This window comes from Akebia trifoliata, chromosome 6 (genome assembly GCF_017979445.1).
Source record: "Akebia trifoliata isolate Shusen 1 chromosome 6, ASM1797944v1, whole genome shotgun sequence".
NCBI lineage: Eukaryota > Viridiplantae > Streptophyta > Magnoliopsida > Ranunculales > Lardizabalaceae > Akebia > Akebia trifoliata.
This window is the reverse complement of record NC_141380.1, coordinates 28,298,500-28,359,447: the sequence shown is the minus strand read 5'-3', so window position 1 is coordinate 28,359,447 and position 60,948 is coordinate 28,298,500. Positions and strand designations below refer to the sequence as shown.

Genomic DNA, 60,948 nt, shown 5'->3' with positions numbered 1-60,948 from the left:
TTTGGTAACTTGATGTTAAAATGTGTTGTCTGGATTTTGAATTGTTTAGTAACCTAATGAATGAACTTAAAAATAATATTTTTATTAAAATTAATTAGATTATTTGTCATATTAATTACCAGAGTTTGTCAGATAGTAAAAATATGATTGCATCAACACATGGGAAGAACATGTTTTTCTTCCACACTAGACTGCAAATTATGTATATAAGAAACATAATCTTAGGTTTAGATAAAATATAATATGTAGAACCATATCTTGAAAAAGACTTTGGCACTAAAGAATAAGAACTCCATGTTTCTAGACAAGTTTTCTTAGTATTCTCGATACTCTAAATATATTTTTAATATAAGAAAACTGTAGTTTAATTTAAAGGAAAGATGATTAGAAATTGAGGAAAATAAATTTGAAACAAAATTAGAGATCAAGGAAAAGCAAATTCAAAACTCCATTTTTTTTATTATAAAAAAAAACTTGCTCAGCAAGAGAAAAAAGGAAAAAGAAAATAATAGACCTACAACCTAATATTGAATAAATACATAATTCCAACTTAAAATTGAAACCCAAAATTAACAAATATTTGACCTTAAATAAAAAATTTAAGGGGGAAAATTCTATCTCAAACTCAAAATGTAATTAAGGGATTTTTTTAACTTAGTCAGACTAACTTTACTAAGTTAGTAAAGATTTCACCCTTACCAAGGGCCCTTGGGCTCACCTTGTGTCATCCAAAACTATGATTAAAAAAAAATCATTAAAAATTACTCTTAATCATTATATTTTAATTTTAAGTTTGCAAGTTATGTAAAAGTTCGGTAGCTGCCCATTTTCAAAATCTTGGATAAGCTCAAATGAAATTATTTTTTGATTTTTTTTTTCTTCTTGTGATATGAATTTTTAGATGAAATTTAGAGCTCTTTGATGTTGGAATTCTGATATTGTGATTTATTTGAGCAAAACGACCCTTAGTAAGAATTAAAATCTAACTATGCTAAATAAGGAAAGTATTTCCCAAAGTCCATATCATATTCAAGAAAGTGATGTGAATAATTTTGACAATGTTGGGAGAAAGACTTTTCTTACTGGCTTAGTAAGATTTCAAATCTTATTAAGGGTTGTTGAGCTCTGCATTATCAAATTGGCAATCCAACGCCATAACCTAAGTTTAATAGAAAAACTCAAATAATAATAATAATAATATTTTTAATTGATCCAAGGTTTTGTAAATAGACAACTATTGAAGTCCCACTCAACTCCCAAATTTAAAATTAAGAATAAAAAGTGAAAAATACATTTTTGATATAAAAAGATATAATTTATCCTCTACATAACCTATGGCATCAAATCATGTTTTTGGATGCACAAGTTGAACTCAATGACCCTTATATTTTGGATTGAGAGACGAAAAGAGAAGAGAAAAGAAAATATGCAATTTTCTCTTCATTTCTCTTATTTGGATTGTTAAGTGAGAAAAGAAGAGAAAAGAAATGAAGGAAAGAGGAGGGAAAAAATGTCAACTTTATTATCTCAAAAAATGGATAGATGAGGGATAGGGAAGATAAAGAAGTTCTACTTTCCAAAATTGTCCCTCATTGTTTTCAAAGTTTTCAAAAATAGGTTGGCAGGCCAGCTATTGCTACTTACACCCCAAGTTAACAAACAAATTGAATCTGAGTTCAGAAACCCTAATGATGTGGAGTGAAGGAGGTGAACTCGAGTAGGAGACGACCTGAGGTATCATCTATCTCTTTTTTCTGGTTTATTTTTCAAAAAACCAATAGTATAAATTATCAAATAACATGGGTTCAATATTGTTGTTTTGGAGAAGAAGAAATTTAATGAGAATTGGATCGGAATTTTTCAAACATCATTCATAGCTGTTAAAGCTTTGACCAAAAGAGATGTAGGTAAGGTTGCAGGATTTTGAACCTTTGGATTTTTCTCTCTCCCCATTTTGATGGTCTGCGTTTATTCCGTTTGCTCCTGAAAGTTTTGGAATTTAGTCATTTTCTTTAGATTTGTGTGTTTCTGTACCAGTTGAGGTGATCTAGGTTTTTCCCAAAATTGTGTTTAGTAATCTGGTTTGTGCTTAAAAACGTGTTTGTTGATTTGGGTTTGAATTTCTTTTCTGTAGATTTTGGAGATTTATGAGTGTTTGGTGGTTGGGAATTTGTAGTTGAGAGTTTAGAGATTTGGATTTTGCTTAATAAAATAGATTGCTGATTTGGTATCAGTGAAGGCTCTCTACAACTGATGAGATCTAAAAAAAAAAAGATCATTCATTTTTTGGGGGATTTTTATAGCTAATTTTGTAAGTTATATCAAATGAGATTTGGAGATTGTGTGGTTTTATGCACCTTTTTCTAACACATTGTGACAAATGCGTGCACCTTACGTGCATATGTTGGTGGGAAATTTATGTTCTGCATAAGCTTTTGTTATTTTTTTTTCATCTATAGGTTGAATAATTTGAGCACCACGAATGCCAACCTTGTCTTCATAGGAAGTGCATTTCCTGGAAGTACCATCTCCATGGCTATGGCATACCCACAGTTTGAGATAATCTAAAGTATTCTTTGGGATGTGATAGAGGAATTCTATGATATAGGAGCTCGTCATACTGATGTTATTATGGTTTAGCTGTCATTGAACTGGGTAGTATGTTGCCAATGGTTCTTCTTGAGGCTATAGAGCATGTCATAAACTCAAGTAGTCTAGTGCATCGTCATATTTTTGAAATCTTACTAAATTTGTAAGGCTAGTTTTACTTTAAGGATTAGGTTTAACTCTTTAAAATATTAAGACGGGGAAAAACTTTGAAGCTAATAGTCCTCTTTAAAATTTTGAAGCAACCGTCTCCACTGGATTACATGTGGCATTTCAAATTTTGGTGGAAATATAGGGTGTGAAATAAAGTTAAAACGCCATGTGTCTTGGAATGAGGAGGGTTGCTTCAAATTTTGAAGTGGGCAGAGAGATTGGGGTTAATTTTTTCAGTATTGTGTTTCCTAGCCGTGAGACGTGAGTCGATCACTTGTGTTAGATCTCTCCCTCGACTTTTCCAAATAGAGCAGAGGGGAGAGACCCACAAACCCTAGCTCAATTTTCTTCAATCAGGTAAGCTAACCCTGTCTTTATTTTTCAAATCATTAGACAGATGCTTTTATAGTTCAATAATCTAATCCATTAAAACCCTAGACTTATACTCTGATTTTGCATTCATGGATATTTAGTAGGCGTTTGGATAGGACTCCTTGGTTACTTCTGACTCTTGTAGGGAGTTAGAAGTCGTTTGGATAAAAATTATAAACAACTCCTTCGAAGAATTATTCTGCGCAAGAACAAAAAATTGCTCTTCATAAAAAAGTCACTAAAACCTACTTCTCAATTTCGCATCTTGTGGGGGAGTAAATTCTAACGGCTTATTTTCCACGAAATACCCAAATCTTATTCGCCCTAGATCAGACGAAAGTCAGACGAAGAAGGAAGTCGCCCCTTTCTTCTTCGTCGTTCTGCTGCTTGCAGCCGTTCGGCCAACAGAAGAGGTCGCCCTCCCTTTCTCTCTCCCTCTCTCCCTCATCGCCATTATCTCTCTTTCTTGTCTCTATCATTCTGCGGTGTGTGAATCTGAGAAGAGAAACGAAGTTAGGGCACGTTCGTGCTCTTCACCCTCCCTCCCTCTTCGCCATTAAGGTAATTGGGGAGAAGTAAGGTTGTTTTGATTTTTTTTGTGAGACAGATCTCTGTTCATCTACAAAATGATTTAAACTTATATTTCTGCTCTGCAGATTTAGTTCTTAGCTCATTCGGCCAACCAGAACATCGGAGTGTTCTTCATATTTTCTTCAATCTCTCTCCCTCTCTCCTTAGACGAAAAGCCAAGGTATGTTCGATCTCTCCCTCTTTGAGTTGAAATGGTTTTTTTCCATCCAAATTGAAATGAAATTATATGTATTTGTTTCAAGGATCTAGTTTGATAGAGAGTACATGTAATGGAAACTAAAACCCATTCTTCATTAATGTGTTTTTGTCTCAATGTTTCGTTTTCTTCACAGAAACTACAACACCACATCAGAATTAGAGAACAAACAACAATACATGTTATTGGTTTTGGGTATTGGATATTGGGAGGGCATCAATGATTTCTTTGGGAGTTCAGATCCAATTGGGGTTCAAAGTCTTTTGAGGGGTTCGATGAAAGGGTTTAGTTGGGAGTAGGAAAAAAACAATTCTCTCTTGTATTTGCTCAGTCCTCATAGTGAAGTTCAATATTATGAGTTTTTGAGGTTGGGATAAATCGATAATTCTAAGCTGTCGAATTTAGGGAACATCACAAGTTACAACAGCCCTAGACTATAGAATTTGATTTCTAAAATTCATGGGTCTTGGTCCGTCGAATTTTATTATAGAATTTTGCAGTTTTCACAGTGTTATCCTTATTTTTTTTTTCCTTATGCACATTTTCACTCATCAATCCCAACATCCTTATTCTTCGATATGTACAATCTAAAGTCTACAACAGAGATGTTAGTTAATTTCACGAAATAGAGTCCAACCTCAAATGAGAATTTTATTGGTTTAAGATCTAGTTATTCATAAAAAACAAAAATTAAAAATTAAAAATAGAATCCTTAATATAAAGTATGTATCTCGAGAATATGTCACATATCCATGACATATATGTTTTTATGTATCAATCGATCCTTAACTCTAAATTATTATGTGCAATTAAAAAAGAGAGGAATAGAACCCAATTCAACATGTTAAATCTTCTTTCAAAAGCTGCTTCTCCTCACATATTTTTTAAATTATTTTATGAAATTGGGTTAATCTTTCCTTCACTCAATCTTTTCTTGGGATAGTCAAATTCTTGGTGTCATGGCAGAGGGTACGTGATGATTGGGTCTGTCTCCTCTCATGATTTTTCTTCTTCTTTTATGTTCCCAAAATATACTTTTATATAATATATAAAAGATAAAGATGAGTGAAAATTATGTGAAAAAGCATCAAAGACAAAGGAGGTATTCAAGTTTCCTTTTTTTTGTGCCAATAAAGGAGGTATTGTTGCCTCAAAAAACTCTGGTCCAAACAAGTTCTCAGCTTCAAATCGAAAGTAAACAATTTTTTCCCTCAATTGAGAGTACCATTTTTTTTTCTATTAAATATGTTTAAGATAAAATTATATAGTTAAATTTATATATTATTTGGTATTTAAAGCTGGTGAAGATGGGGTTTTTTGCTCCCCTCTTCCCCCCCCCCCCCCCCCCAAAAAAAAAAAAAAAAAAAAAATTGTTTTTTAGTAAAACTAAAGATTATGAATTTATTTTTGTTCACCCAATTTTTTTCTTCCTTAATATTAATTTGTTTATGGAAATTGGTTCTTGTCACATTAAACATAATTTAATTTTTCCGATGATTTAAAACTCTTATTTCTCCACTGAGTTTTGTTTTCTGTGGGAATTGCAATAATGCCTCAATGTATGTATTTAAGTTCATTTGTAGCTTGCTCATGCAAACAGTTTAGGGGTGTCAATGGGCACCCATTTATCCGGAACCGAATTGGAACTGTAACCGAAAACCTCGGTTCCGGTTCCCTTTTTATTGGAACCGATTAGAGTTGGGTCTAAAATATATCCAAACTGATAGGAACCAAAACCGTTAGGTTCTATCCGATGGGTACCCGGAATGGATTTATTTTGTCATTTTTTATATACAATACATGATTAAGGTTTTCTTATATTTTAAAATTAATATGTATTATATAGATTCCTTCAATTTTTCATAAAACTATGCATTGGAGCTTATGATGTACCATATCTTCTAAAAGTTTATTACACATAGAGAATAGAGAAGATGAATTTTAATTTTTGTAAAAAAACATTAACTCTTACCTTTGGTGGAACAAATTATAATTAAATTGATATTTTGTATATAATATATTGATTTTTTTAAAAGAAAAAAAGCTTTATAATGATTTAAAATATTTTTCCCATTCGATTCTTGAGAATTGGAACCGATGGGTACATGTGTTTTTTGGCGGTTCCGGTTCCATTTATTTTAGAGCCGGAACTGACAAGAACCGGAACCAAAAAAATGGTTATGGTTCTAAGTTCCTTAAGAACCGACCCATTGACACCCCTAGCAAGGACTACTTTTTTTTTTTTTGATTTGAACGTTGAATTTTGCAATTCTATACAAAGATTAAGAAACTACGAGATCTTAGTATGACATCTTTGAACTTTGCAGTGAACCTGAAATTGAAGAGTGATATAATTTGAGTTCACTTGCTTTACTCGTAAAAATGTCATCACTAAGGAATGCTATTAGTAGACGGGCTCACAAGGAGCGTGCTCAGCCGTAAGTGACCTCTTATTTCTTCTACATCACCTTCTATTTCAATTGCTTTGTACATGAACTTCATGTTTTGGTTTTGGTTTATTTCAGGAGTTCGAGAAAAAAGTTTGGGCTTCTCGAAAAGCACAAAGACTATGTTGTGCGAGCACAGGCATTTCACAAGAAAGAAGAGTCTTTACGGGTAAAGCTTCAAATAACTTTTTTTAAAGCTAATTTTCATTTTCTATGTATTTGTATCCGTTGTGGCAATGCCTTGTACGTGCTGGCTACGTTTGCAGAAACTCAAAGAGAAGGCTGCGTTCAGGAATCCCGATGAATTTTACTTTAAGATGGTCAGAACAAGAACTGAAAATGGAGTCCATAAACCAGAGTAAGATATCAATTTTACTTTTTCTTGCTTTGATTCTTTAACCCCACCGCAACTTCCTTCTTCACATACCCCCTAACACCAAATTATTGTTCTTTCAGAAGTCAAGCAAACAAATACACTCAAGAGGAACTCATGCTGATGAAGACCCAAGATATAGGATATGTCCTTCAGAAAGTTCAAAGTGAAAAGAATGTAAATGGATGTTGTAGCTAACTGGGGGATATCCTTTTATTTGGTTTATTTGATCTTGTTGGTTTTTTATGTGGAAATTCCTTTGTTTATTGCAGAAAATTGAAAAGCTAAGTTCAATGCTACATTCTCTTGATAATCAGCCACTAAACAAACATGTTTACTATGCCGAGGACAGGTTTGAGCTCCATTAAGCACCTTTGGTCATTTTTTAATTTTTAACTTTTTTATTTTTTATTTTGAATGCTTGCTTGATAGAATACAAACAACAAAATGACACCTACAATCACAAATCAAATGAAGAAATTAGGTAAGACATACCTGAATTATTTATACTCAGTAAGAGAGACAATCTTTCTTTCCTATATGCATACACAAGGGAAGGTTTATTGTTTCTTTCAGTGCACAAAGTAAAATACCCCCCTTGTTTTGCTTTGTTTTTTGGAATTCTCTTTATCCATTAAGAAAAAAATCAATTGTTCTTTTCCCTTAAAGATTTGGGCTCTTGAGTGAAAACTACCCTTCTAATGAAAACCTATTAGTAGTTATCCTGTTTTACCTTTAAAAAAAACAATCAATTCTCAGCTATTCTAGTAAGAAATTTTAATCAAACATCCATAGTGGCTGGGATACTCTGTAACCACATGGTGGGCGTAGGTCTTTGTCATCTAGGCTAGTTAGGCATGCCCTATATCATAAACTGTAATTCATGCAATAGATGCTGAATTCTGAATTTTTTAAACCCATATGCATCTTGCGTGCTATATTTGTAGTTATTCCATGTAGTACTTATACCTCATTCTGAAAGTGCCACCCTTGGTGAGGTGATAACAATAGACCTTGGCTAAAAGTCCTGCTTTCACACTTAAACTCATCAAGAAAAGCTTTATCTCATTCAATAATTAAGATTCTAAGGTTTCAAGGGCACTGTGATATTCGAATTTGATATCTTAGGAACAATGGCCCTGTTTTCCATGTTCAATAAGGAATAACTGCCTTAAACTTAGATAGCTTAACCAACTTATCCTATAACTAATACCATTAAGTTTCAAGTGCTTTGAACATTTAATAATGTTGCGTGTATTTGTTATGCATCATCCAATTTGTTGTCCCATGTGTTTCACACTTCACTCTCAATTACACCATAAGAATCACAGAATGATAAGACAAAAATAACAAATTTCATACCGATAGGTTTCTAATGTAATTGTTCTATCGGTATTCTTCTAACAAATGTCATACTAATAAACTTCTACCAATACTTGACTTTGGACAGAGTGAAATGGAGGAATAAGATTTGTTTAGGCAACCCCAAATCTTTGGGATGCTTCTAGAGAATATGGACTTATTTGCGAACTATGTCTTTTGGGCTTTGGTATTATTTCAAAATTTTTGAAGAAGAGGACTACCTTTTATCATTGTTGAAAGTGATGTATTTTAAACAAGTAACTGGACCTCCAGTTTGGGGCCATAGACAAGAAGATTTTGGAATTCAAATAGGTTGGAGAGTTTTATCTGGTTTAGGCATGTTAGAAAATTGTTGTTTCCCCATTGTTGGCAAGAGATTTTCTGTTTGTTGGAGGATTCTTTATCATCTTTTGATTGAACTCACCCCCCAATTTATAATTCCCGACTCCGATACCTTTTGAGTTAGGTGGGAAAAAGAACTCTACCCAAACAACGCTTGAAGTTGTGGATTTTGATCTACCATCCCAAAATATTTGCTCCTTTTTGGAAACTAAGTTCAATGTGGCAAACCAGTTCCACCTGGAAAGCATGCAAGGACTAGGGCTTAAAACGGGTCGGATATGGGCTGGATATGAGTGTGTCCATATCCATATCCGATTTTTTTTATCGGGATTCATATCCGGATCTGGATTCGAATCCAACTCCGATCATACTAGTTAAGACCATATTTGAATCATTTTACTTTTATTAAAATCATATCCGGATTTAATCCGACCAAATTTATTGATTTGGGTCGGATAATGTTAAATCGTTTAAGATTATTTCAAATAAAATTGCTAAAATGTGACTAAATGGTGACTTGACTTAAGACCTCTCCATTTTGAAGAGAGGCTTTGACCACTACACCCTACCGTTGTTGGTTGTTAAAAAATGACTAAAAAAATATAAGAATACAATTTGTAAAGTAATATATCATTCGGATCTTGGTGGATATAGGGACGGAACCGTATCCGACCTGAATCCGACTCGGGTCAAAGGACATCAACCCATATCCGAACCATATTTTAATTCTGATATACTTGATGAAACCAAACCCGCTAAATTTGGATTCGGATCACTCGGATTTCGGATAAAATTCGTACCATTTTAAGCCTTAGTAAGGACCCTGCTTTCAATTATGCCTGTAGTTGCAGGAGTCTCTGCCTTGCGTACTGCCCCCACTTTCAAATGAGAAATATGCTTCCTAATTGCTCATGATGGTCTTTGCTTCCTGCTTTAACTTATTTTATGTACTTCCTCATGTGTGATTCTCCATATTAATATCCGACATTTTCCTTGTTCACAATAACTAAAGGAACTACTCGGTGACACAAGGATGACAATTTTCTTACCATTTACTTATCTCTCTAAATGGCCATTGGTGTGCGTGCGTGTGTTTTGCTGCCTTGTAAATGCTTTTTGTTCATTAATCTAAACTTACGATGATTTGTTCTATATCGTATTTTTTTATTAATAGGGAAGAGGTTAAAGAAATAAGATCACGATCTTTGCAAGAGGGGAAGTTGCCTGCCTCGGAAAATGTCCCTGATCATATTAAAAGGTAAGAGCTAAGAATAACTCATTAATTTATTGTAGGATGCTGACCTACTGCATGCTGCTTGTTGCTTCTCTTTTATTTTTTTTCCTTGTGTGGAAAGTCTCAAGGTTTTATATGGAATATTGGAAAATTTTCCCAACAAATACTTCCATAAAAAATTTCTACTGCTTTAAGAGTACTTTGGAAATTCCATTACCTAGAAATTTTCTAAGCTTCGATACAGGGCCTAAATCTTTGATTTGTATGTATGCATGTTGAAACATCCATTTGGCTTTGTATGAAGAACCTGCTTTTTGAAATCAAATAAATCATAATATTGTTAGACTGCTGTTTTGATCAAATGTTACAAGTGGATCTTAAGTTTTTAAAGATTTTTGCACCCGCACCTCCTTTTCAGAGAAAGGACAAATAAAATTTCAATATAATATTTAAATCTGGTAACATAACAGTAAGACAGGATCAAATCAATGGTTAAAATACATTCTACGGTCGAGTTCGATAAGTATATGTTAGCCAGATGCGCCTAGGTTATGGCCCCGGCATGGTACCGATAGGTCATTTATACTTAAAATTGTATTTTCCGACATGGATGCAGCACCTACTTTGAAGTTTTTGGATAAAGGCTAAAGTTACTCATTTCATGGAATTTATGTGTAGTGATAACTTATTTGTGGCACTGAGACTAATTGGGGGATTGAAAGAAGCTACAGTTCTTGGAAGTCGATTTTGGGGTATTTTTTTTTTCTTTTTTCTTTTTCTTCATGTCAATTATGAATAACATTTAACCATTTAACAATCTAACAGTATGGGTTTTGATTAAATTAGGGTTTAGTATGTGGTAGGGATTTTGTTGGGCTTATTCTAGGTTAGCGTATATAGTTTTGAGGGTTTGTTGGTTGAAAATGGGGAATCGATGTAGGGTTTAGATGGCTAATAACTAGGCTGAAAATACATATTTAACAAGCCTGAATTAGTGATGCAATTGGAGAAAAAAGACCCCGAAGAATAAGAAGAAGATGATAAGGAGCCTTGTTCTCTCTTTGGGTGTTAATTACCATGATGAAAAATTTTCTCCTTAACATCTTCTTCATCTAGGTATTTGGGTTATATTTTTCGATTGCATCAATTAGAGCCCAACATCACTGTAAATTAGATGCTAAAACAGACTATAATAATGTAAATCCTTTTTTAAAAGCAAAAAGGATAGTTGGATCGAGTCACATAGCGCTACAAAATTAGATATATGGAATTGCACCAAGATCTTGCATTCTAGGTTGATTGAAGTCGCACCATTGATCGAAGGAGTCATATGTTCAAAGAACACTTCAGATTTCTATCAACCAAAGGAAACAATCTCATTCTCTATTCGTAAAATACTGAATTTAAATTAATAGATGGAGGTATGGGGGTCCCCTACTCGATCCTTGAAGGCTTGAACTGTAGAAACTAATCTAGGGTTTTAGAGAAGATAGAGAGAAAGAGAAGAGAAGAAATTTAGGAAAAAAATCAGATTAATTATTTCTCCTTGTGTATTGTTTATACTTACACAAATAAATAGGAAAAGACAGAAAATGACATAAACTTGGAAAAACTAAAATAGACATAGACTAAAATAACTAAACTAAATAAACTACTGTTAACACTCCCCCTCAAGCTGGGGCAAAGATATCACACATACCCAGCTTGCCCATAAAACTATCAAAATGTTCGTGACCCAAGGTTTTAGTGAGTACGTTGACTAACTGTTGTGTGGTAGGAATGAAGATGGTGCAGATGTCACCAGAAGTGACTTTCTCCCGGTAGAAATGACGGTCAACCTCAATGTGCTTGTTGGGATCATGTTGAACTGGATTATGAGCGATGCTAACGGCCGTTTTGTTATCACAGTACAACTGAAAGGGCATAAGAGGTGAACAACCAAGCTCACGTGGTAATAGTCGCAACCAAAGTAACTCACATATGCCAAGAGCCATGGACTCTGAACTCTGCTTCAGCATTGGAGCGGGCGACTACCGACTGTTTCTTACTGCACCAAGTTACCAAATTTCCGCCCACCATAGTACAATACCCAGAAGTCGATCGACAATCAGTAATAGAGCCTGCCCAATCAACATTAGTCCATGCTTCAATGGACATGTGACCATGGGAATGAAATAGTAAGTCTTTCCCCGGACACCCTTTCAGGTATCGAATGATGCGTAGGGTAGCATCAAGATGTGTCGTGCAAGGGGCATGCATGAATTGGTTAACAACATTGACGACATAGGCAATGTTGGGTTGCGTAAGAGATAGGTAGACGAGTTTACCCACCAATCGTTGATAACGACTGATATCTTCAATGGTTTCACCATCACTGTCACTCAATCGGTGATTAGGCTTGATTGAAGTATCTATTGGTTTAGTCCCAAATTTACCTGCTTCTTAGAGTAAATCTAGCACATATTTCCGCTGTGAGATAAAGATGCCTGTCTTGGACTGAGCCACCTCAATATCCAAAAAATATCTCAAAATTCCAAGGTCTTTTATTTCAAAGCGATTTCCAAGAAGATACTTCAAAGTTTGGATCTCAGTAGGACAGTTGCCTGTAATGACAATGTCATTGACATATGCAATAAGAACTGTAGTCTGAGGTTCACTGTGCTTGACAAACAATGTGTGATCAGTTTGATATTACTTGTAACCCACATCCTGCATAACAGAGCGGAACCGTTCAAACCACGCACGTGGATATTGTTTGAGATCATATAATGACTTGTTGAGACGACAAACTTTCCCATTAGCACTAGGAAAAAGAACTTTTGGAGGAGTATCCATGTAAATGACATACCTCAAAACCTTTGCAAATCCTTGATTTCTTGGTTCTATTTGGTCACAATCTTCGTAAGAAAGTTGTAAGAACCGACGAATTTGAATTCGGATAAGTATTGAAGTCTCTAGGAAGAAATCTTCATGTAGGGAGATTTTAGGGTTTCAAAGAGAGATTTTGAGAGATCTCTTAATAATCTAAGTTTAGAAGACAAAAAACAGTCCTATTTAGTAAGGTTATGTAAATAAGAGACATTGGGGGTGGTATTTGTGTAAAATAAAGCAAAAAAAATGAAAAAAAATGAGTTTTTTGGACCCACGATTTGGGTTCTGCCGAACCAAATTGAGGCATGAGCCTCATGCCTCATAAGGTGTAAGCCTTACTAGTAGTGGATTGAGGTGTAAGGTTTTTAAAACACTGCCATTGACACCCCTAAAAGTAATAGTTTCCTGGTGTCGGCATTTCAAAGTCCAAATATTGTGTAAGCTGAATAAGGATTTCGACAAGAGAAGTGATTTTGGGTCTTCTATTCTATTGGTGCAAGCTGAATAAGGATTTCGAGGGGGTGTTCTTCGAGGATTTTGTATTTAGATGGGTTGAGCTTTGCTCTTTGTAGTGGCCTTTCTTGTGGTTTGTTTTCTTCTTTGTTTTTTTTTTTTTTTTTTTCTCCAGAGAATGTCTTATTCTCCACCCCTTTTTCTTTAATAAAATTTATACTTATATATAAAAAAAAAGTCCTCATATTGTGTATCATCTATACCACCCCCCTTGGTAGCTTGTATTAAAGCAATGCCCTATATTATGGTGCCACCCTTGCTCCTCCATTCAGTTGGAATTCTCTACTGAGTTTAGTGCCTTATTTCTATTAGCCTCAGAAGCTGAATTATCTACGTACAGGAAAATAGCTTCTTCTTACAGAGAGCTGGAGGGTAGGCAGAAGAGGGCAAATGATATGGAGAAACTGTACACAGACATGGCCTTGCAGAAAGAATTACAGGTATTCACATCTTATTCTTTTTTCCATTGGTATAAGAATTATAGAGGGCAAATTTTATTTTATTTTGATAAGTGTAAAAATTTCATTAAACAAAAACAAGAAAGAGTCGTGATTTTCTGATTCGAAAATTTTCACTCGGTCTATACTCGGCTGATGTGGCAAGAGCACATAGCCATAGATCTTTTTCTTTGGGATGCACAAGTAAAAGATCAACGGATCTGTGCCCTTGCCATGTCAACCAAGTGAAAATTTTTGAGTCAGAAAATCATTAGCGAAAGAGAAAAAGACACATGAGGTTGAGATAGCCACCATACAAAGATGAAACAAGAAAAAAGAAAGCAAGAACAAAAACCCTCAGAAGAATCATGAAGCACATAAAGAATCCCATCTGGAGATAAAAATCTGAAAATGAGACCCCATAAAAGGCATTTTACCAAACAGAGCAATAGAGAAGCTAAAATTATGGTGACATTGATTTTTCAGATATTTGGCGTATGGGGAAAATGTTGCAAATTGGTTATGAATTTTTTTACCTGTTGTACTTGCGTTTACTTCATTTTTCTTTTATATCGTTAACAGGGGCATTTATTTGAAGTTAAAAACGGGTACAAAAGTAATTTAAATAAATGCAAGTAGCACAGACACTCTTTTTGATAAATAAATTCTATAACTATTTGGGGATATTTCGTATCTATGTCCCATCTTCCAAATATTTTGAAAATGCATTTGGCATGATGTAATTTTGGTTTTATTGTGTGCCTGCTTTTGTACTTTTTTGCAATTATAAATCTGTACTTAAAATCATCCATTTACTGAAACAGAAAAAGGGTCGAAAACGAAAACTCCGGGAAGATGAGATTGTTTGTCCAACCACGAAACCCGTGTTTAAATGGCGAGCAGAGCGGAAACGGTGATAAGGTATGTCTTAATCTTATTATTATTAACACATTTCTAATCTTTCACTCATTCAACTCAAGATTTTCAAGTTTATGATCTGATTGTAAAATGAACGTTTTAGGGAAAATTTTGGATTTCCTGGAGGATGTCAAAACCACCTAGAGGAAGACCCACCGTCTTGAGAAGCCCATACTCTCCCCTAGACAAGGATCATTCATGCAGTAGAGATTTAAATGTGTTTATTTTGTGGTTTGGGTTGTTTCTCCATTTCTGTGTGACCAAAAGCTTTATATGGCAATATGTATCAGTAAATTATTTAAATAGTTATTTTATGAACTTGTAGACAAAATCCAGTTAATGACTGAGAAACCCATTGTTTTTAAAATATAGATATAAATTTATTATAAGGCAATCACATTATGATAGATTTTGTTGTAAAATCACAGCAGAGGTAAAGAATATGGCAAAATTCCGGTTTTGATACACTGTTCATTTTAATTCCCAAAACATGTTTTTTCACTGAATTCGTCACTTTTGTAATCATCGAATTTGCTTGCTGATAAAATACTAGCGTACTAGTCTGGAATCATCGGAATTTTGTCATAAGTCACGCACTTTTTAGGAAATTTCCCTATGATAAAGTCACTTATGGTGTTTATTCATAGACTAATGGTGTTTATCTTATTATTGAGATTAGAATTTTGAAAGAAAGTAGAATTATGAAGGTGAAAGAATAAAAATATTACCATGTTCAGTGGCCAATTGATAAATCATTGATTAAAAATTTATGTATTGGAAAATTTTAAATGAAAAATTTGTTCGAAGGAAAATAAATTTCCACATTACTACTACTCCCCTGAATATGCTAAAAGTCAAATCATTAAATTTATGAAATATTAATTCAATCCTTTGGCTTCATATCTTTTTTGTACACTACACCAATTTTATTTACAAGGTGTCAATGGCATACCTGCGGAGTCAATGCCAGCATGATTATTAACAAAACTAATGATCATCGAATTCAAAATTTCTCTCGGTCCACGTGGCAATTGCACAGAACCATAGATCTTTTTCCTTCTGTATCCCAAAGAAAAAAGTTCTGAATCAGATTCTGTGGTTCTGTGCACTTGCCATGTTGTTCAAGAGTACATAACGAGTGGAAATTTTCGAGTTAGAATATCACGATACTATTAATAAATCCCAAGCATTATATTTTGTGTTTGCACAGCTGGGATCATGTTTTCTTTTCTGAGTCACCTGATCCCGACATTTATATATGTACTTATATCATCGATCCTCAACAAATTATTTAAATGATATTAAGTCTTATTTTGCTTTATTTTGTTTTAGCAGTTACGTATTTTTCTCATTTATGTTCTATCCCAAACTATTTGAGCCATGTGTTCTTTTCTCTAATAACCTTTTATATATCATCACTCAATCAAATTTCTTCTAGTAATTATTGACTTGTTTTCTTTAGATTCCCTGAAAACTCCTTTTGCTTCCCCTCTCACCATAATTTTATGAATATAAAATAAAGTGAAGATATCACTACATTTGTTACAATTGTCCCAAAACAAAGTATTTTACAAGTTTCCTTTAAGCAAGCATGCAAGGTATAAAATGCAAAAAAAACCCACATCATTTGGAGAACTTGGAAGCTACATGTTCCGCAATTGCCAAACTTGAAGTTAAACCTGGTGATTCTATTCCAAATAGGTTCACGAGTCCAGGTACACCATGAATATCCTCACCCTGCATAAACATGTTGTCAAACATGGGGTTCAAGTGAAAAAAAAATGAGAGGCAATTTTAATATGTAGATGATGAATTATATCTTTGATTAGAAAAGAAAAAGCTTCATATAGTTTTTGTTACAAAAGCATCTTTGTCAAGTTCTTGCAAATTTCATGAAAAGTTTAAACGAATTTGGCTCGGTTTGGATTGAACCATATGAGGTCTCATTGTTGGATGAGTTGTAGAACAAAACTCATTCCTTAATCCTTGGTTTTGAAGCTTAAACAATCAGTGATGACCACTCATACCCTCAAAATAAGCAGTAAGGTTTCTGCTTAGACTATTTACGCTTGTATTTCACATTTTGTGAGGTATGCTCAATCTAATACATCTCCTAGGCCGAAATTGGTCAAATTTCTTGATCACAAGCATCTCCTCTACTAGTTATCGTTAAAGAAAAAAGTACTTCCTTAACATTTTTCGTGGGATCCACTAGTTATATCCATCCCCCGCACATGTGCCATTTTAACAGCTATGCCATCTAATCACTGTTTGAGGTTTATAAGACTCAAGTCTTCGGATTTACCCTAACAATCATAGACTAATATGTGTCTTCCAAGTAGGGTTGTCAATGGATCAGGTTTTATCGGATCTCAATATTAAGATCCAAATCCGATCCAATAACAATCAGATTGGACCAAACCTGATTTGATGTACAAAATCTAAAGTAACTTCATATATTTAAATAAATAATTTATGCATTTTACTGGCTCGGGTCCTTATCGGAATCTAAATCATCGACCCAGACCCGAAGTTATCAGATAGGAATGGATCGGATTTCGGGTCTGATCAGATCCATTGACAAGTAAAGTGAGTACCTGAATAACAAAATCAACGGGGGACTGTCTAGGACCAGAAAGCTTTGGTCGGATCCCAGCATATCCTGGCTCTAGAGATCCATGCTTCAAATTAGGATAATACTTTCTTATTTCTGGGTAAAATTTCTCTACACGATCAGCACAGACAGAATAGTCAAACCTGGAATAAGAACAACAATTAAGTTTCTCAAAGAGCCACAATTTCATCACTGATATACATATATAAAACATTTTAAAGAAGCTAAGTAGATGAGATAAAACCCATTGTGGCTAGTTTTCAAGGCTCGAGCTAGGCAAGTGTAATACATTTGTAATGCTTAATACTTCTTAAAACCATAATACTTCACCAAATATGATATAAGAATGAAAATCTGCAAAAAGAAGTATTAAATAGAGATTTTAAATCTGCAAAAAGAATGAAAATCACCTATGACTCAATTAGTTTTCATACATGCAAGTCATTAGGACCCACGATTTGATGGTCCCGCCAAAGAACTAGCTCCACATCATCAAATAGAGATTTTATCCAAATATCCAAATATTTGGGGTGGTTGGAGACAAGAAACCTACTTCGCCCACTAGTACAAAAAACACTTTAGACAGTGGTTTTTAAATGATGTCTATTCTTCTAAAGAAAACATGCACGTAAAGGGGGATTTTAAACTAAGGTTTTCCCAAAGTTAATGTCTAAAATCCCGCACATTTTAGCACAATCCCTCCACCTGCGAAAACTGCATTTTAGATGTCATCTTTTCAAAAACCAATGTCTATTTTCTTTATAAAATAGTTGATGCCTAAAGTCTTTTCTGTGATAATAGCCATTCAGTTTTCCCTAGGTCAACAACCAACATAATTTGATAAATGCAACCATCCCACCAGCAGTCCTTTTTTGGTTTGTTTACCAAAACAAGGAATGAACATGAAGGTTATGAACTTGAGATCATTCAATCATGTAGGACTTTTGACCAAGCAAACACCTTAAGTGCGGCATGAGAATCTTGCATGTGCAACAAGTGTCCTAACATCATGCTTCATTTTCTGCATATAAAACAAAATGACAAGGTAAAATGAGAGTATACTTATTCAAGAAGCTCGATATGTCATCAATATCACTGATCCATTCAACATCTGGGCCAAACTTGACATGTCCATCTAAATCCAACGTAACATGCACTCCAAGGCCGCCATCCTCGGGGATAGGATAAATCAAGTGTTTGAAAGGGGGAATCCTAGTATTTGATAGGGTGAAGTAACAACCACGAGCGTAATAATAAGTAGGAATAATACCATTGTCTAGGCCATTGAATCGTTTTGCAAGGGATGGTGCACTCAAACCAGTGGAGTTGACTACAAGATTGGGAACAAGTATAAGCTCAGGCTGTAATGGATACCTCCCAGTATACTTCTCAACATCCTTGCTTTTGGAAATATGGATGTGAATACGATTTGCTTCAACATGGCCTCCAATTACAGTTGTATTGTAAGAGAACGTTGTTCTATGATTCTCGGCTTCCCCCTGGATCCACATTCATGTGAACACCCCTGTAAACATGCAGTTATAACTCAAAAGATGGGCCACAAAGTACAAGGAAAAATAATAGAAAAACACTTTCCCTACTAAGTAAGATTTGAAAGTTTACTTAGGGTTATTGGGCCCACATGGATTATGACATTGGCAATCCAACACCACAGCCTTATAGATTTCATGGAAAAACTCAGATTCAAAAAAAAAAAATTTGTTTTGAGCTTCACCCAAGTGTTGACAATGGACGGCTACTAAACTCCCAAATTTAAATGTAAAATTGAACGGTGAAAAATAACTTTTTTTTCAAAGTTCCCAAAGGGTTGTCCTCTACATCATAGGGGCATAGGATCATGCTTTTGGATGCTAGAATGTGAGCTCACGGCCCTTAGTAAGATTTAAAATCTTACTACGTTAGTCAGACTACTCTGACTCAAAAACATACACTACATTTTGAGCCTTATAGATATTAGAAAAAATAAGAGTCGTGATAATCTGACTACCCCACTTGGCAAACTCAATCGACTACTTGACGTGACAAGTTCGAAAACCGTAGATTTGCGCTACTTGGGATACACAATTTCATTGAGATACACTTTTTTTATGGGGAAGTGCAACCATGTATCCCGAGGAGCACAGATCTACAGCTCTCGGACTTGTCACGTCAGGTAGTCGATCAAGTTTTCCACATGGGGTCGTAAGACTATCACGACTGAAAATAAAAAACTATTCAATTGTTGGAAAAAACTGGTTATCCAATAAGTAAGATCCTTCAACATACCACTAAAGATAGCATGAGAGAATGGGAATCGACTATCCCAGAAACAGGTGATAGCAAAGCTTTCACACATTGCAATTCTGGCTCAATGTGCATAGCTTCAGAAGCCTCTATCATCCTCAAACCTTCAACCCCATTTTCTATCCCACGATTCAGAATAGCAGTCAACTTTTGAATCTCAGATGAGCTCGTAGCAACTATGAGTTTACCAATCTGTTTATGAGAAACCCCATAATTGGAGCAATAGTTGTACAGCAATTTCCTCCCTCTTACACAAAATATAGCCTAATAAAAGAACTGAGGTTAGATTATCCTCCTAAAACATTATTGGGTACTGAACATACTACAACATTCCATATGAATTTAAATAATTGAAACATAATATCTGATACAAGACAATAAACATCTAAATGGGATTGGAACTTCAATTCCAACTCAAAACCCTATAGTCCTTTAGGATTTCCTCCATTGCAACCATGGTTTCAAAACTCAGAAGAGGTTTTCAAAATATCGTCTGAGTCATCTCGTTTATCTCGCGAGATGGTGAGAAGTTTGAGACGCCATGTAAATCCATCTCGTTGCAAAACGATACCATGATGACTTGCCTAAGTCATCTCGGTTCTCAGATGAGAGTTAAAACCATGATTGCAACTATAGACAAGAGACTACTCTTTTATTCTTTTCTTTTTTAAATGCAAACAAGGTATCCCTACCCACTTTGGAGCAGGACTAATTCCTGTGGGTACACCATGCCACCACAGACAGACATATCAGGTAATGTCGTGGGTGGGGAGACTTGATCTCATGACCTTGGAGAGCATACCCAAGTTGAACCATTGCTCCACCACTCGGGTGGTATAACCAAGAGACTACTTGAATCAATCAATAATTCTCAACCTAACTGATAAAAAAATACAATGCAAATGACACTGCACACCACAATTTCTCTTCATATGGTCAATCGAAGTAATTCACAGTAATTGTGATGCTTCCCATTTGTCCAACATGATACCACATAATACTAAATGTAGACATCCAGACAAACTAACAAGATTTTATTTTATTTATCTATTTATTTTTGTTGTTGTTTTTAAAAACAAAAGAAATTGAGATTTACAACCTTGAGACAAAGATTCATCTTTTTCACAAGAACAATTAGCCACTAACCAGAAACTAACAATGGATTTTTTTAGAGCTGCTATTGGCACCCCAACTGTTACTTTTTACACACACCAATTTCTTAAATTATTTATCACACCCTAATTAAGGACTAAAACACACCATTGAAACATTACAAAAGTTTGGTTCAAGTTATTGCTTCAACATTACAAAGTCATTGTAACACATTCAACCAACTTAGTTGTTTAAAATTAGGATTAGGCCAATACAAAATCCTAAATCTAACAAATTGAAACAAAAAAAATAAAAATAAATAAGTCCAAGGTTGATAATAAGTAAAAGTTGGGGTGCCAATAGCAACTATATATATTCTATTTTTTTTTTTTTTTCCATTCTCGTATAAGAATAAGATTAGGGTTAGGGTTAGGGTTAGGGTTTGGGGTACCTTGAGAGAATTGGGAGGGTAGTAAATGCCAGCATGAATTACTTCACTGTTGCGAGAACTGGTTCCAGTGCCGAAGGTTGGAGCAGATTCGATGACCAGAACCTCTCTACCCTTTAAAGCAAGTTCTCTTGCAACTGCAATTCCAACAACACCTGCCCCAATCACAACGCAATCCACAGTTTCTTTTGGGATTTTTCGATCATCTTCCCAATTCCAAAAGGATTTGGTATTATTAAAGTTGCTTGATTTAGAAAAACTAGGTTTCCATCTCTGTCTGCAACTACTGAGAATTCTTGAATTATTCAAGCTTTTTCGAATCGCACATCTCAGCATCTTTTCTTCCAACTTTCAACTCTCAAGAGAAGAAGAGATCACCACTTCTGTTCTGCGCTTCAGTCTACTTCCAGTCTGCCCTTGATGCCGTTGTTTAAGATATTATATTATTGCCACATCAATTAGTTTTTACAACACACCAATCATTTTCTTTTCCAAGTACTAGGTAAGCCCACGTGGACATATTTTATTTTATTAATATAAAGATATAATTCACTATTTTAATAATAATTTTTAAAATTCTCACAATAAAAAATTATATATTTTTTTAATGAATTAGCTTGAATCTAAAGATTATGAAAGGCAATCAGACGCATAATGCATCATCATCATAGTAATTTCATTAAAAATACTCATTTTTTATTTTAAAAAAAAAATGTTGTAGTTATAAAGGATTTCTTACAATATCCTTCAACAAATTTTATTGTAATAAATCTTGCAAAACTTTCTTATTGCAAAGAAAATAACATGAAGATCACTCATATTGAAACTTTTCTCTATTTACATACAACTCTGATTCACAAATCTTCTTGATGACTATTTGTATTAAAAGAAAAAAAAACTTTGGAATAATTTAATTTTTTTTTTGAAATTTCAATGAAAATAATAAATCCAAAATCAAAGACAATCCAACTAAGAAATTGAATTCAATGTGACAAAATTTTCATTGTTATCAAAGACAATCAAACCAAGAAATTGACTTAAATAAGACAAATATTTCATTGTGGGTTCAACAACAAAATCAAAGAGAAACTCTACACAAACCCATCTCTGTTTAGAGACTTGAACTAGAATATTTTGAAACTAAATCTTAAACAAATTCATCTTTGCAAAGGTTTTCTTCCTTCCCAAAGAGAAATCCTATACAAACCCATCTCTGGATGGAGGCTTGAACCTCGAACTCATCGGAATGCAACAAAATATACCAAAAGTTTACTAATACTATCTTATCAAAGGGGAATAAGATAAAAAAGAACATAAGTTTCTTTTTATCCATACCAAGGGGTGTTAATCACTTGAAGATCCACTCCAAGGATGCATATGGTAGTGTAAGCAGTGGTTTGGATACATTTCTTTTGACCTATATCAGTCTCAAAGTTTGGTATAAAAAACACATTCTTTTCACCTTGTACAACTTTAGTAGTATGACTAATTCCAAGCTTTAGTTTCAAAGAGTTTGAAGAGGTGGTCGATTTTTGTCATTTCCAACATATAAACAAAACCCAAAAAATGAAGCAACAAAAATAAAGGCATATGCATGCAAGTATTGTATTATTTGTTATACCTTGTGTATGCTTGGGTGCCAATGTCAAGTAAATATAAACAATATGTATTGTTGCATGACTAGACCAATAAAACACGACTACTTTCAATAAAATTAAACTAAGCTTCCTCACAATATATGGCTAAAGAGAATATCCAAATCAATAGTCCAAAATCCTAAAAATTTAATTGCTCTTACAATATTTTTCAACCATGTCTGATAATACTTTGTGACTCAAAGCATGCTCTGCAAACAAAATCTCCAAAACAGAATCAATATGAAAACTAAGTTATCGCATTATACACAAGGGTCTACCATCCAACAAATAACCATAGGTTGACTGAATATTCAATTCAATTTTTTAGCTCAATTGGTCCAACCGGGGTTCAATTTGGTCGGACCATCTTCTATTAACTTACTTGTATGATACAACTTTCATATAAATCAAGAATAAAGGCTAAATAAAATAGCATACCCAAAAGATTCTTAGAAGTGAAGTGAATAGATTTGATTGCGAGGAAAATTAAACAACTCCCAACTATGTAGATTTTCTTAAATATTTTTAAACCAGAAACTAAAAACATAAATAAATAAAACAATTAAAATCAAAATAACTAAAAAGAAAGACCTTAAAAACGTATAGCGACAAGCAACTTCTAACAAAAACCAAAGATTAACCATAAAGGGAGGCTCTAAATTAGACCCATAAACTCCTTGTACACGTTTGACCATAAAAACAATAGACCTAAGATTGATAATATGAGAGACTGAGAATCCAAAATTTTATGGCACCCAAAATGCGAAAACGATAAAAAAAAACTAATGATTATAAGTTCCGGACTTCTGGGCAGATACAAATTGACAATTACAAAGACAAAAAGCTTTCGTTTAACATTAAGAAAAAACTTCTCTTGGAGATTTTATCAAATAGTTGGTATATAAACAAGAGTAGAGCTACCTTCCTCAGAAGAACCAAGTAATCTGTTTGTTGCACTCATTCTTTACGTGGTGATAAATATTTATCATGCTTGTCTCCTCAATTAATGAAATATATTTTGAAGGTGAAGGACGTCCTAAGTAATAGTAATTGCGGATTCATATTGGTTGTCAGTGTCCTTGGGATGAAAGAAGGCAAGAGTTGGCATCAGGTGCGAAGAGATCTTATTGAAGAACTCTCAGTCTTTCGAGCACAGTATGTGAAGTTATATAGTTCTAGTGACTGCTCTGATATGTCCTTACTTATTTTGATGAGAATGTCTCAATCTAGCATTGGATGACCATGCTAGACATGGGACATATTATAGCTTCACGCTATAATATAGTCTTGGCCCACATTTCTACACTGCATTGTCTCACATTCTTACCCATTTGATCGCCACCACCGATCTATATCGAACACAAGGTCTATAGCATGAGATTTGTTGACGGGCATTTTATCTAATTGTACTTCTCTAAAGGATGCTGCCCAATCCCACCCGTTATAGCACTTGGTTATGAAATGGAAGGTCATCAACTCTCTCTTTGTCGATCCTAGTTCCCATACATCTACGTACAGAAAGAAACTTTGCAAGGGCAAACACATTTCCAGTTAACCCAAAAATCAATTCTCTCTCGACCTAGCCTAAACTGCCCAAAACCCATCAACTTTGACCTCCTCCTCAAATCTCAATTTCTAAAAAAATAAAATCTGGTGATGCTTGGGTCAGACCGGATCGAGTGAATGTAAGACCACGATTTAAATGTGGCCCAATTGACCTACACGATTTAAAAAATGATTCAATTATTAGAGAAACATCAATAATTAAAGTCTATCCCAAAGTTAATTAGAATGTAGAAACATCTCATTGAATTTTAGAGGGAAACCTTGATAGATAAAATGCTAAAATAAGAATTTTAGGTTTTCTATTCCCATCTATTTAAGTGGGATGGCTTCCCTATAAAGGTTAAGAGAGTCAATTGACCAAAAGATTAGGTTTTTGTATGTGGTGATCTTGATCAATCACTAAAACTCTAAAGTCGTACCAATCATAGAGAAGGAACGAAAGGTGAGCCTAGAACTAAAGACACGTTGATCAATTGATCTACACATTTGGGGATTCTAGCACGTGATCAACGAAAGGCACACCTCCAACAAATCATCAATCGTTTTCAATGGCACAAGGTAGGTGCATCCAACTTGATCCAATTAGAAGCATGATTCAGTTCTTGAGATATATGTGATTTCTTGATTCTCAAAAATTATAGATTTAAGTTTAGAGTCATGATTTTCTGACACCCCCTTGGGCATATGCTCCCTGACGTGGCATGGGCTAGAACCACATATCTTTTTCCTTGGGATACACAATTGCACACCCTATAAATATATGCAGTTGTGTATCCCGAGAAAATCTATGTGGAAAAGATTTAAAAATATATATTTAAATCTCACAGTAAAAACCTAAACGAATCAGATTCGATTCAGAGATCAATTGATCAGATTGGATCGGATCGCATCCGGATCATAATGCAAACATTTTCCTTTTTTTATTGGTAACGGTATGGTATAAAGTGCCCACTTCCACAACGGTCGTCATAACCGTTATAACGGTCCACATGGTCAAGGTAGCGGAAACCTCACTCTCAGCTTTTCGATCAATTTTTTATTTTAATTTTTAATTTCTAGGGTTTGAGGAAGGAAAAATTAATCTGGAGGAGCAGAGCAGTGATGGAGAAGGGTGTTCGAAGATGGTTAGTGGACATATCTCAGTGGAATCCCTCTCATGAAGAGTTCTCCTTCATCCTCTCTCTTCTTCCTCTCCACGAGGACTCCTCCATCACCATCACCAGGTTAGCCTTCTCGATCGATCATCGATCAAGTTTATTTTTCGATCCAGATGGATCAATTGTTGCTTAATGTCAAATTAAGGTTTTTTTTTTTTTTTTCTGAAGTTTCTGTTGGAGAAATTTGGAAGCTATTAGAATGTGAGATTTGTTAAAACCAGAAGATCGATTCGAGGCTCGAGAAATATCGTTAATTTTAAACCAATATGTAATAAGTAACGTGTTAATGGAAACATTGGTTTGGGGATTGTACGGATCACTTTGACTAAATGTTTTTTTTTACCCAATTTAATTGTGTGTGAAATAAGACTCGTTTATATGTAATTGAAGTGTTTCAAATGAAGGGTCATTGAACCCTAATGGTTCAATCAATGTTTAAGTCTAAACCAATACAAAGAAGGGTGCCTAAGCATCATTTGGATCAAAAAGTACAAGGGGGAACTTCTCATTTTTAACTTAAAATGGCTTAATGTTGGACATTCTAATGTTTAAATCTTCAAAGCAACGGTTCCAACCGTTGGTTTTTATTTATTTTTTTCAAATTCTATAACGGTTACGTTGCTAACCCATGTCTATAGAATAATTTACATTCGATTTGGAGAATTTTTACTTGGTTATGTAAGGCTGGAATAACCTTATACTAAATTCAAAACATTTTTAGGTTCGTAAAACTGGAGGATAGAAAACGGGCTCTTGTTAGCCGGTTACTTCAATATGCTTTGGTACATGAAGTGCTGGGAATCCCACTTCACGACATAATCATAAAGCGCACAGTTGAAGGCAAGCCTTACGTGGTATGATATATGTGGTTGAAGCACTTGTTTTTATTGATTCAAGTTCTTAAAACATTCTGTTTTTAGTTGTTTTGACTTGGAATAGCTGAACTGGTATTGGTGCATGCGTGTACAATTCATTTTATATGACTAAAGGATTCAAATGGTGAAGATCAATGTATTGTTTGACTTGTAGTGAGTGCATATGTGTTGGACAACAAATTGAATCCACTATAAAGCATAAATTCATGGGACATACTCGTTGGATAGCTATCTCACGACTTTTTTTTCCCTCTAGATTCCATTGTTTTAGGATTGAAATTTGATTAGAAGTCTTGGGACACTGTTAGTGTCAAAATATATTATTTGATTCATCATTTTTGGATTTAGATTTGGAGGTGTCAACTAAGTAAGTTTGGTAAAGTCCGTGAGTTGTTATGCCACTGACTCCATTTCAAACGTGCCTTCATCTGCTTCCCTACAAATTATTATTATTATTACTACTACTATTACTATTATTAGAAAGTGATATGTGCAAACACACATATATTTAAAGGGTTCATTTAAAATTTAAAATATTAATTGAAGGGTGATTTTGAACATTACATAGTAAAAATGACTTTTTTTGTTTTTGTAATTTTGAAAATTAACCAATGAGATTTTAGGGATATAGAATTACAATTTTCTTTGGTTTTAACCAAAGTGACCCTGATTATATTAAGTTTAGATGTAAAGGTGGGAGCATTTGTGGGATCCAAAATTTGGTGTCGAACCACTTCTACTCTGGCTTCTCTCATTACTATTACTATTAGTTTCTCCAGCTCTATCTTAGGTTTATAGAGTTTGGCAGCTGTTAAAAGGAACCTATTTTGATTGAATGGGAAATAATTTCCATCTAGCTTTAATTCCAAGATTTTTAGCAGATCCTTGCACTATTTCCTATATTCTGTTGTGCTGGTTTGTTCAGATAAGATCATGACTAGTTGGAGTTGTGCCTGATCCATCTTGAACTTGAGGTAGTCCACACAATAAGATATTAGTTTATGATGTTGGAAAGGAAGTCCACACAAAACTGGAATTATGGAAAGACGTGTTGGAGAATACAAACTTCAAAATAAGTAGAACCAAGACCAAGTATGTTGATTGAGTACTAACAAATCTATGAAGAAGGATGACCTCTATAAATTGATTGTCTAGAAATACTTTGAAACCACCATTTTTGTTATCTTGGGTCTATTATACATAAGTTTGGAGATATTGAAGAAGATATTATCCATAGAATCCGAGCTAGATGGTTAAAGTGGAGGTGTGTTTGATGCATACCAATCAAAATAAAAGGAGAATTCTATAAGATAACAACAAGACCAGCTATGCTTTATGGAGCTGATGTTGGGCGGTCAAGAAGGGTCATGCTAATAGAGATGTGGATGAGTGGTAAGATTGGGAAAGATAAAATTAGGAATGAACACATCCAAAAAAAATTAAGAAGTAGCTCCAATAGGCGATATACTAATAGAAAGTCAATTGAGATGGTTTGGGCACGCTCAACGAAGGTTGATAACAGCTCCTATTAGGACTATACAAGTTGAAGGTTCTAAAAGAGCGAGAAGAAGGCCCCAAAGAAAGTTGATTGAAATAGTGAAAATGGAATGGACACGCCTTCAATAACCAAAGAATGTCTTGGGGCAAAATCGAATGGAGAACAAGATTCATTTAGCCGACTCCAAATCTTTGGGATAATGGTTAGATTAGGGTCCCTTCGATTATGATCTTCTCATTGCACTCTCATGAAACATTTTTTCCTACTTAGATTTTTATTTTTAAATTTCATATATTGTAATTTGCACATAAACTTTTTTATTTTTCAGGAAACTGAAATAGCTAACTTGGAACTCCCCAATTTCAATTTCAATGTGTCACATCATGGAGACTATGTGGGAATAGCATCTGAGCCTCTGTATCTTGTGGGATTAGATATCGTTTCTCATGACATCCCTAAGCAAGAAACGGTCCTGGAATTTGTCAATAACTTCTCATCATGCTTCACAAGTTTTGAATGGGACAAGATCATCAATGCTGGTTCTTCTGAAGAAATCTTGGGGGAGTTTTACAGGTATGAGAATGCTTTTTTCCTTGTTATTTTTTAGGATCGACATGGTGATTCAATTTCTTTTCATCACTCAATTTTAATTTGTAATTAATGCCCATTAACTCCTTTCACCAATGAGTTGACATCTTTGTGAAAATTCACAGTTCTAGTTCTTTTAAAAATATTTTCTATGGCTAAGCTTCACTGGATAACTATGAGTTTTAAGAACCCATATATGGCCTAAAACATTTATTGGAGCCCAACAGTTGTAGCCCTAGTTCACCACTTCATTTCTCCCATACAGTTCTACTCTCTATCTAGGACAGATCTTAATTAATCTTCTGCTCCCTTGTTTTCAGTTATTTTCTGTAGAATTCCTATGGACCAATTTAAAATGACACATATTTTGGTCCTTTCATTCCACGTTGGTTGTAGTATGTCATCACTTTGTTAAAATTAGTATTTTTCTTATATTTTAATGCTTTCATGATCTCACAGTGAAAATGTGTAGATTTGTTTTGTAGATATTGGTGTCTTAAGGAGGCATTTATCAAGGCCATAGGGGCTGGATTAGGTTATAATTTGGGTGGATTGGAGTTTCATCATACTCACTGGACTAACATATCTGTCCATATTGGTGGGGAGGAATCAAGAGAATGGAGATTTTGCCTTCTTGAGCTAGGAAAGAATCATTGGGTAAGTCTGTGTTAAATTTTTTCCTTTTTTGATAAGCAAGTTTTTTTCTTTTTTGATCTTCTTTTGTCACTTTCTTGATTTTTTGTAAGAGTAGGTACATTTCATAGTTCATACTATTGCACTGATCCATATTCGTTACCCCCTTGTGATTCATATTGTGTATAAAACCCACTCATCGGTAGGGAATAAAATGGGTCAGATTTTATCCGAAATCCGAGTGATCTTAATCCACATTTAGTGGTTTTGGACCCTTGGAGTAGATCTGGATAAAAAATGGGTCAGATATGGGTTGATGTCCCTTGATTGTGTCGGATATGGATCCATCCCTAGATCCGCCAAGATCCGAATTATATATTTCTTTGAAAAATTATTTTTATGTTTTTCAAAATATATTTTTCTGCTACTTTAATATTACATGAATTCTTATAAAATAAAATAATTATAATAGTAAAATAAAATAGTGTAGCAACAAAAAAAATGTTTAATGACCTGAAGTTATCCGACCCAAAACAAGTAATTCGGTCGGGTCGGATCTGGATTTAGTGAAAGAAAAATGGTTCTGATATGGTTTCAGCTAATAGGATCCAGTTAAAAAAATCGGATCTGGATATGGTTATACTCAGATCCAGCCCGAACCTGATCCATTTAAGCCCTAATCATCGGTGGTGTCTCCCCCTTGGATTGCTATTGCCTCCAAACCAGCCCAATCTATTGATTTACATCATTTATGCTACTGACTGATGATATAGGAAGTATCTATTTGATCGTATAGTTACCAAGCACTGCTAAAAATACTCTACTTCTTCCTACTAAGTTGAGATTAGTTAATTCAAACAACACACTCAGCAGATGCAGACATGGGGAGCTTGAATATTTGGTCATGGACCCTCTATTTGCTTCACAACAAATAAAAGACGAATCGTGATAATTGGTTACTGTTAACCAACCAACTACTGAGCCATGAATATAAGAGGGTCATGGGGCTTAGCTTTGGTATGACACACCCGAGAGTAGAGGAAAATATACACTCAACACTAACCCTCACCCATAAGAGTGGAAAGAATCGAACCTGTGACCTATACAAACCTAGCGCTTTGATATCATGTTAACCATCCAACTACTCCAAAAGACCGATTTGTTGGATAGGGGGAGAATTATGAACATAAGAGGTCACAAGGCTTAACTGGAGTATGACACACCCAAGAGTGGAGGAAAATATACACTCTCAACAGTTACAGCCGGTCATGTCAACCTTATCTTCTCTTGAACTTTGAGAATGACCTGTTTTACTAAATGACCTTATTAACTGAGATTCTAAAAAAACGGGTCAGGTAGCTTTTGCTCGAAAAATAGGAAATTGTTGGAAATTAAACCTATTTGCAAGGTATTTAATCTGTCTTTATGGGTATTTGGAAGTCTTGTAGAAATTCCTACAATCCTCTAGAATTAAGTAGTTACATAGGCAATTTGGGAGGGTGTAATATGTGTTGAGTTCGTAAGTTTAAAAGTCAAATTCGTGTGGCTTTTCGTTGCTGAGTCGAAGCCATAGAGAAGTTTTTAGATTATTTATATGATGCATGATTTGTTGATGTAGAGATGTGAAAAATAATTCAATTTTGAGGTGTTCACAATTCATCATTGTGGAGGGACAGATTTTAGTTCCTAATCCAAAAGAAAAGTCTAGTATTGTACTTGGGCTCATCAAATTGGTATAAAAGGCATAAAAAACCGTTCTTCACGGCCTCCTCAAGTGTGTTCTAGCTCCAATCTCCTCAATTGACAAAGGAGAACTATGAGAATTAGTTTATAATAAATAAGCTTTTGGTTGGCTCTCAAAATCCTTTCTGGAGCATCTGGTGGCACTTTTTATGCCACTTTCCACTGCTTTGCTGTATTTTGCTATATTTCAGCTGCTCACATCAATGATTGTTACCCATCGAGTTTTAGTCAAATTAGAATTTCTACTATTTTTGGAAAGTTTACTATTTGATAAGTTTCAATAATCCCACCACGGTTTCTATTGCATCAGTTTCTCACATAATTTGTCAAATCACAGGCCTCCATTGCAATGGGTCATCCTAGGAGCGCTGTTGAGAATTATAAGAGAACACTATGCCTGACAGAGTTGGAGCAATTAGAGTATCCTTCAAGTCTTCAGCTTCAAACAAGCTTTGTGTTGTGTACAGTAGATCAAATCCTTCCAGTTTTCCTTCAGAATGCATGATATAACTGAAACTCATCAATATTATAGTGTCAATTCTTATTTCTGCACAATCTTTTGATGAGCTAATGGTGTTAAATGAGTTGGAGCAGTTTTTATCAAAGGTGCACGATAGAGTGATAAAGGGAAGTCTGATACTTGGATCGAGCATTTGGGTTTTGATAAGGATTGGGCACTGATCTTATAAAATGTGAGAAATTATGTAATTTATTATGAGACCGATTAGTTGCAGATCAATCATCACCAATTGCACTTCATGACTTAAATATTTTTTACTTGCACTCCTTTAAAAACTCATATCAGTCTAACACTACCTATCTTCTTTTGAAGTTGTATTTAATTTCTTGAAACCGATACATCAAGAAAAAATTGAGTTGAGATCATTGAAACGTGGTGCAACTGTTAGGGATTTTAAAAATAAGAATTATGGTTGGGGTGCAACCGATGACTTGTGACCAACAAGTAATATATATTTTTTATATGAAATCGGATCATCAGATTTTGATCTTAATATGTTGGTCCGATAAAAAACATGGCAATGTTAGATCCACTTTTATCAGATTGCTTCTGGATCCAATCATTATCGGATTGCTCCCATTATCAACCTCATTCTGATCCGAACCGATCCATTGACAGCCCTACTTTACGATATTAGATTAGGATGAAATACATTTTATTATGAGTTAAAACCCTAATTCATTCTAATACTCTCTCTCTCTCTCATGCATTGTGGTGGTTGTTCATCAACATCTTCCCTGTCAACCCACACCCTATAGCTTCATTAGGTATCTTCTTGACCCTCTCAACACCTTGAGCAAATATCACACCCATACCCATATGTAAATGAGGCTCTATATGACAGTGAAAAGCCCGAACTCCTGGATTACCTGCAATGAACCATATAGCCGTCCATCTGTATGGGAAGATCACGACTGTGTTTTTCAATGGTGGGTCTTTCAAATTGAATCTCTTTACATCATTTTCTACATCGAATTTCCCTTCACCATAACCCAACACCCAGAAATCATGCCCATGCAAGTGCCATGGATGTATCTCACTAACATTCTTTGATAAGATATTTGCATTCTGAAGAATCACATCGATGTATGGTTGAAATCGAGCATGTACACACTACTACTATATGTCGAATTCGGATTCATGGGTGGCCTCATTATGTCGTAATCACTTGAAAAATTCTCTGGTGGGCTTTGATGATCAAATCCACCATTTAGGCCAAATTTGATGGAACCAAGATAAGGTGTTGTGGGTAAGACTAAGGAGATGTTGTTGATAGCCCACTTAGTGTAACCGTTGATCTTGTTTTGGGTGTTGAGGAGAAAGATCCGACGACGGTTGTGATGTATAGGAGGCTGTGGAGAGCCTAGTGAGGAAAATATTTTGTTGAAGAAGGATTTGCTGTGAGTGTAATTGTTCCATGCAGGAGAGAGAGGTGGTGGGGATGTTGGGAGTTTTGAAACAGTGTTTGGGAGGTAGTTTAATATGGTAAGCCCGGGTGGGGTCAAAGGTTTTCTTCCTCTCACATTTACGGATAACCAATAGTTCATGGATGGGTTCTGATCTGTTGTGATGAGGACCGAGTAGCTCTCGCCCGAGTAAATGTCCATGTCATCGACGACCACCGGTTGAACATAATTTCCATCAGCTTTGATCACCACCATCTTATGATTCTGAAGGATTCGTAAAAAAAATTATATTTCATTGGATTATTCCAGAAGAGTATTATTGAAAAAGAAAAGTATTGAAGATGCTTAAAGAAAAAAAATAAAAAATAGTTGATTGAAATCTAACCATTGAGATTTATTCTCAAGATAAGTATTATCGGGATACACAAATCTTGACCGTCGCAATTTCATGTTTACATGATTGAGATAATGTGTTTTTACATATTCATGAGCCACTTGAACCCAACACATATTTATAAGACTTAATATTAATTTCATTAAATAATATTATAATTAAATTAATTAATTAATTAATTAATAATACTAATAATTAAGTATAAAATATTTAAAAAAAGAGAAAGAGTTATTAAGAGAGATTCTAATGGCACACTAACTTTTACCTAAAGCATGCCAATCACTTATAAAATGGTCAACATTAATTTGGTGTGTTATAGGTAAAAAATTGGTGTGTTAATAATTTTTTTAAATTTTTTATTACCTTAATGGCTAAGGTGTTTGTTAAACTGAAAAAAATAAGTGCTGAATAACTTTAAGCACTGAAACTTATAAGCACTGAAATTTAAGTGCTGAAAAAGTTATTTGTTTATATGCTGAATCATATTTGTTCCACATTGCTGAAACTGGTAAATTGTCTTTGTTACCCTTACAATCATATTATACATTTTTTGCATGTTTCAAATGTTTATTTATTATCAAACATAATAAAATATATTATTTCTTATAAAATTAAAATATAATTTATTTTTAAATAATAAATAATACTCAAATCTTCAATTTGTAACTAATAATTTCTATTTATAAAAGCTCATAAATTTCAAATTAAAAATGATAATGTTATTCAAGTCACCAAAATTCGAAATCAACTTTAAAATAACTTAATTTTGGATGAATAATTTTCAATGGAAATGAAGGATGTGTAATTATAAAAGCACTTTATGCATTAATAAGGGCAACCCACACTATAGCCATTTTTTTTTTGTTTTTGTTTTATATGGGTTAAAGTTTTTGGAATGAGCAAATTTTTAGTGAGGATGGTCTATATGGTCTAGAGATCATCCTCACCAAAAATCAATCCATTTTGAAACTTCTAACTCGTCAAAAATAGTTTTTTTTTTTAAAGGGACAATTTACAGTTCTTGAACTTGTTTTGATAAGATTAGAAGTTTCAAGATGTGCTGATTTTTGGTGAGGATGATCTCCTCATTGTAAAAATCATCCTCACCAAAAATCAACTCATTCCAAAACTTTTAACTCATATAAGACAAAATAATTTAGTCATGGTGTTGGTTTATTAATTTGTGGGGTGTTTATATACTTATCCATGGGATATAAGAGGTAATATTCTTTTAAGAATAAGGGTATACTTGTCCATGCTCAAAAAAACAAAGGGCATACTTGTTCGTATTGAAAAAAATTAAGTGCTTACCGCTTCAACATTTTTTTTCAGCATCAAAATAGTATTGAATTTTTTTCACTTATTTTCAATAGTAAGAGCTGAAAATATAAAGTAAACAAACGCGCTATTTTGACACAAGTGCTAAATTTAATTTTTTTCAGCAATAAACGCTAAAAAATAGCGCAAACAAACATCGTCTAAGTTGAGAGAGGTAAGAGAGGTAGTGCTAGCAATCCTGAGTCTGTAGATCTTGTTTGGGTGCACATGGAGAACGTGGGGTGCGCATTGCCCATTTCCTTTTTATTTTACACAGAGTGGTAGACGAGTTGCTATAATGCGCTGCTGCGAGAGAGCAGTTGAACATTGATGAGCAGAGACTGTAAAAAGCAACAAATAAAAATATTTAAAAAAAAATGATACTGAAAACGTTTATTTATAGCAGAAAAACTAATTAAATTTGTTTTTTTTTTTTTCAATTTAATTATAATTATTTATTTAGAGAGCTTCTATTGCCACACCAACTTTTGCTAACGCCACCCCAAGATGTACTAATTCTTTGGTTACTTGTATATATATGAATTGGTGTGGCATTAACGAAAGTTGGTGTGGCAATACAATCTGTCTTTATTTATTTATATGGGATCATTCGATACGGTTTAAACCAAGCTTGATCCATCATAAAAAAGACCTCGAGATTTGTTATGGATCTTGAGGACTTTTGTTATATGAATCTCGAGGTCCTTTTGACAGTGCACCATGTTAGTCAGGCTAGTCGGACTCAAACATATATAATGCATGTTTTATTATTATTAAACATGTTAGTGTTATCGTATAAACCTGAGGCTCACCAAACCAACGAAATGGAATGGAAGATAGGCCCACTTCCATCTGATGGGCCGTCTGAGATGCTACCAATCACTCAAGAGCAAATTGAACTCTCCATCATAATGGAAGGGCTCACTCTCACCATCTGCCACGTCAACAATCAAAGACCCATAGAACCCAGCTGATCTTAATTTGCATCCCATAGTGCCCATGATAGATATATGTACCTGCCTATAACACCATAACACACATCCCACAAAATCAAACATTATTTTATTTTATTTATTTTTAAATATTACCACATCATTAATATAAGATTAAATCACGAGTAATGCTGGGGTGATATTTAGATTTACTGCACATGACACCGTAGATGTTTTTATAATCGTATCTCAAGGAAACAAACAATTTTTATTTGTATTTTGCGTACCTTATCAACTTTGAACCTATAAACAAAGGTTTCCTCGGGATTTATAACACACATTGTGAGATAGACGCAGTTCCATCAGCCCATGGTGTTTCTAGCTAACTGTTATCATGCATCATCATCAAGCAAAACAAACATACTGAAATTACACGTGTCACCTATGTGAGAGAGAGATGATAATATACATACCTGTCATATTCCATGCCAGTGTAGGATGACTCCTTCTGTGAAGAGTTTGTTGGTTAGATGAACAACTATGGTGTCTCCAGCTTTAGCTTTGATAGTGGGTCCAGGAAACTGACCATTGATTCCCATCACAACGTTCTCAGTGCAATCTGGGGACCAAAACATGTACTCAACTTCCCATCTGAAGTGTCTAACCTTTGAACCCAAACAGATTTCAAACAAAACTGATGAGAAGAAACACAAGAGAAGGTGAAGAAGATATATCTTCTTCTTAGACCTAAAAGTAGAACAAAATACTAAACCCATCTCTCTCTCTCTCTATATCTCTATATATATATATATATATATGAACAGCGTTATTACGACCCCCTTTGCGACACACCTTTTTGTCTTATATGGGAAAAAATGTTTGGAATGGGCTGATTTTTTGTGAGGATGATCTCTATGGTGAGGGGATCATCCTGGCAAAAAATCAGCCCATTCCAAAACTTCTAGACCGTCCGATTTTTGTTGAAAAATTATAGACCGTCCAATTTTTGTAAATCAATTTTGATGGGGTTAGAAGTTTTGGAATGGGATGATTTTTTGCCAGGATGATCCCCTCACCATAGAGATCATCCTCACAAAAAATCAGCCCATTCCAAACATTTTTGCCCATATAAGACAAAAAGGTGTGTCGCAAAGGGGGTCGTAATAACGTGACCCTATATATATATATATATATATATATATATATATATATGGGAAATGTTCAGCACCCTAAGTTTTACCACACACTTTAACAAACGTTTTTTGTCCTACATGGGTTAGAAGTTTGGGAATGAGCTGATTTTTGGTGAGGATGATCTCTATGATTAGAAGATCATCCTCCCCAAAAATCAGCTCATTCCGAAATGTTTAGCCCCATGTTTACACGTTGAAAAATCGTGGACCGTCCATTTTTTGTAAATCAATTTTGATGGGGTTAGAAGTTTTGGAATGAACTGATTTTTTGTGAGGATGATCTCCTCACCATAGAGATCATCCTCACCAAAAATCAGCTCATTCCGAAACTTCTAACCCATGTAAGACAAAACGCGTTTGTTAAAGTGTGTGGTAAAACTTAGGGTGCCGAACGGGACCCTATATATATATATATATATATATATATATATATATATATAATATATATATATAAGTCTCGTTCAGCAACAAGCATTTTGACAAAACATGAGTTAGAGATTTTGGAATTGGCTGATTTTTGGTGAGGATGATCTCTACGGTGAGGAGATCATCCTCACCAAAAATCAGCCCATTTCAAAACCTCTAACCCATGTTTTGAAAAATGTTTTGCCAAAATGTTTGTTGCTGAACATTCCCCATATATATATATATGGGTAGCGTTCAATGGCCAACTTTTTGGCAAAACATTTTTCAAAACATGAGTTAGAGGTTTTGGAATGGGCTGATTTTTGGTGAGGATGATCTCTACGGTGAGGAGATCATCATCACCAAAAATCAGCCCATTCCAAAACTTCTAACCCCATCAAAAACAGTTTACAAAAAATGGACGGTCCACGATTTTTCAGCTTGTAAACATGGGTTAGAAGTTTTGGAATGGGCTGATTTTTGGTGATGATGATCTCCTCACCGTAGAGATCATCCTCACCAAAAATCAGCCCATTCCAAAACTTCTAACTCATGTTTTGAAAAATATTTTGCCAAAAAGTTTGCCATTGAACACTACCCATATATATATAGGGGGGGCGTTCAATGGCCAACTTTTTAGCAAACTTTTTGGCAAAACATTTTTCAAAACATGAGTTAGAGGTTTTGGAATGGGCTGATTTTTGGTGAGGATGATCTTTACGGTGAGGAGATCATCATCACCAAAAATCAGCCCATTCCAAAACTTCTAACCCCATAAAAAACAGTTTACAAAAAATGGACGGTCCACGATTTTTCAGCTGGTAAACATGGGTTAGAAGTTTTGGAATGGGCTGATTTTTGGTGAGGATGATCTACTCACCGTAGAGATCATCCTCACCAAAAATCAGCCCATTCCAAAACTTCTAACCCCATCAAAAATGATTTTCAAAAAATGGACGGTCCACGATTTTTCAACTTGTAAACATGGGGCTAAACATTTCGGAATGGGCTGATTTTTGGGGAGGATGATCTTCTAATCATAGAGATCATCCTCACCAAAAATCAGCCCATTCCAAAACTTCTAACCCATGTAGGACAAAAAACGTTTGTTAAAGTGTGTGGCAAAACTTAGGGTGCTGAACATTTCCCTATATATATATATATATATATATATATATATGGGTCTCGTTCCCCACCATAAGTTTTACCCTACATTTTAACAAACGTGTTTTGTCCTACATGGGTTAGAAGTTTTGGAATGGGCTGATTTTTGGTGAGGATGATCATTATGGTGAGGAGATCATCATCACCAAAAATCAGCTCATTCCAAAACTTCTAACCTCATCAAAAATGGTTTACAAAAAATGGACGGTTCAAGATTTTTCAACTTGTAAACATGGGGCTAAAAATTTCGAAATGGACTGATTTTTGGTGAGGATGATCTTCTAATCATAGAGATCATCCTCACCAAAAATCGGCTCATTCCAAAACTTCTAACCCATGTAGGACAAAACACGTTTGTTAAAGTGTAGGGTAAAGCTTAGGATGGAGAACGGGACCCATATATATATGGGAAATGTTCAGCAACAAACATTTTGGTAAAATATTTTTCAAAACATGGGTTAGAGGTTTTGGAATGGGCTGATTTTTGGTGATGATGATCTTCTCACCGTAGAGATCATCCTCACCAAAAATCAGCCCATTTCAAAACTTCTAACCCCATCAAAAATGGTTTACAAAAAATGGACGGTCCATGATTTTTCAACTTGTAAACTGGGGCTAGAAGTTTTGGAATAAGCTGATTTTTGGTGAGGATGATCTCCTCACCATAGAGATCATCCTCACCAAAAATCAGCCCATTCCAAAACCTCTAACCCATGTTTCGAAAAATGTTTTGCCAAAATGTTTGTTGCTGAACGGGACCCTATATATATATATAGAACTCAGAAGGATATATATAGAAAAAAAAAAAAAGGAGTCACAGTGTCACAGTCACACTCATGGGACTGTTGTGGTGGTGGTGTTTATAATTAGCTTTACAGAATTAATAAAGCTATAGAATATAAGGTGGTGGGTGAACAATGAAGTACTATAAGTGAATATACGAAAGAGAGATTCTGCCATGCAACATACTAATTCTGGTCCACTAAGTTGTGATGGTTTTGTTTGGTCTCTCGTTGTTGATTTCTAGCCATTAGATTTAATATTTAAGCATTCATGATGATGATGATTGATGAGAGAGATTTGAATCTCATAAAACAAGGTTGGAAATTAAATAACCACTACCAATCTCCAAATCTGATTTTGAAAATTAGGGGTAACCTTCCATGATCCCCGTTGCTGAATATCATTTAAAAAAAAAAGTTATTATAGTAACACCCCATGCGAAATAGGTAAAATTAGGGTTACCCACACACAAAATGCAAGATGTGGTCTAGCTCCCCTATATTTTTGTTGATGCAGTCAAATTGTTACCAATGTTTGTTCAATTGAGAGTTTACCATCCGAATATTCAAACTACCCTTATAGTATTTAAATTACAAAAATGCTATTGTTTTATTTGTAATAATAAAAATCTAATCAAAACCATTAAAGTAAAAGAGAAACCCTTACTTCAACTTAGGATTTTACCATTATCTCACCTGTTCTAATAAGGGTATGTATTTGTTATTGTTGAATTGTTCTCAAAAGTGTTAGGGTTTTTATTTCTTAGATCCATTGCTTTGAAATTCTATCATTAATGCCTTTTAACCTAATTTCGATTTTGGGGTATATTTAATTAATCAAGTTAAAGAGCTCATATTTCGTGCAATGGATGGAGGTTTGAACTCTCATGTGAACTCTTTTAAGATTTTTTACTTCAAGACTTAAGTTTCCGTGGAAAAATTAAGTAAAAAACTTGTTGGTGCTCTTTATTGTGTGAGAGAGACAGAGAGAGAGAGAGGGGGGAGTAAAACTAATATTAATAGTTGTAGGAGGGGGTATTACTAATTTCATTTTCTTCATTGCTTCATATTTTTTCTCAATTTTTTTTTTAGTTTCAATGTTTTTCATGTGGAGCTTCAAAGCATTGGGTTAAAGAATGCCTTTGGGATAAATAGAAAATGATAAGAACATGTTGTAAAGAGGTAATTTAACTTCAAAACTAAAATATTTAAGTTTAAAATGATGTGACATTGGGTTGAAAACGATTAGAATTCTCACAATTATTGTTTAGAATGATTACATCAAACATAGTTGGGTTATTTTAATCAAAGGTAGGGGTGGAGCTAGGGTTTTCTTGTAGTGGGGGGCAAACTATAGTTAGTTGTATAGTTGAAGAACTTGAAGATGAATGGTTTTAGGGAGAAATTCAAAGGTTTTTGGTTAGTAGTTGAAGAAAAGGATATTTAAGTCATTTCCAATTAGTATATGAGAAGGCCTGGTCAAGCAGCAATGTCATCAGCAAAAAATTGAAAGGTGGAGAGGATTGGAGGGAGGGGAGCGGTGTGAGGGCAAACGGGTAGAGAGGTGAGGGAGTGGGGACAAATGGGGCATGTAATTAGTTGAAAATATAGGGGTATCTCAAAGTTCTATCAGGGCAATTGCCCCACCAGCTCCTGACTAGCCTCGCCCCTGATCAAAGGATATTTTTCGTAATTTTAACATATAAAGGTATTTTTTATATTTTACCATCTTTGTCAAGGGACAATCATTATTTGTTAATGGTTTGACCGGATTGACTTTATCTTGCATTTCACAAAGGATAACACTAATATTGCCCATTTAGCAAGGGATTTTACTAACTTACCTTTGAATTTATAAACAAATCAGAAATCAAGACGTAAAAAAATTGCCAATTCTGCAGACTATGCATGGTCCTGGGTGTTGGATTGCAAGACCAACTCCTGGTATATTTCATGAACCATGTGGACATTTATGATTCATTTGATAGATCCATATATATTTGCTTGCTCTTTCTTCATATATAATGATTAATTTATACAAACAGTACTCATGAGGCATTGGGCTTGGAAATTAAGTAGGTCTTTGATAACAGGCTTGGAACAATGCTTTTGAGATCCATTTGATAAAAAAATTGCACATCCCACAGTTTTGGCAAAGCACCTAATAAGGTGCTTTTCATAATTGCGTTTGCGGAAGTAGAAAATAACGAAGTAATAATAGCAAAAAATCGAGAATGCCTATCAACTTTATCTAAATTTTCGTCGAAAATCCTTCTTTAATAACCGATCCTCACTTAATATTAAGCCTTCCCTGATGGAACTTGATTTGTTGGTTTGGGGACTAAGGTCCAAGTCCCTCGAGAGATCTTATGACATAACAAGTCTCTAAGGTTGTGACTTTGAAGCCTCTAAGTAAGTTTTTGGTTGGTAAGAGGGTAAATAATATTTTTTTGGGTCTAACAGTCATTGTATGAGAGAGATTAGGAGATGAATTGTGGGGTGCAGGTGATGGGACGTTGATATTGGTTGGAGTAGCTAGCATAGGTACGTGTGAGCTAGAACGAAGTGGGAGTGATGCAGAGTTTGGAGTGATAGAAGATCAATATCTGCTGTACCCTTGGCCTTAGGAGTCTGTTATGACTCATTCATATTTGTTATTATTAGCTGTATCTTTCTAATTGTATTTCTCCCTGTATGTAGGATTTGTAACAACTTCATTAGCTCTCAGTTGTAATCCTCCTCCATATATATTCTGCTACTAGTTTAATGAAAGTAAATAAGGTAAAAGCCTATTCATTCTTCACTCTGTCATGGTATCAGAGCATAAGTGATAGTCCAATTTTTTTTTCCCTTTTCCTTCCTAACTATCATTCCCTTTCTCACCATAATGGCCACAACTGCTACCCAAACATCCTTTCAAAACACCAATGACAGTCACAATACACTCATTACCATCAACGTAGCTGCCCAAACTCCTCTTAAACTCACATCCAGCAACTACCTATCCTGGAAACTACAGTTTCACACCCTATTCATTGGGTATGACCTCCTAGGTTATGTTGATGGAACAAAACCATGTCCCACAGCCACCATCACTCATAATAACATCACCAGCACCAATCCAGCATATACTCTCTTGATTAGACAAGACCAGCTCATCCTCAATGCCCTCATTGGCTCCCTCTCCCCAACTATCATTCCCTTCATTGCTCAATCCAGAACTTCTTGTGAAGCATGGAATACCTTGGCCAACACATATGCCAAGCCATTTCACGAACGCATCAAGCAAGTTAAAAACTCTCTAAAGAAACTTACCAAAGGTTCTGAAAGTATCTCAGAATATATGCAAAACATCAAAGCCCGATCTGATGAACTTGCCCTTCTTGGAGTCCCACTTGATGCAGAAGATCTAACAGAGAAAGTTCTTGACAGCCTTGGAGATGATTACAAGGAATTAGTTAGGGCAGTTCAAGCCCGAGATTCTTCAATTACTTTTGAAGAACTTGATGAAAAATTGCTCAACTTTGAAGTAACCTTGCAAATGCCAATGCTAGAACCATCTCTATTCCCAGCCACTGCCAATCCTACCAGCTCCTACCAGCCGCAACACACCAAACTGGCGCTCTCACTCAGGTTCCAACAACAACACCTCTTGGCGTCCCTCCAACCACAATGCCAATTGGTATCCCACACCACCAAATGGTGGACCACCTTCTTCTCCTGGCAACCGTCCTTTTCGTCCATACCTAGGATACTGCCAGATCTGTAGAATCCAAGGCCACACTGCAAAAAAATGCCCCTCCTTTCGGTTGGTTCCAGTTTCCTCACCCAACAACAACACCACTCTTCCACCAAATCACTCTACTTCACCATGGCAACCAAGAGCACATTATGCAGCTAGTTCATCTCCCACTCCAATGTGACTCCTAGACAGTGGAGCCTCTCATCATGTTACCTCTGATCTCACCAACCTTTCCCTCCACACTCCCTACAGTGGCTTGGATGACATAATGATTGGAGATGGCTCGAATCTTCCAATCACCCACACTGGTTCCACCTCTCTCACAACAGCCTCTCAAAACACTTTTCAATCAAATAATGTGCTTTGTGTTCCTGCAATGAAAAAGAATCTGATTTCAATTTCACAGTTTTGTGTTACAAACAATGTTTCTATTGAATTCTTACCATCTTCTTTTATTGTGAAGGAACTTCGCACGGGAGCTGCACTACTGAAGGGACACACTAAAGATGGTGTATATGAGTGGCCAATCTCTTCTCCAATTCTTGCCTTTTACAACATAAAGACCTCTCCCTCTGAGTGGCATCATAGGCTAGGACATCAAGCATTTTCAATCTTGAAACACATTGTTTTCAGCAATAAACTAGGCTCCTCTTCATCTATATCATCTAATTTTTCATGTAATGCTTGTTTATGCAATAAAAGTCATAAATTGTCTTTCTCCAAATCAACAATCTTCTTTGCTCACCCTCTTGACACAATATTCTCTGATGTTTGGACCTCACCAATAATCTCAAATGAAGGCTTTAAATACTATGTCATATTTATTGATCACTTCACCAAATATGTTTGGTTTTATCCTCTAAAACAAAAATCTGATGTCAAAGCAATCTTTATTCGGTTCAAAACCATTGTTGAAAAATACTTTGACAGACACATCAAGGCCCTTTACTCAGACAATGGTGGTGAATACGTCACCCTTGCTAATTTTCTTGCTGAAAATGGCATCTCTCATCTCACTACACCACCTCACAAACCTGAGCATAATGGCTTCTCCGAAAGACGTCATCTTCACATTGTTGAAACTGGTTTAGCCTTACTTACTCATGCCTCACTTCCTCTAGCTTATTGGTCTCATGCCTTTGCTACCTCAGTTTACTTAATCAATCGAATGCCCACTCCAACTCTCAATCTCTCCTCTCCATTTGAAAAGATTTTCGGAACAGCTCCTAACTACTCAAAATTAAGAATTTTCGGCTGTTTTTGTTACCCCTGACTTAAACCTTATACCACTCACAAACTAGATTCCCGTTCCAAACCATGTGTCTTCATTGGTTATTCTTTAACTCAAAGTGCCTATCACTACCTTGATCCCTCAACCTCTAAAATCTATGTTTCTAGACATGTTAAGTTTGTTGAGTCCTCCTTTCCATTCACACACATCTCCAATCTTTCATTTCGTCATCAACCCAACTCCATTGCCACTTGGATTCCACAACCCTTTCGTGTATCTACTACACCTCTCACGCCACTCCATACACCATCGGCAGATGGCACTCTTCAGCAGCTCCCCAGCGAAGCACCAGTACCACTCTCCCTGCCCAACGCCACAACTGAACCCACCTCACTGAACCATGTAACTCAACTACCTTCTCCCCAATCCACAACCAACATTCTCCTACCTACAACTCAACCCCAGCCCACTCATAGAATGATCACTCGAGCCAAGAATAGCATCCACAAACCCCTAAAAAAATGAATCTTCACACACAACTCTCCACACCAGTTGACCTTGAACCAAATATAGTGATACATGCTCTAAAAGATCCTAAATGGCGTCAAGCTATGTCTGAGGAGTATGATTCTCTAGTCAAAAATGGAACTTGGCAATTGGTTCCCCCAGATACTCACCAGAATCTAGTAGGATGTAAGTGGATATTTCGAATTAAACGCAAATCTAATGGCTCAATTGACATGTTCAAAGCTCGCCTTGTAGCCAAGGGCTTTCATCAACGTCCTGGCATAGACTATCATGACACATTCAGCCCTGTGGTTAAACCAACCTCCATAGGAGTTGTGTTCAGTCTAGCAGTGAGTCGTGGCTGGTCCCTTAGACAACTAGATGTTAACAATGCCTTTCTTCAAGGTAACCTCTCCGAAAATGTCTACATGTCACAACCACCCGAATTTGTTGATCAAGACAATCCAACACATGTGTGTAAACTCAAGAAAGCAATCTATGGACTGAAACAAGCTCCTCGGGCATGGTATCAGGAATTGAGAAAATTTCTTCTGTCTTCTGGGTTTAAAAACTCACATGCTGATGCCTCTTTATTTGTCTTCAACACTGCTGGCCGTATTTTGTATCTACTTGTGTATGTAGATGACATTATCCTTACGGGTAACTCTTCTGCCATAGTCAATCAATTTGTGACAGTTCTTGCTCAGTGATTTTCACTAAAATATCTTGGCACTTTAACCTATTTTCTGGGCGTAGCGGTTGTCCCCAACGAATATGGTATGTTACTCTCTCAGCGGTAATATATTCTAGATCTTTTATCTCAGACAAAAATGATTGATGCCAAATCAGTTCTCACTCCCATCACCACAAGTCATTCTCTCATGTTGAATTCCGGAACTCCACTTCCTGATCCATCTGAGTATCGTCAAGTGGTTGGCAGCCTCCAGTATCTCCTAATTACACGGCCAGATATAGCTTTCGCTGTCAACAAACTCTCTCAATATATGCATTGCCCAACCACAGACCATTGGTCCTTTGTCAAGAGGCTTTTACGTTATTTGGTGGGTACCATTGATGATGGTCTACAAATTTATCAAAACTCATCCACCACTTTACTTGCCTTTATTGACTCATCTCTCAGTTTAAATGCATTTTCTGATGCTGATTGGGTTGGAGACAAAGATACTTTCTGCTCAACAAGAGCTTATATTGTCTATCTTGGCAAAAATGCAGTCTCTTGGAGTTCTAAAAAGCAAAAGATCGTTGCACGATTATCAACTGAGGCAGAGTATCGTTCTGTTGCCAATACTGCTGCTGAACTAAATTGGTTTTGTTATCTTTTATCAGATCTTAGTATTTCACTTCCTTGTTGTCCAGTAATATATTGTGATAATGTTGGGGCCACCCAACTCTGCTGTAGCGCCCCGCCAAACGCTAACACAAATCCCAATGCCAAATCCCAAGGTACTAGGTGGCACCTCGAAATTTCGGCATGGTCTCCTCTGTTTATGTTAACGTTTCACGGAACTCAAACCTGATAAATCAATTTATAATACAACCTGTATATAAAGCTGTAAATACAGGAAATGAACAGCGGAAGACTAATTACATCTAACATGTAAGTAGATCAGAGTGCGGAAGATCTAATCATATACAGGCTTACAAAATACTCTCACTCTAACATGGCCTAAACTCTCAATCCAAAAACTACATACATCCTGGATGAAACTGGCAATTCTAACGGATGTAGCCTTAGTGCTCACCAGGCAATAAACTCTGATCGTCGATCTGCCCGACCAGATACTCCTCAAATACTGACTCTACGCCTGTCTCGGTAGCTGCAAGTGTTGAAACTAAAAAAAATAGGAGAGAAAGGGTGAGTAACGAAAGTTACCCAGCAAGTCCACAGCCAATTCCTACTAATAACCCTTCCTAAGCATGATCGAATAAAGCATACTGAACATTTTAATACATGCAAGGTTTTACAAGATAAAATACGATCAACTGGTACATATAGCCAGGGATGAGCAACTAAACAGTTTTAAAAATTTTACATAGCATCAATCATCCATACTCATCATACGTTTTTCATTTTATGCAAATAAGATTGCCAACATTGAAATGATAGACATGCTTCTCATTTATAATCCGAAATATAACAACAGATACATAATACAAATGGTGGAGTATTGGAATTAAAGAGTTGGGATTCACGACTGGATCGCTCCCAGTCGGGACATGATATTCCCAATAACATCGTAGTTCCTGATTTTGTGGCTGGTCGTGTCTACCACGCTTGCGGAACCATTTATCCGGCTCAGGCTGGCCGTTTGACGTGACCGTAAGCAATGGGTCTCTTTTCGATGTGTCAGAACGTTCGACTACTACTAGATTGTTAGTGATCACTGACTAATCATCTTCGTCTATGCCTATCAGGCGTGCATGTGATTCCCAAATGACACTCCACTCGTATACGACCACCTTTACAATACACGTTCACTGGTAAAGATAAGAAAGGAATGGACCCGGATTCCAGTTGTGACTCCACTCTCATACGCGTCCCATACCACGTATGAGTTTGGTGGTCCCTACCGTACATCCCAGGATAGTGCACCCCTCCGGATGATGTGACACACTATCCCTTCAGGCATTCACAAACCCTTTAACAGCTCACAAAATAGCTACGTACATATATGATTTTTCATTTAAAACAAAAGAGAAATTAACAGAACAGGGTTGAGAACGGATATCCAGTTCCTACCATGCAACCGTGGCCACGCGGCCTAAAAATAAATAACAGTACTCAGCGCAAGCGCTAACATAATCGGAAATAAACATGCAACCCTTTCATTAATAACCTGGATATCCTTTCACCAACCTACACACAACATACAATGTAAAAGGCAGACATCACCCCGGGGGTGTGATTCTGACAATTTACCGTTTCATCCCTTTCCCATTCTTTCAACATTCTCATTTTTCGTCTTTTCAAATCAATCATCCATTTTCAATATTTCAAAGTCATTCTTTTGGTCTTTCCATTAAAAACCCTCAAAGTTTATTTAAAAATAAAGTCCCAGCGATGCTCGGGACCAAGGCTGTTAAAAATAGAGAAAGCTGTGTGAAAATTTGGCTAAGTGTCAAAAATTCATTTTTTCAAAGTTCTCGAAATTGAAAACGGGTTTTTCGAAATGAAAGTCTCGATCACGAGATTCGCAACCATATAGTTTTCGTAATATAATTCAAAGTAATACGAAAGTTATTATATTTTGAAAACTTGCCGAAAACGTCGAAAAATACGTTTTGTTCTTAAAACCAAAATTCGGATTTTGATCCTTTGAGATTTGGATCTTAAAACCATTCCCATTGTTCCGAAATGGGGGGTAAAACCTTAATTTCATTAAAGAACTTAAAGTAAATGGAAAGTAAAAATTAAAGAGGACATTTACTTAAATGTTTTTAATGAAATAAAGGGTGAGAAATAGTGTATAAGGTGTGAGGAAGTCAAGCCAAGAGTCAGAACACTGTTCTGAAGAGAACTGTGTCTGTCGGTGGCTGTCGGCGGCAGGAACAAGATGCTGTCGGTGGAACCGACATAATACACATCGGCAGATGTCGGTGGGACCGACGGTCCTGCCGACAGTGTAAAATTTCTCGCGCTGTTTAGCTTCGTCGGTGGCAGAAGCTCATTCTGTCGGTGGGACCGACAGAATGCCTTCGGTAGGTGCCGGTGGCACCGACCCTTCCCACCTACAGCCTGAACCTTACTCGAACCTTCGAGTTTTCGATCCATGTTTCGGATTCTTCTTCCATTCTTCGAATCATTCAACCCACCCACGATTTTGTTATCAAAATTCGATAAAACATAAACAAAACACCTACTTCTACCATGAATTTGAAATCAAACAACAACCTTCTACGATTCAAAAGTAAACAATACGTTTTGTTTCAAAACCCTAAATGCACATTGAGAAATCTAAAGCTACCAATAAGAATTGGAAGTCCCTTACTTGGTTGTGGACGCCAAGGGTACAAGCTAGCACTACAACTCAAGGTTGGATGGCTCAAGAGTCGAGGTTGGGCTGACTTGGATGCGAAACGAGCGAGGGTTTGCAAGGTATCCGACAATGACGTTCTCCTTCGCTTCTAATGAAGAAGTATAGACCTAGCTCCTAACTCGATGAAGCCCTCGGATGGAATGTGTGGAGGTTTACTCGAGCTACCCGGCTGATTTTTGATGGAGGATGGAGAAAACGAACAAGAATGAACAACCAAAGGTGTGTGAAGTTGTAGCTCTCGACGTGGCCGACAACTTTGTCTTCTTCGTCGAGGTTCAACTCGGCTTCGTTCGGGCTAGAACTTGAAGGGAATGGGTTGAAACCCTTGGATTGAAAATGGCTGTCGTTTGGGTTTCTTAGAGAAGAAGAGAAATGAAATGAAATAAAAGAAATAAGATTTCTTTTATAATAAAGCTGAGGGGCATACTTGTAATTTCCCCCTTATTTCTAACTTCGTTCGTAACTTAACCATTCGGACTCGGAAATTGACAAGTGAATATACCATTTCGACTAATTTTTCGATTCTGATCTAATGGTGTCATCAAATCTTTTCGATTCTCGCTCTAACGAAATTCTACTGTTTTGGGTCCCACTTAACACGAAATTCGAGGATTCTATAACTTCTCTATCCGAATTCGAATTCGGACTTGCTTACAGGCTAATGTATATATTCGATCCTTTTGAATCTAATGGCGAAGTCGATTTTCCTCAAAATTAATCATAGCAATATTCGAGTATTTTACTCTAAATCTCTCCTTCGACATTTTCTTCCAAATCTCACCATTTAATTTCCTCGAGATATGAGTTGAAAATCCGGGGTGTTACATCTGCTCCAATCCGGTTTTTCACTCAAGAATGAAGCATGTTATCATTGATTTTCATTTTATTCGACATCAAGTTTAAAGTGGTGCTCTTTGTGTTGCTCATGTTTCCTTCGAAGATCAATTTGCTGATGCGCTTACCATGCCTCTTCCAAGACAACGGTTTCTTCATATCAAATCCAAGATTGGACTTCGTTCCCGCACTCCATCTTGAGGGGGCATGATAGAAGATCAATATCTATTGTACCCTTGGCCTTAGGAGTCTGTTATGACTCATTCATATTTGTTATTATTAGCTGTATCTTCCTAATTGTATTTCTCCTTGTATGTAGGATCTGTAACAACTTCATTAGCTCTCAGTTGTAATCCTCCTCTATATATATTCTGCTACTAGTTTAATGAAAGTAAATAAGGCAAAAGCCTATTCATTCTTCACTCTGTCATGGAGAAGGCAAATGGGTGGAGTTTGGTGATGTATGCAGGTACGTACGGTTTGTTTTCTTTCCATCGAACACTTCACATCTACACGTGTGATACATCCTGGTTGACGTGCCAAAACATCTATAATATTTAAGACAAGTTAAATCTACAATTCTATTCACCAAAACAAAATATAGGAAGTTCACAAGGGGCAAATATTTTGCCAACATGTTTGTTTCCTCTGATATAGGTTATAAGTTTTCGAATAAGAGATGATCTTTTTATGGAATCATCATAGAGGATCATCCTCACAAAAGTTAATCCATTCTAAAATACCTAATCCTATCAAAAGTAATTTACAAATAATTGACGATTAACGGTTATTCAACTTATAAATTAGGGTTAGAAGTTTTGGGATGAATTATTTTTTGTGAGGATTATCTCTTTATCCTTATAGAACGAAATGTTTGGCCCTTCAACGCTCCCCTAAAAGAAGAGAGAGCTGCTATTAGTTCTTGAACATTTATTTATTATATCCCAATAAGAAATAAAGAAAATAAATAAATGATTGAGAATAAGTAAAAGTTGGGGTGCCAATAGAAACTCTCATTTTATTATTATTATTATTATTTTTACTAGATTTCTATTTTTTGGGTTTCAGATTTTATATAAGCCTAATCATTGTTGTAAACAACATCTGAAATTATTTAAACAAGGGTTATAACGTTTTGTAATGTTAAGATAATAATTTGAGTCAAACCTTTGTAATGCTTGAACAATGTGTTTTAATCTGAAGTGTGATGAATACTTTAAGAAATTGGGGTGCCAATAGCAGCTCTCATTTAATCCAAAAAGAATACAATGACAAAACAGAACTACTATTGGCATGCATATCTATCCAAAAAAAAAAAAAAGAACTACCATTGGCACCCCCAATTTTTTTTGTTACACCCTAATTTTTTAAATTATTTATCACATCCTAATTAAATATTGAAACACACCATTCGAACATTACAAAAATTTGGTTCAAATTATACCTCAACATTACAAAGCATTATCTCAAATCAAACGACTTCAGCAGTTGTTTATAATTGGGATTAGGCTCATATAAATATCCTAAATCTAGCAAATATAAATCTAAAAGGAAAAGAAAGATAGAGTTTCTATTGGCACCCCAACTTTTACTTATTCTCAACCATTGATTATGTTTTTTTCTATTTTAATTGGGGTGTAAGAAGTAAAAGTTGTGTGCCAATAGCAGCTCTCCAAAAAAAGGGTTCACAATCTCATCAGACCCTAATTTTGCTATCGATTCGAATATTGAAAAATTACCAAATGAGGTTTGAATTCAATACTTTTTGGTAGGATTTGTGTCTAGTGAGTGCGCATTAGCTGTTAAGAAATTTATGTGCTAAGTTGTTGAAGCAATATGATATTACCATGCGTATTTTCTCCTAATCGTTTTGAAATTTTCTCTCCACCAATTAGGGGTGTCAATGGGTACCTTAAACTGATCCTGAATAAAAAACCACGATACTCATTTTGTTTCTATAAGAACCAGGCCAGTCTAATATGGAACTGAACAGATAGAAATCGGAACCATTAGGTTCTATCCGATGGGTACCCATGGGTACTTAGAAGGCCAGAACCAATTTATTTTGTCATTTATTTTTATATTATACATTATTTAAGTTTTTTTGCTATATTTTAAAATTAACATATATTATATAAGGTTCATCAATTTTTCACATAAACTAAATATTGGAACTTAAAATGGGCCACTCTTCTTAAAGTTTATTACTTGTAAAAAAAATGAATTTTAATTTTTGAAAAAATATCTTTAAAATCATATATTTAGTGGAATAAATTATTATTAAGGTGATACTCTTTAGATAATATATTATTTTTTAGAAGAAATTTTTTTATAGTGATTTTGAATTTTTTTTACCCATTTGATTCATGAGAACCGAAACCGATGTGCCTTTGATTCTTGGCGGTTCCGGCTCCACTTATTTTAGAACTGGACCTGGAACCAACAAGAATTGAAATCGAAAAAATATAGTGGTTATGGTTTTAATTTTCATAGGAACCAAACCGGAATCGACCCATTGACACTCCTACCACCAACCAATCATATACACATGGCAACATCCTATTGCTTCATCAACTTGACACCGACATTTGTTAAGAACAAATTCAAACTAGTCCAAAGTTGAACCCATTATGATATGGACACAATCCATTGATAGCCTACTTCTCGATGTTAGATTTTGATCGAATTAGTAATTTATTTTTGAGTCATGATTTTCTAACTCCTCTCCTGACAAACTCCCTCCAAACTCTTCCCACGTGGTTGTGCATAGAACCATAGATTGTTTTCATCGGGGCACATAAATATGTGCAGTTTGTGACACGCCAAATTAGGGTCCATGACCCAGACCCATAACTCGTGAATCAGGATGTAGATCAAAATATTATAAATTATTTAAGATATAAAAATATATATATGATTTTGGTAAAAGAGATTTCATGGTTAACACTTAAAAACTTTTTATAACAGTCAATACTAGAAGTAAACATCGGTAATCCAAAATGTATGATTTTATTCGATTATCGAGACACTTTGATATGATGTGTTCTCTAAACCATTAGATTCTCAACTTAATCTATATTTCAAAAATATATATATATATATATATATATATATATAGTCACACATTATAGAAGAAAATATGAGAGAAAATTTCAAAAAAAATAAAATAATAATATATGTATGATGTCTTATTGTGGACAAAACATACTCATTTTGAAAAAAATGATCACTGCGGATTACATGCTTAGTTTATTTACGAACAGTTGGTGGGCTTGGAAAGTTAACACATAAACCTAAAAGTTTTGTATTTTAACTAATTTCAACAAAAAAAATTGAGAGAAAAATGGGTTGAAATAGAATTCATTTGCAAAGATAACAAAAATTCAGATTCCCTTGGTTTATTTTAAAGAAAAAAAAAAACATATAAAATTTAATACTCATATAATTTAGATGATTTTGCCCATTTTGAAAAGATATTTTTGTCCCCTATCTAATCACTATGGTATCATAGTCTAAAAATAATAATTTATTGGGTGAAACACAAATAAGATTTGATCTACCCAAATGTTTGGAATAAAAAAATCAATCATCATTTTAATTCATTATTCAAAAAAATTAATAAAACAACCCAAACATTCCTTTGGGATAATCCATCACATTGAGTTCAGAAAATAAAATAATAATAAATAAATTCTCACATGATTTATTATTTTCCATAATTTATTTCAAAACAAATCAAAACTAAAATAAGATAAATATAAAAATGAATTTTTTTTTCTGTAATTCGACGAAGACACCTCCTCGGGATGAACATTTGAAAATTTTGAATAAAAAGCATGATCAAAATCTCTATAGGTACTATTATACTCCCCCATGATTTAGTTGAGATAATAATCATATCGAGTAAATGAAAAATATTGTAAATATTCTATTTTGTAATTAATATAAAAATTAAATAAATAAATAAAAATATATCAGCAAAGGTCCCATCTATATAACACTGGGCATGCATATACTAGGTCATACACCCAAATAACATGGGGCCTTTCGTAGGATGCTTAAGGCCTTTCATCTTAGGGGCATACTGGTTCCTTTTTGCTCAATAAGAATTTTTACCCATCCATTATGCTTATACAATTATATTATTTTTCAAATATCATTGTCATTATCCATGCATCATTTATGAATTCTTCTACTATAAATGATATGTAAAAGAAACACATATTTTTTCTTACATAAAAAAGTGCTCAAGAAACTTTAAAAATAAAATATCGTCACTATAATGAAAAGATCAAGAAAAAGTATAGGTGTGCACTTGCCTTATATTTTGACATAAAAGTAAAGTATATTTTAGACCTTGATTAGATGATGAACTTTCGTGTTTCGTTCGAGAGCAAACAATTTTAACAAATAGAAGCTCTATGGGCTTCTCTAATGGTGTTTTTCTAACAAATAATAGTGTTTCTCTAAGTATTTTGGAGTGATGTGAGGTGATCACGAATTTGGAGAGATCTCTAGGATTTTTAAAACTTCAATAGTTCGTTTTTCTCATCCCTTATAGTAGCCTAGGTTCCCAACAAATTGGTGTGGCCTTGAAACGGAAATTAAATATTGAAAAATTTTGTGTATTAAATTGCTTGAATACAAATGTGAAAGCATATACATATATAATACATCATCTAGTCTATTCTAAAAAATTATATACAGATGATCAATTACAATCAATCAAAAAATAATGGCTGATATACAATCCTATAACCAACAGATCTCATTTCAATAATTATGCAATTCTTCATTTTTTTTTTCTTGTAATACTTCCCCTCAAGTTGGAGCGTTTATGTCAAGAACACCAAACTTGCTGAGAAGGGAATGAAAGCTTGATGAGCTGAGTGGCTTAGTGAACAAATCGATAGGCTAGTAGCCTGATGGAACATGAGCAATTACTATGGCACCTGACTGAATTCGTTCTCGAACAACATGGCAATCAATATCTATGTGCTTGGTACGTTTGTGGTAAACTAGATTAACTACAATGTGGAGTACTGCTTTACTCTCACAAAATAGTTTGGCTAGTTGTGGGTACTCTACCCGCAGATCATCTAACAAATACTTGAGCTACATAAGCTTACATGTAAGAGAGGCCATGGCCCAATATTCTAATTCTGTTGAAGACCTTGACACTGTCGTTTGTTTCTTGATTTTCCATGAGATAAGAGTTTCTCCAAGAAAAATGCAATAATCAGTTACTGATCGTCTTGTGATCAAACATCGAGTTCAATCTGTGTCACAAAATCCCTTTAGTAGCAAATTTCCTTTGGTTAGGAAAAATAATCCTTGCCCGGGTGCACCTTTAAGATTCGTAAAAAATGATGAACAACATCTAAATGAGGCTTTCTTGGTTCTTGTATGAACTGGCTTAGAATGTGAACCGAATAACTTATCTTCAACCTCGTAATAGTGAGATAAATGAGTCGTCTGACCACCTTTCTATAAGTAGATGGATTTTTCAATAGGTTTTTTTTATTGTGGGCAAGAGTTTAACATTTTCTTCCATAGGTGTCGACAATGGTTTGGCCCCAAGCAAGCTTGCTTCATCTAAGATATTAAGAGTGTACTTTCGTTGGAAAATTGAAATACTGTCAGTAGAATGAACAATTTCGATACCAAGAAAATATAATAATTGGTCAAGGTCCTTGATGTGGAATTTAATGTGGAGAAACCTTTTAAGAGCAGCGATTGCATTATCATCTACATAGATGAGCACGGTTATGAAAGAATTACCAGAGATTTTTGTGAAAAGTGAATAGTCAACCTTGGATTGATAAAAACCATCTTGCTGAATATTTTCAATAAATTTATGAAACCAGCTTCAAGAGATTTGCTTAAGTCCATGTAGTGACTTGCTGAGTCGACATACCATAGGTGTCCTCTCCTTGTCCACGAAAATCGGGAGGTAGTTGCATATAAATTTCTTTATGTAAATCACCATGAAAGAAAACATTTTGAACATCCATTTGGTGAAGTGACCAATTGTGGACAACAACTACAACAAACAAACAATGAACTGTAGTTAACTTGGCCTTAGGAGCAAATGTTTCTTATAGTCAATCCCTTCGCGTTGGGTAAAGCCTTTAGCCACCAACCGGGCTTTGTATCGTTCAACTGTGCCATCGGAGCTATGTTTAATCTTGTACACCAATTTACAACCGATTGGACGATGATCGAAAGGAAGTGGTGTGAGTGTCCAATTGTTATTTTGCTCAATAACATTTAATTCTACATCCATAGTTTCCTGCCATTTCAGATCTAACACTACCTATTCATAAGTTTTAGGTTACAAAAGTGTAGTAATAATACGAATAAAATTATGATATTTTGGTGAGAGTTGTGTATAAGAAACATGCTAAAATAATGGATAATGTGTGCCTGGCGAGAAAGATGACTGACTAGGGGAAATCATGGCAGTGTGGTAAAGGTGATAATTGTAGAACTTGATATTTGATTGTTTGATTTGATCATAATGACAAGTGATAGGGGGTGATGATGGTACAGTTGTGTCAGGATCTAGTATAGTCTCATTTTCGAAAGGCACTGGTGGTGAAGGTAAGGCTGATAAGGTTAAAGAATGATCATTGGCTTATGGGGTGTTTGTTTTTATGTTGATCGGCTCCTCTAAGATATGAGGTAAGGGAAATACAACCTCATCATATTATTTTTATTGTGGATTAACGTGGAATGAAAAGATGTGTTTATAAAAGATAACGCCTTGAGGGGAAAAGAATTTGTTTGTTGCAAGTTCATAAATCCAATAACCTTTTTGACCAAGTAGATAACTAACAAATATGCAACGATGAGCTTTTTGATCAAATTTATGTGTAGGTAAAAGATTGGTAGCATAACAAAGGCATCCAAAGGTTCGAAGATTGTTATATGTAGGTGGCTTGTTGATATGATGATTAGTAAGAAAGAAGAGGTGTGGGTAAATGATTGATTAAATAGCAAGCTGTTTAAACACTTTATCCCCAAAATTTCAATGGCAAGTTTATTTGAAAATGAAGAGCTCTTCCCACATTTAAAAGGTGATGATATTTCCTTTCAACCATCCCATTTTATTGGGGAGTTGAAGTACATGAATGATGGTAATTTATTTCCTTGGCATCTAAGTATTGTTTCATAGAGACGATTTCAGAATCATTGTCGATTCGTAGAGTTTTAATACGACAATTAAATTGTGTTTCCACCCAAGAAATAAATGATTTTAATATCCCTTGTGTTTCATATTTACAACTCATGAGATGTGTAACACCTCGAATTTTTAATTCGTATCTCGAGGAAAAAAATAAATAGTGAAATTTTAAGAAAATCTTGAAAGTGGGATTTAGGGGTAAAACTTTAGGATGTTTCTGATCATTTTTAATAGAATCTGACCTCACCATTAGATTCAAAATGATCGAAAAACATAGTTTAGCCTATAAGTACGTTCAAATGCGAGTCCAAATATAAAAGTTGCAAAATCCTCGATTACCGAGTCGGACCAGGCTAAAATAGTAACATTTTATTAGAGCAATAATTTTTAAAATTCGATTATACCATTGGATTCATAACGAAAAATTATTCAACATGGACTATTTATTTGTCATTTTTAGTGTGGCGCCCCGTCGAACGCTAACACAAATCCCCATGTCAGATCTCGAGGTACTAAGTGGCACCTCGAAATTTCGGCATGGTCTCCTCTGTTTATGTTAGCATTCCAAGGCGTTCAACCTGCACCTGATAAATGACATACAATCTTGCATACATATACAAAATATAATACTAGCGGAAGCTTATACACGTCTAATAACGTACGAAAGATCAGAGTGCGGAAGAATAACCAGAATACAGGATTATACAAAATTTCTCACTCTAACAGAATTCCTAACACTCAAGACAGAATCCATAAAACTACCTGGGGGAATTGACACCACTTGGGGGTATAGCCCTAGTACTTACCAGGTGACGAACTCTGGTTGTCTATCTGACCAACCAGATGATCCTTATTCGTACTCTATACTTGCCTCGCCAAGCTCTGAATCTGAAACTAAAAAAAATAGAGAAGGAAAGGGTGAGTAAAAATGGTTACCCAGTAGGAAAACAAACAATTTCTGCCAATAACCCCTCCTAACATGAACGAATAAGCATACTAAATCATTTTAAAATAATCAAAGTTTTACATAATAAACTACGATTAACTGGTACATATAGCCAGGGATGAGCAACTAAACATTTTAAAACTGACATTACATCAATCAACAGTACTCACTATACCATTTTCTTTATGCACAAATCTAATTGATCAAATGGAAACATTAAACATGTATTTCATTTTATATATCAAAGTAAAGCAGCAGATACATAATACACAATGGTGGAGTATTGGAATTAGAGTGTTGGGATTCACGACTGGATCGCTCCCAGTCGGGACATGATGTTACAATTTCTCTCTGGCTTTTAGTTCCTGATTTTGTGGCCGGTCGCTGCACTTACCACGCTTGGTTGACCATTTATCCGGCTCAGGCTGACCGTTTGACGTGACCGTAAGCAATGGGTCTCTTTTCGATGTGTCAGAACGTTTGACTACTATAGATTGTTAGTGATCACTGACCAATCATCTTCGTCTATGCCTATCAGGCGTGCATGTGATTCCCAAATATACAAACCATTCGTATACGACCACCTTTACATTACAAGTTCACTGGAAAAGATAGAGAGGAATATCCCGGATTCCAGTTGTGACTCCACTCTCATACGCGTCCCATATTACGTATGAGTTTGATGGTCCCTACCGTACATCCCAGGATAGTACATCACTCCGGATGATATGACGCACTATCCCTTCAGGCATTCACAAACTCTTTAACAGCTCACAAAATAGCTACATATATATATATATATATATTATATATATATATATATATATATATATATATTTTCATTTGAAAACAAAAGAGAAATTAACAATACAAGGTTGAGAATAGATATCCAGTTTCCTACCATGCAAGTGTGGCCACCCGGCCTAAAATAAATAACATAACGGAAACGTAAACAGCGCCTCGCGCTAACAGAAAGGAAATAAACATGCAACCAATAATATTATCCCTGGATATCTGTTCACCAACCTACACAACACAACAACGTTAAATGCAGACATCACCCCTCGGGTGTGACTCTGACATTTTACCGTTTCATACCTTTTTTTCCCCCTTTCCGATTTTTTTACAATTTTCAATCTCTTCAATAAAACATCCATTTTCTGATATTCATCAACTCAATATGAGTTCATTGAATATTAAATCATATTTTTCAACTGAAGAATTTATTTTTATCAATAATATTGAAAAAAATACAAATTTCATATCAAAACGGGGTCCGAGCAGTGCACAAGACCCAATTTATAGAAATAACCCGTTAAAATATCCTACCCACGTATAATTTGTAAAAAATACAATTAAATATATCAAACATGCAATTTCTGGCATGAATTTTGAAATAACAAAAGAATTCTATATTTTGGAAATACATCAAAAATTTTCAGATAAAATCATAAATGCAATTTTCACAATCTACGATTACTAATAGAAATTGAGAGTTCTTTACAATCACTAGGCGACGGAATTGAAGCACGTGCACGAAAATCGAGACGATTGACGCGAAAATCGAGACGGACCGAACTTCGAAGCGGCTGATTTTCGAAACCGGCCCGGTGGTTTTAAAGATCTCGATGTGCTCGTCTCTTCTCCCTTCTACGGCGAAAGACGGTTCGACCCCGAAATCGATGAAAACCGAGGTCGAAGTTACGAAAATCTCCGTATAAAAATATGGCTGATTTTCGACTATACAGGGTGAAAAAGACGAGAAAACGGAAGGAATTTGATTGGGTTGTGTAGAGAATGAGGCTGCGGACGTTTCTCCCTTCTGCGTCGGAAGACGATTTGACCCCGAAACGGACGAAATCCGAGGTCAAAGTTTCAAAATTTTCGTATCCAAATATGGCTGATTTTTGACGATATCGGGTGAAATAGAAAGTGAAATGAAGAAAGGTTGGGTGGTTTCTGTAGATGTCGAAGCTGCGGACATTTCTCCCTTCTGCGTCGATCGTCGACGGCGAGCCGTTTGTGAGAGATCTGAGATGGAAGATCGAAGAGAAAAAAAAAATTTTTGTTTTTTATATGTCTCGGCCGTATGGACATGTTGGGGAAGATGACATATAAAAAAAAATTAAAATTATTATTTAAATAAAATGTGGGACGAATTCGGTATTTTGTCAATTGTTTCAATCGATGATAACTTGATCATCCGGACTCCAAAACTGACAAATGAATACTCTATTTCGCCTAATTTTTCGTTCTGGATCTAATGATGTAGTCAATTTCTACAAATTATGTCTCTATTAAAAAATTACATTTTTGGCCTGAGGTGACCCCTAAACTTGATGTCGTTTTCGTTTTTGACGATAATTCAATTTTTTGATCTCCAAAAATGACAAATAAATTGTCCTTGTTGAATAATTTTTCGTTATGAACCCAATGGTATGATCGAATTTTTCAAATTATTGTTCTAATAAAAAGTCACTGTTTTAACCTGGTCCGACTCGGTAATCGAGGATTTTGCAACTTTTATATTCGGACTCGCATTTGAGCGTGCTTACAGGCTAAACTATGTTTTTCGATCATTTTGAATCTAATGGTGAGGTCAGATTCCATTAAAAATAATCAGAAACATCCTAAAGTTTTACCCCTAAATCCCACTTTCAAGATTTTCTTAAAATTCCACTATTCATTTTTTCCTCGAGATACGAATTAAAAATTCGGGGTGTTACATTTAGAGATCAGGAAGTCGAATTATCGTCAAAAACGAAAACGACATCAAGTTTAGGGGTCACCTCAGGCCAAAAATGTAAATTTCTGTTAGAGACATAATTTGTAGAAATTGATTATACCATTAGATCCGGAACGAAAAATTAGGCGAAATAGAGTATTCATTTGTCAGTTTTGGAGTCCGAATGGCCAAGTTATCATCGATCAAAACAATATGCGAAATACCGAATTCGTCCCACATTTTATATAAATAATATTTTTTAATTTTTTTTTCTCTCATCTTCCCCAACGCGTCTAAACAGCCGAGACTTATACGAAACGAAAATTTTTTCTCTTCGACCTTCCACCTCAGATCTCTCACAAACGGTTCGTCGTCGACAATCGACGCAGAAGGGAGAAATGTCCGCAGCTACGTTTTCTACAAAATCCACCCAACCTTTCTTCGTTTCACTTTCTATTTCACCCGATATCGTCAAAAATCAGCCGTATTTGGATACAGAAAATTTGAAACTTTGACCTCGGATTTCGTCCGTTTCGGGGTCAAACCGTCTTCCGACGTAGAAGGGAGAAACATTCGCAGTCTCATTCTCTACATAACCCAATCAAATTCCTTTCATTTTTTCGCCTTTTTCACTCCGTATAGTCAAAAATCAGTCGTATTTTTATACGGAGATTTCGTAACTTTGACCTCGATTTTCATCGATTTCGGGGTCAAACCGTCTTTCGCCGTAGAATGGAGAAGAGACGAGCACATCGAGATCTTCGAAACCACCAAGCCAGTTTAGAAAATCAGTCGCTTCGAAGTTCGGTCCGTCTCGATTTCCATGCCAATTGCCTCGATTTCCGCGCACATGCTTCGATCCTTTCGCCTGAAGATTGTAAGGAACTCTCAATTTCTATTAGTAATCGTAGATTGTGAAAATTCCATTTAGGATTTTATTAAAAATTTGTGGTGAGTTTCCAAAATATAGAATTCTTATGTTATTTAAAAATTCACGCCAAAAATTGCATGTTTGATATGTTTAATTGTATTTTT

General features: G+C 35.2%; 3 protein-coding genes and 1 pseudogene across 8 annotated transcripts; 2 read left to right on the top strand and 2 right to left on the bottom strand.

The window, feature by feature from the left end:
• The first annotated feature begins 1,608 nt into the window (after positions 1 to 1,608).
• Positions 1,609 to 14,823, top strand: EDA14 (embryo sac development arrest 14). Of its 4 annotated transcripts, none has more exons than XM_086446398.1 (11): positions 1,715 to 1,734; positions 3,789 to 3,883; positions 6,247 to 6,357; positions 6,445 to 6,535; positions 6,633 to 6,724; positions 6,823 to 6,916; positions 7,012 to 7,091; positions 9,618 to 9,701; positions 13,402 to 13,501; positions 14,323 to 14,419; positions 14,520 to 14,823. In XM_086446398.1, exons 3-10 carry the CDS (start codon positions 6,302 to 6,304, stop codon positions 14,413 to 14,415), a joined length of 690 nt encoding a protein of 229 aa, XP_086302524.1. In that variant the 5' UTR covers positions 1,715 to 1,734; positions 3,789 to 3,883; positions 6,247 to 6,301; the 3' UTR covers positions 14,416 to 14,419; positions 14,520 to 14,823. The 4 variants fall into 4 exon arrangements, with proteins under 4 accessions (XP_086302526.1, XP_086302524.1, XP_086302523.1 ...); XM_086446397.1 differs by lacking the exon at positions 1,715 to 1,734 and adding an exon at positions 3,388 to 3,693; XM_086446399.1 differs by lacking the exon at positions 1,715 to 1,734 and adding an exon at positions 3,388 to 3,712.
• A 1,041-nt stretch (positions 14,824 to 15,864) lies between these two features.
• On the bottom strand, positions 15,865 to 21,276 carry LOC147400630 (FAD-dependent oxidoreductase family protein). 3 transcript variants are annotated; one of them, XM_086446393.1, is made up of 5 exons: positions 20,878 to 21,275; positions 19,317 to 19,598; positions 18,093 to 18,529; positions 17,014 to 17,173; positions 15,867 to 16,153 (listed from the first exon to the last, which is right to left on the bottom strand). In XM_086446393.1, the coding sequence occupies exons 1-5, from the start codon at positions 21,208 to 21,210 to the stop codon at positions 16,040 to 16,042; spliced, it is 1,326 nt and encodes a 441-aa protein (XP_086302519.1). In that variant the 5' UTR covers positions 21,211 to 21,275; the 3' UTR covers positions 15,867 to 16,039. The 3 variants fall into 3 exon arrangements, with proteins under 3 accessions (XP_086302521.1, XP_086302519.1, XP_086302520.1); XM_086446395.1 differs by lacking the exon at positions 19,317 to 19,598 and having other exon boundaries at positions 15,865 to 16,153; XM_086446394.1 differs by lacking the exons at positions 15,867 to 16,153; positions 17,014 to 17,173 and adding an exon at positions 17,180 to 17,384 and having other exon boundaries at positions 20,878 to 21,276.
• A 3,765-nt stretch (positions 21,277 to 25,041) lies between these two features.
• LOC147400629 (uncharacterized) lies at positions 25,042 to 31,117 on the top strand. Its single transcript, XM_086446396.1, has 5 exons — positions 25,042 to 25,300; positions 25,956 to 26,088; positions 27,936 to 28,180; positions 28,681 to 28,852; positions 30,909 to 31,117. The coding sequence occupies exons 1-5, from the start codon at positions 25,179 to 25,181 to the stop codon at positions 31,074 to 31,076; spliced, it is 840 nt and encodes a 279-aa protein (XP_086302522.1). The 5' UTR covers positions 25,042 to 25,178; the 3' UTR covers positions 31,077 to 31,117.
• A 676-nt stretch (positions 31,118 to 31,793) lies between these two features.
• On the bottom strand, positions 31,794 to 35,916 carry LOC147400628 (L-ascorbate oxidase-like; annotated as a pseudogene).
• Positions 35,917 to 60,948: the final 25,032 nt, after the last annotated feature.

Excerpts from the sequence above, each read along its gene's own strand:
- EDA14 (XM_086446400.1), top strand. The coding sequence starts at position 6,302 with ATGTCATCACTAAGGAATGCTATTAGTAGACGGGCTCACAAGGAGCGT. Across the intron at positions 6,358-6,444 it reads CACAAGGAGCGTGCTCAGCC|GAGTTCGAGAAAAAAGTTTG; the intron begins GTAAGTGACCTC and ends GGTTTATTTCAG. Across the intron at positions 6,536-6,632 it reads AGAAAGAAGAGTCTTTACGG|AAACTCAAAGAGAAGGCTGC; the intron begins GTAAAGCTTCAA and ends CTACGTTTGCAG.
- LOC147400629 (XM_086446396.1), top strand. The coding sequence starts at position 25,179 with ATGGAGAAGGGTGTTCGAAGATGGTTAGTGGACATATCTCAGTGGAAT. Across the intron at positions 26,089-27,935 it reads TTGAAGGCAAGCCTTACGTG|GAAACTGAAATAGCTAACTT; the intron begins GTATGATATATG and ends TTTATTTTTCAG. Across the intron at positions 28,181-28,680 it reads ATCTTGGGGGAGTTTTACAG|ATATTGGTGTCTTAAGGAGG; the intron begins GTATGAGAATGC and ends TTTGTTTTGTAG.
- LOC147400630 (XM_086446393.1), bottom strand. The coding sequence starts at position 21,210 with ATGCTGAGATGTGCGATTCGAAAAAGCTTGAATAATTCAAGAATTCTC. Across the intron at positions 18,530-19,316 it reads CTCTCATGCTATCTTTAGTG|GGGGAAGCCGAGAATCATAG; the intron begins GTATGTTGAAGG and ends ATGTGGATCCAG. Across the intron at positions 16,154-17,013 it reads CCGTTGATTTTGTTATTCAG|GGTGAGGATATTCATGGTGT; the intron begins GTACTCACTTTA and ends ATGTTTATGCAG.